The sequence below is a fragment of the Scyliorhinus canicula genome, chromosome 15 (genome assembly GCF_902713615.1).
Source record: "Scyliorhinus canicula chromosome 15, sScyCan1.1, whole genome shotgun sequence".
NCBI classification, from domain to species: domain Eukaryota; kingdom Metazoa; phylum Chordata; class Chondrichthyes; order Carcharhiniformes; family Scyliorhinidae; genus Scyliorhinus; species Scyliorhinus canicula.
Window position 1 is genome coordinate 80,912,603 of NC_052160.1, and position 72,089 is coordinate 80,984,691.

Consider the following 72,089-nt stretch of genomic DNA (forward strand, 5'->3'; position numbering starts at 1 on the left):
TGGGGAATATTAATCAGACCGTTGTAATCCAAGGAGCTACAATGAAAATATGAAGCTGGCCTTATCGGACCACCGCGATCGGATTGCCGCGCTGGAATCCAAACTGTCCAGGAGGAAAAATGTCCAAATTGTGGGGTTGCCAGAGGGGATTGTGGGCCCTACACCCACGGAATACTTCTCGGGCCTGTTCTGCAAAATGTTGGGTGAGGGTGGATTCACATCCTCTCCTGAATTGGACTGACCCCATCGCACATTTTGGCCAAGGCCTCGCCCTGAAGATCTACCACGTGCCATGATGGTGAGTTTTGCGATGGGCAAAGGAACACCTGGACTTTAAGTGGGAAGGCCACACCATCAGGTTGTACATGGGTGTTGAATCAGCAAAGAAAAGGGCCCCGTTCAATGGAGTCAAGGCCACCCTGTGTAAGAATGGAGTCCGGTTCGATTTGGGCAACCCAGCTCGTCTCAAAGTAACGCTTAAGAGAAAAGACTATGGGCGGAATTGAATGGAAACATTTCTCAGTTTTTAAAAAAAATTTAGATTATCCAATTATTTTTTCCAATTAAGGGGGCAATTTAGTGTGGCCAATCCACCTACTCTGCACATTTTTAGGTTGTGGGGGGCGAAACCCACGCAGACACGGGGAGAATGTGCAAACTCCACACGGACAGTGACCCAGAGCCGGGGTTGAACCTGGGACCTCAGCGCCGTGAGGCAGATGTGCTAACCACTAGGCCACCGTGCTGCCCAAACATTTCTCAGTTAATCTGTGTCGGGATTTGTAAGAAGGAGCCAGCGAGTTCTCCACTGATATCATTTTCTAAAAATAAATTTCGAGTACCCCATTCATTTTTCCCAATTAAGGGGCAATTTAGCATGGCCAATCCACCTACCCTGCACATCTTTGGGTTGTAGAGGCGAATCCCAGATCTTTCAAAAATCACTGGAGTCAGGGAAAGTCCCGAACGATTGGAAGATCGCTGTTGTAACCCCCTTGTTCAAGAAAGGATCAAGACAAAAGATGGAAAATTATAGGCCAATTAGCCTAACCTTGGTTGTTGGTAACATTCTAGAATCGATCGTAAAGGATGAGATTTCTAAATTCTTGGAAGAGCAGGGTCAGATTAGAACAAGTCAACATGGATTTAGTAAGGGGAGGTCGTGCCTGACGAACCTGTTAGAATTCTTTGAGGAGGTGACAAGTAGGTTAGACCAGGGAAACCCAGTGGATGTGGTCTATCTGGATTTCCGAAAGGCCTTTGATAAGGTGCCACACAGGAGGCTACTGAGTAAGGTGAGGGCCCATGGTGTGCGAGGTGAGCTACTGGCATGGGTTGAGGATTGGCTGTCTGACAGAAGGCAGAGAGTTGGGATAAAAGGTTCTTTTTCGGAATGGCAGCCGGTGACCAGCGGTGTCCCACAGGGTTCAGTGTTGGGGCCGCAGCTGTTCACCATATATATTAATGATCTGGATGAAGGGACTGGGGGCATTCTAGCGAAGTTTGCCGATGATACAAAGTTAGGTGGTCAGGCAGGTAGTGCTGAGGAAGTGGGGAGGCTGCAGAAGGATCTAGACAGTTTGGGAGAGTGGTGCAGGAAATGGCTGATGCAATTCAACGTGAGAAAATGTGAGGTCTTGCACTTTGGAAAAAAGAATCCAAGCATAGACTACTTTCTAAACGGTGAGAAAATTCATAATGCCAAAGTACAAAGGGATCTGGGAGTGCTAGTCGAGGATTCCCTAAAGGTAAACATGCAGGTTGAATCTGTGATTAAGAAAGCGAATGCAATGTTGTCATTTATCTCAAGAGGGTTGGAATATAAAAGCAGCGATGTGCTACTGAGCCTTTATAAGGCTCTGGTTAGGCCCCATTTGGAGTACTGTGTCCAGTTTTGGGCCCCACATCTCAGGAAGGACATACTGGCACTGGAGCGTGTCCAGCGGAGATTCACACGGATGATCCCTGGAATGGCGGGTCTAACATATGATGAACGGCTGAGGATACTGGGATTGTATTCATTGGAGTTTAGAAGGTTAAGGGGAGATCTAATAGAAACTTACAAGATAATACATGGCTTAGAAAGGGTGGACGCAAAGAAACTGTTTCCGTTAGGCGAGGAGACGAGGACCCGTGGGCACAGCCTTAGAATTAGAGGGGGTAAATTCAGAACAGAAATGCAGAGACATTTCTTCAGCCAGAGAGTGGTGGGCCTGTGGAATTCATTGCCGCGGAGTGCAGTGGAGGCCGGGACGCTAAATGGCTTCAAGGCAGAGATAGATAAATTCTTGATGTCGCGAGGAATTAAGGGCTACGGGGAGAATGCTGGTAGGTGGAGTTGAAATGCCCATCAGCCATGATTGAATGGCGGAGTGGACTCGATGGGCTGAATGGCCTTACTTCCACTCCTATGTCTTATGGTCTTATGGTCTTAAACACGGGGAGAATGTGCACACTCCGCAAGGACAGTGATCCAGAGCCGGTATTGAACCCGAGACTTCGGCGCCGTTAGGCAGCAGTGCTAACCACTGTGCCGCACCTCTCCACTGATATCAAACAACACATTTGAAATGAAAATGAAAATCGCTTATTGTCACGAGTAGGCTTCAATGAAGTTACTGTGAAAAGCCACTAGTCGCCACATTCCGGCGCCTCTCCGGGGAGGCTGGTACGGGAATCGAACCGTGCAGCTAGCCTGCTTGGTCTGCTTTAAAAGCCAGCGATTTAGCCTGGAGAGCTAAACCAGCCCCTTGTAGCTAAACCAGCCCCTTGCATTTTGGGCCCTGGGGAGTTTCTCATCGGTTTAGCTCACACTTAGACGTGGGGAGCTGAACTCCGGGATCGGGCCGCCATTTTGAAATGGAGCCGCGAACTCCAAGCGACCTTGTGAGTCGTCCCCCCCCCCACCACTTTTGAGACATGTTACCCCCCCCCCCCCCCAAACACATACACACATGGAGACTCCCCTACACCCCTCCAAGTGAGAACAACTGCAATGGGGTACCTGGGCACCCCCTCTTTAGGCGCCCCAGACACTCCCTTTCAGGTCCCCCTCTCTCAGGACCCCACCCACCACACCTGCCTGGGAGGCCACTAGATACCGGATAAGTAGGCAAGTAATTAGGTTGAAGACCGACTGACACCAGCGTGACATGGTTCTGCCCATTGTGGGCAGGTTGCTGATCCCGACACACCACGGGACTTCCTGGCGGGATCGATTCTTGTGTCTGTCGGGAAGCCTGCAGAAGGCTGTTCATCCTGTTGCGTTCTCTTTAGTGCGCAATGTGGCCAGTAGATCGCGCCCTATTTCTTTGACGTGCCGAGAAAGGCGGACTTGTTAAATGGCACAAGTTGGCTGCGTTGTAGTTGGGTTTTTGGCTCTGTTGACGGGTATTTTGGGCGCGATTCTCCCAAAGGGAGACAAAGTGCCGATGCCGGAGTGAAAACCGGAGTGTTTCACTCTGGCGTCGGAGGCTGTTCCTCGCCCCCTATTCTCCCACCCCAGGGGGCTAGGAGCGGCGATGCATCAATCTTGCGCGCCGGGCCTTGACGGTTGCGTCAAAGTGGCACCGCCTGAATGATATGGCCAGTGGCGCTTATATGACATCACCCGCGCATGCACGGTTGCCATCTTCCCCTTCGCTGCCACGCAAGACATGGAGGATTGATCTTGTGGGGCTGCGGAGGGAAAAGAGTGCGTCTTTCAGAGACGCCGGCCCCTCCTGAGACCCCCCCGGTGCTCGATTCTCCCTCCGCCCCCCACAGGCCCCACACACAGTGGTCGTGCGCTGTTCACGCCGAAAACGACCAGGTGTGGTTGGCGCCGGCGTGAACCGGTCGGATTCGACAGGCCGCTCGGCCCATCCAGGCCGGAGAATCGCCACTCGACCGGAGCGGCGATTCTCCGAGCGGCCTGTCACAAAACGTGACACGCGTTTGGGGGGGGGGGGGGGGGGGGGGGGGGGGGGGGGAGAATCGCGTGCGAGTGCCAGGGCGTCGTGGCGTGATTCGCCCGGCACTCGCACGATTCTCCCACCCGGCGTAGGGGTCGGACAATCGCGCCCATTGTATTGTTACATTGTTGGGCATCATGTTTGTTCTCACTTTTCTTGTTTTTGTTGGGATGGAGTTCTTATATTTTGTTTAACATCCCGCCTTGCCAATTGTTGTGATCTTGCCCCCCACTTGCTGTCCCCTCAATCCACCTTAAAGAAATCAATGAACGGTTTCCACCTCCGGTGAACCCCTCTAACGATCCCTGCAAAGCAAACTTGATTTTCTTCAGCTTCAGGAATTCTGCCAGATCACTCACTTCGGCAGCTCCGAGTCCTGGCAACACACTGTCAGGGAGACACAGGCCAATACACCAGCCTCTCTCCCCTCCCCCATTCCGCTGCACTCCTGGGTCTTCCAACACACCAAATATCACCACCTCCGGACTCGGGGCCAGCCCACACCCAGAACCTCAGACAGACCATCCGAGAACCCCTGCCAGAAACCCTTCAGGCTCCTCCCTCCTCACAACATCCCTCACCTGATTGGCTCCTGAAGCCGTTCCCTTTGGGCAACTCATAAAATTCCTCCAACTCCTCCAGCCCCGCCAATTTTCCCCCGATGAGGAAGCCCCTGAAATACTCAAACCCCACCTGCTGCCACGCCCGAAATTTCACATCCTGCCCCACCAGCACAAACTTATGGTTGTTGCATATCAGCTCCCACAACAACATGCCCTCCAGCCCAAAATGTTGCCTGCACTGACTCCCCCAATCACGCCGACACAACTGGGCCCACAGAGTTCCTGGCTGGCCAGAATGGAAGTGGTGCGAATAACAGATGCATCAGACTCGTTCCCCTAGACAACGCTGCCTCCACCCGCCCTCAGAACGACTTCTCTTCCACAGCCCATTTCCTCACCATCGCAATATTCACCGGCCAATAGTAATTTATCAAATTTGGCAACGTCACCCTCCCACCCCTCTCCCCCACTTCAGGTACACCCTTCTCACCAGCGGGGTCTTGCCCATCTACACAAACCATAAAATGATTCCATCTACCTCCCTAAAAAGGGAATTGGGAACAAAGATAGAGAGGTTCTGGAACACGAACAAGAACCTGGGCAGCACTGTGATTTTAACCGTCTGCAGGCGCCCAGCCAGTGACAGCGGCAACACATACCACTCTTGACGACACCATAGCACGGTTGCCTCACAGCGCAAGGCACCCGGGTTTGATTCTCAGCTTGGGTTACTCTGTGTGGTGTCTGCACATTGCCCCCGTGTCTGCGTGGGTTTCCTCCAGGTGCTCCGACAAGTCATGAAGGACATGCTTGTTTGGTGAATTGAACATTTTGAATTTTCCCTCCGTGTACCCAAACAGGCGACGGAGTGTGGCGACTCGGGGATTTTCACAGTAGCTTCATTGCAGTTTTAATGTAAGCCTACTTGTGACACTAATAAAGATTATGATTGAAATCTGCCTTCGAAGGGGGTAGTGTCGGCGGTTTATGGGGTTATTTTGGAAGAGGAGAATACACTGTTGGATCGGAATGAGGCAAAGTGGGAGGAAGAGTTGGGAGAGGGTATGGAGGAGTGGTTCTCATTTGAGGTGCTCCAGAGAGTGAACGCCTCCACCTCGTGTGCCAGGATGGGGTTGATACAGCTGAAGCTGGGAGACAGAGCACACCTCACAAGGGCAAAGATAAGCCGGCTCTTTGAGGGGGTAGAAGATGTTTGTGAACATTGCAGGGGGGTGGGGTTCCGCAAACTACACTCGTATGTTTTGGTCCTGTCCAAAGCTGGAGGATCACTGTGTGAATTGCTCTTTCACATAGCCGTTCGTCAGTCCAGAAGTAAAACACTCGAACACGTTGGTAACGAATATTCGTTTATTCACGGCCGGGACTAATCTCTAAGTAGTCGGGGAACCACCTTCGAGAAGTGCCAAAGTCCCAGAGTACGGACTGTCCCTTTATACAATCACAGCTTAGAGGTGGTCCCCTTAAATTCCTAGATACACCAATGATTTGGCAAGGATCCAGAGCATGTACTTATATGGAATTATTATCCTGAGGTAGGGTGGTTACTATGACATAATCATTAGCACGGTTCACTAATACTGCTGCTGCTAACGGTTTTCTTATCCTATCCGTCCATCAGATCCAACTTCCTTATCTCCTTCCCTCTCATGCTCCTGAGTCAGCTCTTTCACATTCCAATGCCCATTGTCTCAGTTGACAAGATTTTACACACTCATCTTTGCTGTCTCTGCACTAACAGATACAGAGTTCTGTTCTCATTCCATTCCCTCAACCCTTTAACATCTTTTTACTTGATGATCACAGATATATTTCAGAACCTTAATATTACGTACAGACAGCAAGGTTAAAACAAGACAATAAATGTAATCCACTTCCACATTCCCCCCTTTGATCATTCCATGATCATATAACACTCAAGATATGTTAGGTGGAAATGTGAGCGAGGTGGAGGAATTCCTTCTCTACTGGGTTCTGGCGGGACGCCATCTCCTCATGTAGGTCGGGGGCAGGTTGAACCAATTTTTCCTTTTCGTCTGGGGCGGATTTCTGAAGCATTTGTGGTAATGCAACAGCACCTAAGCGGTTGCACAGGCATTTCACACCGGTAGCTATGATACAGAGCAACAAACAGAGGGCAACGAAGATAATAAGCCCGTGGAACAGGTAAGTGGCCCAAGAACTGGACCACATCCAGTTCCACCAGTCATCATTACTGGTGGGTCGCAGGCGCTGCACTCCATCTCTGATATGGGTCACCAGACGCGTGATATTCTCTGAACTGTCAGGAATGTAAGTGCAGCATTCGGTCCCTATGACAGCACAGGTGCCCCCTTCCTTGGCCAGTAAGTAATCCAAGGCCATGCGATTCTGTAGGGCTACCGCTCGTATGGCTACTAACTCTGCACTGAGTTAACTAAGTCCCTCCGCAGTGTCGTTTGCAACCTGTTCCAATATGTCGCGGAGGAGCTCGTACTTCTTGAGGGACCAGATGGCGCCTATCTGGGGCCAGAAGAGGGAAGTCACCACCTCCCATGGTGGTATTGACCTCTGGGCCCGATGGAGGGGATGATGTCCAAGTTGCGGATAGTGCGTAATGCCCGGAACAACGAAACCCAGGTAGCAAGACCCTGCCCAATTAGTGGGGAGCCAGGGGTAGGCCTTATGGCCACAAATAAAGTAGGTGCCATTATAGGGTGTGAGGCTAGTTACCATCGAGGAGGTCCATATTTGAGTCCAGTCAGGACCCCCTGTGTGGTTAGCAATGTTATTAATGAGGGCGAAGCCTTTCCAATTGGAAAAACCAAGAGTGTAGTTACATGAACTAGATCCTAACACGTGGGTTCCGGGGGTTTTTACTTCCCGGAGTAAGCAGACTGATCCGGTCTGGGGGTTCTGAATATGAAAGAACGGGGGTGTGTGATCTGATGAGTAGGGTGGCTGTCGCCAACCAGTAAAAGCACGTAACTGGTAACCGGCGCTTTGCCAGTCCTGGGCTGCTTTCCTGTGGTTAACAGAGGAGGACTTGGAGAACCTGGTTGGTAAGGCAAAGTGATTAGATACTGTCCTGTTCTGGAATATAACCCATTCAGCCGTCTGCTCTAATGAAAGAGGAACAGGCGCCAAGGGAACGCCTCCATGGGCATGGGTGGGGACATGTGTACATACCCAACAAGAGGAGACATTCACTTTCTTAGCATAAACATAAGACATAAACAAAAATGAATTTGCAGTTATATGGTGTGTTGCCCGCTTCCTCCTGGAAGGCGGGTGGGTGAGAATAGTCCTTCGGTCAGGACCTTGCAGCCTGATTTTCTTGGTGCACCGTTAGTTCCACCGGCAAGTGTGGCGATCGTAGATCAGAGACATTTGCATAGTCAGGAATCGAGGCTGCTGGTCGTCGATGGTCGTGCAGGTGCGGCCAGGGGTGGTGATCCATCGGAGATCTGGCGTCGTTCCATATCGTGAGGTCTCTTCTCGGCACAGAGGTAGACGTCGGCCCCCAGGTAGATATCTCCCTCCTCTGGATGCAGTGAAAGAGAGTAGGGTAGCGAGTACTGTGGCGACGAGGAGGAACTTCATCCTGGTGTCCGTGTCCCTAAGACTTAAAGGAAAAGTTTAAAACATCATGGATACTTAATTAACTTACAATGGTGCATATGTACCCATGCGTTTCGCCCCTCCACTTTTACTGCAGTGGGGGTAGTGAGTAGAACCTGTAGGGGACCATCCCATCGAGGTTCCAAACCTTTACGTGTCCAATTTCGGATTAGGACATAATCCTCAGGGTTGATAGAGATGTCATGGGTAATGGACGGGATCTCTTCCTGGGTGGCACAGACCCGGGAATGTAATCCTTTCAAAATTCTAGTTAGTGCTAATATATAATTAGCCATCTCGGTAGTCATGTAATGAAATTGAACATTCCGTGGAACACTGCTGTCCCAGGGCGTTCGAAAGGGTCTTCCATATAGTATTTCCGCTGGGCTTAGGCGAGTTTTTCCTGCGGGAGAGGCACGTAGTTGGAAGAGTGCTAAAGGCAGGAGTTTGAGCCAAGTGGCCCCAGTGTCTGCTTGTAGTTTAGCGAGTTTAGTCTTTAGAGTCTGATTAGCCCTTTCCACCACTCCAGCGGCTTGTGGTCTGTAGGCACAATGAAACTGTTGCTTTATTCCTAGCAGAGCACAGAATTCCTTATTGATTTGACCTATGAAGTGGGGACCATTGTCAGAGCTCAGCCGGGCTGGGATTCCAAATCGCGTAACAATTTCTCGCATCAACACCTTAACTACTGTCGAGGCCTTGTTATCCGTAGTCGGGTAGGCCTCGATCCATTTGCTAAAAGTATCCACAATGACTAACACATATTTATAGCATTGACATCTTTCCAACTCAATGTAATCCATTTGTAGGGTCTCAAATGGACCCTCAGGTAAGGGGGTTGTGCCAGGATCACAGGGGACGGCCTTACCGGGGTTGTGCTGTTGACAGATTAGGCACCGACTGCTAATTTGTTGGGCCATCTCTTGCAGTCGTGGGTGCCACCAGCTTTTTAACAATATGTCCCCTGTGGCACGAGCGCCACAGTGAGTTGCAAAGTGTACACATTCGGTCACCCAGGCTGCCAATGCATCGGGCATACATGTTTGTCCTACCGGGGTGACCCACAGCTTATTTTCGTTATCATATATACATCCTAAGTTCTTCCACATATTTACAGCAGTTGCAGGAGCGTCCTCCTGCATTTGGATTATGTCAGCAATGGTTGGCATTGGTTTTTCAGAGGGGGACTTTTCCGAGGGGGTTTTAGTCTGCCTCATCATTCTAGGCACCATTATTTTGCCAGATTTAGAAATTTCTTTTGCCTTCTCGTCCGCTTGCCTGTTGCCCGTTTCCACCAGTCCCGTGCCTTTTGTATGGGCTGCGCATTTTATCACCGCTATCTTGTCTGGGAGCATAAGGGCCTGCAATAACTGGGTTACTAACTGCTGGTGTGAGATGGGTGTACCAGCAGAGGTTAGAAATCCTCTGTTTTTCCATAATTGCCCGAAATCATGTACTACCCCGAAGGCGTATCGGGAATCTGTATAAATATTAACCTTCCTTCCCTTCGCCAATATGCATGCTCGTATTAATGCAAACAATTCTGCTTGTTGGGCAGAAAAGGGAACTTCAAATGCTGCTGCTTCCACTACGTCACCGTCTTGATCGATGATTGCATAGCCAGATTGTCTATCCCCCCTTTCGCCGATGGAAGAACTACCATCGGTGAAAAAGGAACAATCTGAACCCGGGATGGGTATGTCGGAGAGGTCGTCTCGGACCGAGGAGACCTCTCACAACAGTTGTAGGCAGTCATGAGTTGGGTCGAGCATGTCCGCGGGAGGATACGTCAAGAAGTTAGCAGGGTTGATAGTGGTGCAGTGGGCAAACTGGACTTTCGGGTTGTTAAGGAGAGCAATCTCATATTTATTCTGACGAGCCATCGTGAGATGTTGGGTTTGTAGCTGCCCCAAAAGAGCTGTAACTGAATGGGAACTATAGACAGTGATATCTTGTTGGAGGGTAATATTAGCAGCCGATTGCAGGCTGTTGTAGATAGCTGCAAGAATTTGGGTACAGATAGGATAGCCAAGGGCTACCGGATCGAGTTTAGAGTAGTATGCGACCGGGCGACAGCGGTCGCCGTGGCGTTGGGTCAGGACAGCTGTGGCGCAGTTGGCAAGGACTGTGCAATAGAGCTGAAAAGGGCGATCGTATAAGGGTCGACCAAGGGCAGGGGCCTGGAGGAGGGCCGTCTTGAGACGGTTAAAGGCCAGTACGGCCTCCGGGGAAAGGGTAAAAGTATCGGGTTCATTGGTGTAGGGGGTAAGGAGGCGGGAATCCAAAGTAATATTCGGGATCCACTGACGGCAATAATTGACCATGCCCAGCCACTGACGGAGCTGCTTGGCAGTCGTTGGGGGTGGGAAATCGCAGATAGGGCGGATCCGATCTGGGTCTAAGGAACAAGAGGTGGCAGATATCCGAACACCAAGGAACTTAACAGTAGGTTGAGCAATCATAACTTTCGAGGGAGAGACAATGTAACCAAGGGAGGCCAGAAAATTGAGTAAAAGTTGAGTATCGGCCCGACATCCCTCCTCAGTAGGGTTAGCGATCAAGAGATCGTCGACGTACTGAACAAGAGTGGAGCCTTGGGAGAAGGAGAGGGATTGTAGTTGGTGTTGGAGACAGCGGGAGAAAAGAGTGGGAGAGTGAATAAAACCTTGAGGCAAACGTATCCAAGTATACTGTTGGCCATTATAAGTGAATGCAAAAAGATATTGGCATGATTGATCGAGTGGCAGAGCGAAAAAGGCATGTTGGAGGTCTACAAGGGAGAAGAATAGTGCATCTGCAGGAACCTGGGCTAGAATATGCACAGGGTTAGGAACAAGGGCGTGGAGAGGCTGAACAATAGAATTGATAGCACGTAAATCCTGGACGAGGCGGTACTGATCTGGTTTCCCAGGTTTGGGCACCGCTAGGATGGGGGTATTGCACGGAGACTGACAAGGAACCAGGATGCCTTGGTCGAGAAGTTTAGCTATGAGTGCATCGATGGAGTGGCGAGCTTGGGCCTTAATGGGATATTGTCGGATCGAGGGGAGTTGAACATCGGGGAGGAGAGGAATAGTGATAGGCTGGGTAGGGACGAGACCAACATCAAACTTATCCGCAGCCCATACGTGGGGAGATACAGTCGCATCGGTCTGGGCGCGATGGTGTAAAAGAATGGACTGGGATGTAGCTGGTTGTGACATGTATGTAATGGTAAGACCGCCAGGGAGGAGTTGGGGTTCCAGAAGAGAGGGGTCAGACTGGTCCAATGCCTGTCGGACCATTGGCCCTAGATCCTTGGCATGGTGGGGGTACTGGACATGGCGGGTGACGTGCGGGGCGGTGTACCCGTCTTGGCGCCATAGCCAGGTAGGCACTTGTGCCGCATCCGCAGTCCCTTGGGGCCCGCTCACAGAAGCAAAAAGGGTGACTGAGAATTCTTGTTCAAGATGAGGGCTGTAAGAGTCGACCAGGCCCTCGTCGGCTCCGGTCGAATCGTAGGCCAGCGTGACGTGGAACAACCGCTCAGGCATCAAATGAAGTGCCCACCATTGCGGATGCACATGAGTGATTAACTGGCGTGGTATGCTGGGCAAATGGACAGTGATCCCGTTATCCCCACATTCAAGATGTATTCCAAAGGCACAGAGAAGGTCTCGGGCCAGTAGATTACAATCTAGTCCTGTTGTAACAATAAATCGGTGCTGGAGGGTGTAGCCGTGGAAGGAAACGGGCACCGGGAAAGAAATGGGGTAACTAGCTACCTGTCCCTGGAAACCAGATAGTTGTTGGGTTTCTGATGAGAGGGGAAGGTTGAGGTGAGACTGTACGGAAGACATGGTAGCCCCCGTGTCTATGAGAAACGGATAGGAGTGACCATAAATGGTTAAAGAGAGAACAGGCTCAGAGTCAGGGGAGGTTAAACGAGAAGGCAACATCGACAATCAGTATTGTTGGAAGGGGTTATTTTGAGTGAACGGAGTAGTGACTGGAGCAGCCACTGCGGGCGCTCCTCTGCCCCGTCCTCCACCTCCACGACCCCCTCAGCCGCGATTAGGGTTTGAGTAACAGTTACGAGCGTAATGTCCTGGCTTACCACAACTATAACAGAGCCTTGCATGTTGTGGTGGTTGTGTGGGGGTAGGTGCTGCTTGGGGCGGCATCGGTGGACAATAGGGTGGTGGGGGATGGGAGGGGTGTTGGTAGGGTGTGGCATAAGAATATGGTGGGGGCGGTGCATAGGCCGACGCTGCTCCCGAAGGGGCATACGGAGGGCCATAGAGCGGTGCTTGGGGCCCGTTTGGATGGGAGGTGTATCCTTCACCTTGTGGGGTCACCCAACCAGGGGCGCAGAATTGGGGTTCCATCTGGTAGCCTGTGTTATCAGGCGCCCGAGAGGGTATTGGTACCTCCTGGATGTCTTTTCTAAGGACATACTCAGTCTTAATTTTAGGGGTTGCTTTAGACGGACCCTCAGGTGAGCCGTTTTTCCAGTAGTACCTCACAGCTCGTGCCATTTGGGTGGGACTATTATCGGACCAATCCATATTGTTAGTCTTGATCGCATCCGATAAGGAGGTGGGCAAGCAGCTCAAGAGCATGGCACAATACTGTGGGCTGTTATTGCCAGCACGGTAGTTAGTGTCTCCGGCCTGGTTACGGTAGGACTCATTGAAACGCTCTAAAAAGGTGTCGGCTTCCTCATCCTTGCGGGGTTTGGTCTCAAGTATTTTGGTAATATCCACAGGCTTTTGAAGGGTAGTGTTTAATGCAGCAAAAATTGCATCTTGGCGTTGCCGGTCCGCCTGGTGGAGCACGTTAAGGGTCGCCAAAGACACAGGGAGGGTAATAGTAGGATTCTGCTGTTGTAAGACATTGCAGAAGCGAACGTGTTCTTCTGGGCGCAAGACCTGCTGGACCAAGGCCCATAAGTACCGTGCTTCGGCCTCATATACACGAATTGTACATTGGAGTTGGTCAACAAAGGCAGCAGGGGACTCTTTTCGATTTGGTATTCCAGCTAGTATGGACATAATCTCATTGGGTTTCCACGGGACATAAATATTCATGGTACGTTCAGCATTAGGGCCCGCGTTTGCATTAGGGTCATAGGAAGGATTTGGCGGCGCATTGGCATCTGTCGTGGTGGGGGTAAGGGATGGTCGAGGGCTGGTGGAGGAGGAGGAGGGAAATCCTCGTCCTCATCCAGATTTTGGAAAAGACTGTCTAATTGTTCTCCCAATTGTTCCTTTAACTGGACCAATTGCGTGAATGGTCTCCCTCCTCCCCTTGTTCTTGACCTTGTACTCATGGCCGGGGGTTGATATGCTGGTTGGGACGGCGGTGGTGCATAAGGTGGTGGATTCTGACTTGGGAGGGGTATAATAAATTGGATCGGTGCATTAGGGAGGGGTGGTAGAGGCGGTGGCTGTGGAGGCTTCCGACGTCCCCCGCAATTGAACAGATGTTCCTCACCCCATCGTCCCCGTCCTCCCAACCTTGCTTCGCATTGCTGACCGGCGCCGGGGTAGGAGTAGCATTCTTTCGTTCTTTACATTCCTTTTTTAAGACCTCTACTGTTTTAACAATTCCCCCTTCGGTGAGGCCAATGCCCAATTTCGAGGCATTAGCCTGCCAGCTAGCCAGTGTAGATGCATTTTTCAATGACTGACAGTATTCCCTCCATAAAGCAATTAATTTCTTTGCGGTGGAACCGCGATTGTTTTTCCAGATCACCTGTTGGGCCTCTAGGACAGGACCCAAGTCTTTAGGTCCCCTCAGAGGCCATTTATCCTTGCCTAGGTTTTTATGGAGGGCCCCCGACAATTGTCGGAGTTGCTTTGAGTGTTTGGGGTATTGTTCACAGAGAGTCCGGAGAGCACTGCCCGGGTCATCACAAGTATCTACGGTATTACCCATGGTGGAATTCTAATTCCACTCTCGTTTCCTAGTAGTCTAGAGAACACTGCCCGAGAATTACCTAATAGTCTGGAGCACACAGCCCGGAATCGTCTCCTAGCAGTCCCGAGAACCCCGCCTGTAAATTCTAGAGAACACAGCCCGGAATTATGGCGGCAGTCCCAGACCGCCCCTAGTGACGATAATGTCTGGAGCACACAGCACGGAATCGTCTCCTAGCAGTCCCGAGAACCCCGCCTGTAACTTCTAGAGAACACAGCCCGGAATTATGGCGGCAGTCCCGGACCGCCCCTAGTGACGATAACTGCAGGGGTCACTTACCCTCCTTAAAACGGGTTCGCTGGACTGACCTGGATCTCGCAGAGGCATCTCGACAAACCAACGGCAAGGCTGAGCAACGATCAAACTAGTAGTAGGCGAATACCAAGGTGGAAAAGAAAATTTTACTCACGTTGGGGGCCAAATTCGTCCTCTACTTTGAACGAGCTCAGTCGATTACGCCGGTTGGGTAGCGCAGACACCTCTGGAGATCCCACCGCTGCCACCAAATGTGAATTGCGCTTTCACATAGCCGTTCGTCAGTCCAGAAGTAAAACACTCGAACACGTTGGTAACGAATATTCGTTTATTCACGGCCGGGACAAATCTCTAAGTAGTCGGGGAACCACCTTCGAGAAGTGCCAAAGTCCCAGAGTACGGACTGTCCCTTTATACAATCACAGCTTAGAGGTGGTCCCCTTAAATTCCTAGATACACCAATGATTTGGCAAGGATCCAGAACATGTACTTATATGGAATTATTATCCTGAGGTAGGGTGGTTACTATGACATAATCATTAGCACGGTTCACTAATACTGCTGCTGCTAACGGTTTTCTTATCCTATCCGTCCATCAGATCCAACTTCCTTATCTCCTTCCCTCTCATGCTCCTGAGTCAGCTCTTTCACATTCCAATGCCCATTGTCTCAGTTGACAAGGTTTTACACACTCATCTTTGCTGTCTCTGCACTAACAGATACAGAGTTCTGTTCTCATTCCATTCCCTCAACCCGTTAACATCTTTTTACTTGATGATCACAGATATAATTCAGAACCTTAATATTACGTACAGACAGCAAGGTTAAAACAAGACAATAAATGTAATCCACTTCCACAACTGGAAGTAGATTTTTCGGGTAATCTCTAAAGTGGTGCATGTGAAACTGGACCCCGGCTCTCGGGAGGCCATATTCGGGGTGTCAGACCAGCCGGGATTGGAAATGCGTTCGGAGGCAGATGTTGTAGCCTTCGTCTCATCGTTTGCCCGAAGACGGATCCAGTTGGGATGGAGATCAACCTCTCCACCCTGGAATGGTCGGGGGACCTGCTGGAATTCTTGACTGTTGAGACGGTCAAATTTGAACTGAGGGGAAGGATGGAGGGGTTCAACAATTCATGGGCGTTATTCATTCTGCACTTTTGAGAATTGGATTACATCGAACATTAGTGGGGTGGGGGGGGGGGGGTGTTTGGGGATGGGGGACTGTATGTGTTAATGGGGAGTATGGGTAATTCCTGATTCCTTTTTGTTATTTGTTTATGTGAACATGCGGACTGCTGTTTGGGGGTTTGGTGGGAGGATGGGATTGTTGTTATTGATATGGGGATTGACATTGTATCTTTACTGATTATTGTTTATTTTTAGTGGGTGTAAATTTGGGAGAAAACGTGAAAAGGAGAAAAATATTTATTGAAACAAAATTTGAAATTTGCCTTCATTCTCTCCAGTGGAGCCAAGTTCAATCTATGTAGCAGGGGCCAGCTCTGCGCCACCTGGATTCCTAGGTACCTAAAGCTCGCCCCCACCACCCTGGATGGCAACTTCCCTGATCTCCTCTCTTTCCCTCTGGCGTTGATCGGGAATGCCTCGCTCTTTCCCATCATCAATCTATATTCCGAAAACTGGCCAAATTCCCCCCAAATCTCCATAATTCCTCCAGTGCTGCTCACTGGGTCCCAGGTATCTAGGGTGCGATTTTCGAACTGTTTGCGCTCTCGCTCAAGTGAAATGAATAGCAAAACGAGAAACACGGCAGGGGGTGAACAGTTTGCAATACAACTGGACCTCTCTCGTAGGTAAAATCGGGATCTCACCACATTGTGGTGAGAAACCAATTATCACCACTTAAGCCCTATTTCCATACAATTAATGGGAGTGACCCCATATCGATTGATCGGCCTCGCCAGCAAGTGATCGGCCTCGCCAGCTGGCTGATTAGTACTGCTTTTTAAAAACATGAACCTGGCGGAGGGCTTCTGCGGGGAGCTGAGGAGGTGAGAAGCCATCTTTGCTCACAGTGGTGGGCTGCACGGTGGTGCAGTGTTTAGCACTGCTGCCTTCGGCACAGAGGACCCGGGTTCGATCCCGGCCCTGGGTCGCTGCCCGAGAGGAGTTTGCACATTCTCCCATGTCTGCATAGGTTTCACCCCCACAGCACAAAGATGTGCAGAGTAGGTCAATTGGCCATGCCAAATTGCCCCTGAATTGGAAAAAAATAATTGGACACTCTCAACTTAAAAAAAGACCTTTGCTCACAGGCAAAGAGCCCGGAGACGCTGTGCGCAGTGGGGGGGGGCCCTCGTTTTGGGGGGCGGGGGGGGTGCGATTAGGTGCTTACTGCGGGTGAGTGCAATGGGGAGGGGACCAGCACCCAGTGCGTGACATTATGAGCGGGTGTCCAGAATACAGGGTCTGGGGTCCGGTGAGGAGAGCCCGCTATGGCCGGGAGTTCATGGGCAGGGCATTTCAGGTGTGGGGAGGGATGGGGGATCAATGGGGGAATGGAGGGTCCCGGGGTGGGAGCCACCGCTGGTTGTCAGTCTTCCACCTTCTCCCAATGCCTTACAGATATTGAACGGTCTGGATGGTATTTTGGATCCCGCAGAACGTGCCCGAGTGGTGCTACCTGCTAAGCTGGGCAGCCAGACGGCGGGGGCAGCATCTGCCAATGCTTGAGGCGGCGGCCCATGTGCCGGGACCCAGCCCACAGCGTGAGGACATGGACGTCCGTTGGCCAGGGAGGGACCCAGAGGGGGAGGCCAGCGACGGCCCAGGGTGTACAGGAATCGCTGTTCATTCGAACAGATGACGGACAGCGTGTACCACAAAGTCTACGCCTCAACAAGGAGATGGCGCGGCACCTGTGCCATGTCCTCGCGGACTTGGCACACGTGGAGGAGAAAGACACCCGCTCCCTGTGGCCGTCAAGGTCACTGTGGCCCTGAACCTTTACACCTCAAAGTCATTCCAGGGCTTGAGTGGAGACTTGGGTGGCATTTCGTTGACTACAGCTGACAGGTCATGGATGCCCTGTTTGCCCAGGCAGTAAACGATATCACCATTGACATGCACCAATCACAACATATTGCCCGGGCAGCAGTAATCTCCGTCAGGGCCAGGGGCTGAAAGACTGCATGCTTGTTGCTTTGCGCTCACTGGGCCACCTAGGAGGGCCCTGCATTGACAGGAATGGGTTCCACTGCCTGAACATACAGCTCGACCACCACATGAAGATAACTCGTGTGTGTGCACGTTTCCCAGTGAGTGTCCATGGCAGCTACATCCTGGGGCAGTCTGTCATCCCCAGGCTCTCCAAGGACAACCCCAGGATGGGGGATAAGGGGTGCCCGCTGACGCTAATCCGGAGACCGAAGCGGAGGGTTGGAGGGTTCTGGCAGGGGTTTGCCAAGGCAATGTCCAAGGTGCTAGGTACATGGGTGGTGCCGAGTCCAGAGATGGCGAACTTTGGAGTATCAGAAGACCCGGGAGTTCAGGGAGTGAAAGAGGTCGATGTTCTGGCCTCTGCCTCCCTGGTAGCCTGGAGACGGATCCTTTGAATGTGGAGGGACTCGAAGCCCCCGAGTGTGGAGACTTGGGTCAGTGACTTTGGGCAGCAGGGTAGCATGGTGGTTAGCATAAATGCTTCACAGCTCCAGGGTCCCAGGTTCGATTCCCGGCTGGGTCACTGTCTGTGTGGAGTCTGCACGTCCTCCCCCTGTGTGCGTGGGTTTCCTCCGGGTGCTCCGGTTTCCTCCCACAGTCCAAAGATGTGCGGGTTAGGTGGATTGGCCATGCTAAATTGCCCGTAGTGTCCTAATAAAAGTAAGGTTAAGGGGGGGGTTGTTGGGTTACGGGTATGGGGTGGATACGTGGGTTTGAGTAGGGTGATCATGGCTCGGCACAACATTGAGGGCCGAAGGGCCTGTTCTGTGCTGTACTGTTCTATGTTCTATGTTCTATGTTCTATGACATGGCTGGGTTTCTCAAGCTGGAGAAAATAAAGTTTGCCTTGAGAGGGTCAACGCTGGGGTTCTCTCGGAGGTGGCAGCCGTTCGTCGACTTTCTCGGGGAAAATTAAAATGTCAGCAGAAGCAGCATTTTGAAAGGGGGGGGGGTGCAGGGAGGTTCAATATGGTTGAGGGATGTACAGAGGGGTTTCGGTGGAAACTAGACGCTACGTCCAGACTCCTGATGGAAACGGTAAAAGACGCCAAGCTGCTCGACGTCTTCAGCAACCCTGCAGACGGAGCGCAGCGTAGATACACATGGTCACGGCCAGATGGGTCCGTCCGTTCCAGAATAGATTTCTTTTTTGTGTCCCGTGCTTTCACGGTCAGGCCCACCGACGTCAAGCCGGTGTTCTTCTCTGACCACTGCCTCCTACTGGCTGACTGCCACCTGCAGGAAAACCAGGGGGTGGGCAGGGGGACATGGAAGCTAAATGTAAAACTGTTGACCCCAGAGAACCTCCAGGAACTCAAAAGGGATTACAAAGGTTGGAGAACCGTGAAACCCCTCTTTGAGTCTCCACATCTCTGGTGGGAAGCAATCAAGGGGAACATCAAAAGGTTCTTCATCCTCAAGGGCATACAGAAGGTGAGAGAGAGACGAGGGGTCACAACCAGGCTCCAGAAAAGCATGCAAAACTTACTCCAGCTGCAGTCGATGGGGGTTGATGTCAAGGAGGATCTCCAAGAGGTGAAGAGCCAGCAGGCCTCTCTCTACACCTCGGAGGCCTCCAAGGTCATCTTCCGGTCCAGAGTCCGCTCTGTGGAGCAGGATGAAAAGTGCTCACGCTTCTTCTTCCAAAAGGTGCACAGAGAGACCTCTGTGATCAGCAGCCTGAAGGAAGAAGATGGCTCTGTAAAGACATCGCAGTCTGACATACTGAGGATCAGTCAATCCTTCTATGCCAGACTGTATGATCTGAAGCCAACAGACAGCACTGTTACCCAGACCTTCCTGTCGTCTATCACGGAGGTCTTGGACGACAACGAGGGGGAAAACCTGGACAAACCACTAACTCTGGACGAGCTGACAAAGGCCGTCAAGTCCTTTGAGACGAGTAAAACTCCCGGAAGCGACGGCTTACCGGCTGAGTTGTACTTGGCTCTGTGGGACTGGATGGGCCCAGACCTGCTGGAAGTGTACGAGAGTATGCTTCTGGATGGCAGCATGTCAGAATCCATGCGGAAAGGCATCATCACCCTCATCTACAAGCAGAAGGGGGAAAGGGAAGAAATTCGAAATTGGCGACCCATTTCACTGTTAAATGTGGATTACAAAATCTTAGCCAAAGTCATCGCCAATCGGGTCAAGTCTGCTCTGGAGTCGGTAATCCACCCCGACCAGACCTGTGCTGTACCCGGCAGGAAGATCTCTGACAGCCTCGCGCTGCTCAGGGATACGATCGCCTACGTGCAGGACAGGAGGGTGGACACCTGCCTCATCAGCCTTGACCAGGAGAAGGCCTTTGACAGAATATCGCACACCTACATGATGGATGTGCTCTCCAAAATGGGGTTTGGGGAGGGAATTCGCAATTGGATCAAACTGCTCTACACAAACATCTATAGCGCAGTCTCAATCAATGGGTGGGAATCAGAAAAGTTCCAGATCAAATCTGGAGTCAGGCAGGGCTGCCCTCTCTCCTCGGCCCTTTTTGTATGCTGCATAGAACCTTTTGCCGAGTCCATCAGGAAGGATCCGGACATGAGAGGGGTGACGATCCCTGGCAGCGGAGGCACGCAAGTCAAGGCCTCCCTGTACATGGACGACGTCGCCGTCTTCTGCTCGGATCCCGCGTCTGTACGCAGGCTCTTGGACACCTGCGACCAGTTTGAACTGGCCTCAGGAGCCAAGGTAAACCGCGGCAAGAGCGAGGCCATGTTCTTTGGGAACTGGGCCGACCGATCCTTTGTCCCCTTCACGATCAGGTCAGATTACCTGAAAGTGCTGGGGATATGGTTCGGAGCGGCTGGGGCATGCACCAAAAACTGGGAGGAACGAATCACCAAAGCAAAACAGAAACTGGGCTGGTGGGAGCAACGCTCCCTCTCCATTGCGGGCAAAACCCTGGTCATCAGGTGTGAGGTACTCTCGGTGTTACTGTACGTGGCGCAGGTCTGGCCCATCACTCGGACCTACACCGCAGCAGTCACCCGGGCCATCTTCAAATTCATCTGGAGATCCAAGATGGACCGGGTCCGAAGAGACACAATGTACAAGCCTCTAGATAAAGGAGGGAGGAACGTACCCAACGCCGCCCTCATCCTGATGGCCACCTTTGTGGGCAACTGCATCAAGCTGTGCGTAGACCCCGGGTATGCAAACACCAAGTGTTACTTCATACTCAGGTTCTACCTGTCCCCGGTGTTACGAAGGATGGGCCTGGCCTCATTGCCGCGGAACGCTCCAAGTAGTTGGACCGTACCGTACCACCTATCCTTCGTGGAAAAATTTTTGAAGGAAAACACCTTTGACCACAAGGCAATGAAGCAGTGGTCAGCACGTAATGTCCTCGAGACCCTCAGAGAAAAGGAGACTGTGGAGGACGTTGGACGGTTCCCTGAGCAGACTGTCAGAGCCATCTGGCAGAATGCCTCATCACCAGAACTTTCAAACAAGCACCAAGACCTCGCTTGGCTGGTGGTGAGAAGGGCCCTCCCTGTCAGATCCTTCATGCACACCCGAAGGCTCAGCATCAATGCACGCTGCCCTCGGAGTGGTTGTGGGGGAAATGAAACAGTCACACACCTCCTTGTGGAATGTGCCTTTGCAAAGAAGGTCTGGAGTGAGATGCAGTGGTATCTGTCAAGGTTCATCCCGAGCAGCTCTGTGACACAGGACTCTGTGCTCTATGGACTGTTTCCAGGGACCCACACCGAGACAGATATCAACTGCTGCTGGAAGGTCATCAACTCGGTGAAAGACGCTCTTTGGTCTGCCCGAAACTTGCTGATCTTCCAGTGCAAAGAATTGTCCTCGACCGAGTGTTGCAGACTGGCACATTCCAAGGTCCAGGACTACGTGCTGAGGGACGCACTCAAGCTTGGGGCAGCGGCCGCCAAGGCGCAATGGGGAAAGACCACAGTGTAAGGTCTTACCACCAAATGTACACCGAGGGGTTGGTAACACTGTAAAACCCCTCGGTCCGGAGTTCTTTTTTTCCATTACCAGAATGTATGTATGAAAGAAACAAAGTAATGTAAATATTGAAAAAAGAAATGTAACTTATAGTAGGATACGTGTGCAACGTTATCCCAATGGAATTGACGACAAATGAATGTAACTGAGACGGAAATGTACAGTCAAGGTATTTTGAAATGTTCTGTAAAGATTAAGATAAATTTTATGAATAAAGTATATTTTTTGAAAAAAAAAAAAAAAAAAAAAAAAAAAAATCTGTTCTTATCAGTTTAATATCTGATACGTCCCTTATCTGGGGACCATATATTAAATTGATTTTTGGAGCAGGGAGATGGAATAGGGGCTTGCTCCGTCCACTCCACGCATCAACCTGGTATTGCAGTATCTCCAGGAATGGTGCACACCACCCCTTCTTGGGGAATTTACAAGTCAAAAAACAGTTCAAACACATACAAATACACACTTTATCTCACTCGTAAGAAGTCTTACAACACCAGGTTCGCACTCAATCACTAAACTACTTTGGGGAGACAATTCCCAACTCCATCAAACTGCTCTACATAAACATCTATACCACAGTCTATCGCTTCTCCGCCTTTTGGCTAACATCAAGTGTCGCGCACTTGATCGGGGGAAGCTAAGGATTCGATCTTGATGTCGATCGTGGATTGGAGACACTGAAGACTGAAGAGACGTTTAAGCTCAGCTGCTATTGGTGGATCTTCATGCAGGCCTAAACCTTGCTTTGGGCCTAACGCCGGTACAGTCAAGAGCCAACGTCGGAGCTATGACCACTGCTGCATCCCGACCACCAGGCTGGGGAGTGCGAAACACTGTCCGAGTCACAGTCAGGAAGTCGGAAGGGAAGTCGCCTGTGGATCGAATCTTTTTCGTGAAGCGGGTACTGATCGACTGCTGCGGGTTTCAACCAACAGATATCTTCGCCTTGCAAGATTTCCCCAACAAAGGTTACTTCGATGTCACCTTCAAGAATGTAGCTGATTGCATCAAGTTCTTGGATGCGTTTAAAGAAAAAGGCAACCAGAGCCCCCTGTCTATCCTGACTGCGGAGCCTCTGTTCACGCTACCATCGCAGAGAAACCGGGTTGTTACGCTGCACATGTACAACGCCTACGTCCCCATGTCTGATGTGCTTACGTTCCTCGCCAGGTACGTTGACCTGAAAAGCGACAGCTTACAACTAAAGGACACCTTTGGCATCTGGACAGGCGAGCACCAGGTCAAGGTAACCCTGAGAACGAACGCCAATGGAACCATCTTGCACCCACCCTCCAGTTTCGCCATTGGAGGAAACCGAGGCTACCTCTACTACGGGGGGCAGCCACGAGTATGTCACACCTGTGGCAAAGCAGGGCACATGGCCGCCAACTGCAAAGTCACCTTCTGCAAAAACTGCAAGCAGGAGGGGCACATGACAAAGGACTGTAAGGAAGACAAGTACTGCAACCTGTGTGGGGAGGCCGGCCATCTTTACAGGGCCTGCCCAAAACGTGGGGCAACCTATGCGCAAATCATCAGCGGCGGAGCCAAAAAGGCAACCACACAGGAGGTTACAGGCACCCTCCATCGACAAAGACACCACACCACAGAATGCCGAAACTCTACAGCAAGGCCCTCAACAGAATGTGGAGGCCCCAGCACAGCCTGACAAAACAACCCAACTCCCATCTGGCGAGGAACACGAGACAACCGAGGATGGAACAAAGAGTGAAGAGCGCTGGGAAACGGCAGGCACAAGAAAAGCAAAGAGGAAAATGAAAAATGAATCAAAGAAACTCCCGACGGGGAATGGTAAAAAGCGGCAACTCAACAGCCCAGACAACTCCTGCGATGAAGGCGAGCAATCAAAGAATAGGCCTCAATCAAAGAGGCAAAGCACCAATGTGGGAGGGGATGCACAGAACCCCCAGACCACAGACAGGAACGAAAACAAAACTCAACCAGAGCACCAACCTCTGGACGATGGGAATCGGCCTACAACCCCAACACCCGCTGACTGCCACACCGGGCACAACGGCTACACCCCCACCCCCTCCACATTGCACATCCATCAGGCTCAAGGCCACACTGAGGACAATGGCAGCTTCCTAAACCCTGATACGGTGAAGCATTTTGAGAACACCACCGGCATGACGGGGAATTTTGAACAGCTGGAACAACCAACTGAAATGGACTCTGAAATCTGAGACTGGTAAATCTACTCTTTTTAAAATGGGTTTTAAAATTGCATCAATTAATGTGCGAAGTATTAAAGATACTTTGCGGTGTGTAGCCACACTCGGCTACTTAGAAAATGTAAGAGCCGACCTACTGTTCCTGCAGGAGTGTGGGATTCCACACCTCAGCAACTACAGGCGCTGGTCGAGCTGGTGGTCCCACGGGCCATCCATCTGGTCAGGAGGAAACGACTGTCGTTCCTCCGGCCTGGGTATTCTGCTACGGGGAGGCAATTTCACCATCTCCGACGTTAAGGAGGTGGTGGGGGGACGCCTCCTAGTAGCAGACGTCAAATACAAAAACACCCCTATCAGACTTATTAACGTGTATGCCCCAGCCGTAAAAACTGAGCGACTGGCTGTACTTCAGCAACTACCACTGCTGTTGGCCACCTCCATGCCGGTCATCCTGGGCGGTGACTTCAACTGCATCATCGATGCGGATGGACGATCCGGCAGAGCCGGCAGCAAACTAGACGCTACGTCCAGACTCCTGATGGAAACGGTAAAAGACGCCAAGCTGCTCGACGTCTTCAGCAACCCTGCAGACGGAGCGCAGCGTAGATACACATGGTCACGGCCAGATGGGTCCGTCCGTTCCAGAATAGATTTCTTTTTTGTGTCCCGTGCTTTCACGGTCAGGCCCACCGACGTCAAGCCGGTGTTCTTCTCTGACCACTGCCTCCTACTGGCTGACTGCCACCTGCAGGAAAACCAGGGGGTGGGCAGGGGGACATGGAAGCTAAATGTAAAACTGTTGACCCCAGAGAACCTCCAGGAACTCAAAAGGGATTACAAAGGTTGGAGAACCGTGAAACCCCTCTTTGAGTCTCAACATCTCTGGTGGGAAGCAATCAAGGGGAACATCAAAAGGTTCTTCATCCTCAAGGGCATACAGAAGGTGAGAGAGAGACGAGGGGTCACAACCAGGCTCCAGAAAAGCATGCAAAACTTACTCCAGCTGCAGTCGATGGGGGTTGATGTCAAGGAGGATCTCCAAGAGGTGAAGAGCCAGCAGGCCTCTCTCTACACCTCGGAGGCCTCCAAGGTCATCTTCCGGTCCAGAGTCCGCTCCGTGGAGCAGGATGAAAAGTGCTCACGCTTCTTCTTCCCAAAGGTGCACAGAGAGACCTCTGTGATCAGCAGCCTGAAGGAAGAAGATGGCTCTGTAAAGACATCGCAGTCTGACATATTGAGGATCAGTCAATCCTTCTATGCCAGACTGTATGATCTGAAGCCAACAGACAGCACTGTTACCCAGACCTTCCTGTCGTCTATCACGGAGGTCTTGGACGACAACGAGGGGGAAAACCTGGACAAACCACTAACTCTGGACGAGCTGACAAAGGCCGTCAAGTCCTTTGAGACGAGTAAAACTCCCGGAAGCGACGGCTTACCGGCTGAGTTGTACTTGGCTCTGTGGGACTGGATGGGCCCAGACCTGCTGGAAGTGTACGAGAGTATGCTTCTGGATGGCAGCATGTCAGAATCCATGCGGAAAGGCATCATCACCCTCATCTACAAGCAGAAGGGGGAAAGGGAAGAAATTCGAAATTGGCGACCCATTTCACTGTTAAATGTGGATTACAAAATCCTAGCCAAAGTCATCGCCAATCGGGTCAAGTCTGCTCTGGAGTCGGTGATCCACCCTGACCAAACCTGTGCTGTACCCGGCAGGAAGATCTCTGACAGCCTCGCGCTGCTCAGGGATACGATCGCCTACGTGCAGGACAGGAGGGTGGACACCTGCCTCATCAGCCTTGACCAGGAGAAGGCCTTTGACAGAATATCGCACACCTACATGATGGATGTGCTCTCCAAAATGGGGTTTGGGGAGGGAATTCGCAATTGGATCAAACTGCTCTACACAAACATCTATAGCGCAGTCTCAATCAATGGGTGGGAATCAGAAAAGTTCCAGATCAAATCTGGAGTCAGGCAGGGCTGCCCTCTCTCCTCGGCCCTTTTTGTATGCTGCATAGAACCTTTTGCCGAGTCCATCAGGAAGGATCCGGACATGAGAGGGGTGACGATCCCTGGCAGCGGAGGCACGCAAGTCAAGGCCTCCCTGTACATGGACGACGTCGCCGTCTTCTGCTCGGATCCCGCGTCTGTACGCAGGCTCTTGGACACCTGCGACCAGTTTGAACTGGCCTCAGGAGCCAAGGTAAACCGTGGCAAGAGCGAGGCCATGTTCTTTGGGAACTGGGCCGACCGATCCTTTGTCCCCTTCACGATCAAGTCAGATTACCTGAAAGTGCTGGGGATATGGTTCGGAGCGGCTGGGGCATGCACCAAAAACTGGGAGGAGCGCATTGCCAAAGCAAAACAGAAACTGGGCTGGTGGGAGCAACGCTCCCTCTCCATTGCGGGCAAAACCCTGGTCATCAGGTGTGAGGTACTCTCGGTGTTACTGTACGTGGCGCAGGTCTGGCCCATCACTCGGACCTATGCCGCAGCAGTCACCCGGGCCATCTTCAAATTCATCTGGAGATCCAAGATGGACCGGGTCCGAAGAGACACAATGTACAAGCCTCTAGATAAAGGAGGGAGGAACGTACCCAACGCCGCCCTCATCCTGATGGCCACCTTTGTGTGCAACTGCATCAAGCTGTGCGTAGACCCCGGGTATGCAAACACCAAGTGTCACTACATACTGAGGTTCTACCTGTCCCCGGTGTTACGAAGGATGGGCCTGGCCTCATTGCCGCGGAACGCTCCAAGCAGTTGGACCGTACCGTACCACCTATCCTTCGTGGAAAAATTTTTGAAGGAAAACACCTTTGACCACAAGGCAATGAAGCAGTGGTCAGCACGTAATGTCCTCGAGACCCTCAGAGAAAAGGAGACTGTGGAGGATGTTGGATGGTTCCCTGAGCAGACTGTCAGAGTCATCTGGCAGAATGCCTCATCACCAGAGCTTTCAAACAAGCACCAAGACCTAGCTTGGCTGGTGGTGAGAAGGGCCCTCCCTGTCAGATCCTTCATGCACACCCGAAGGCTCAGCATCAATGCACGCTGCCCTCGGAGTGGTTGTGGGGGAAATGAAACAGCCACACACCTCCTTGTGGAATGTGCCTTTGCAAAACAGGTCTGGAGTGAGATGCAGTGGTATCTGTCAAGGTTCATCCTGAGCAGCTCTGTAACACAGGACTCCGTGCTCTATGGACTGTTTCCGGGGACCCACACCGAGACAGATATCAACTGCTGCTGGAAGGTCATCAACTCGGTGAAAGACGCTCTTTGGTCTGCCCGAAACTTGCTGATCTTCCAGTGCAAAGAACTGTCCTCGACCGAGTGTTGCAGACTGGCACATTCCAAGGTCCAGGACTACGTGCTGAGGGACGCACTCAAGCTTGGGGCAGCTGCCGCCAAGGCGCAATGGGGAAAGACCACAGTGTAAGGTCTTACCACCAAATGTACACCGAGGGGTTGGTAACAGTGTAAAACCCCTCGGTCCGGAGTTCTTTTTTTCCATTACCAGAATGTATGTATGAAAGAAACAAAGTAATGTAAATATTGAAAAAAGAACTGTAACTTATAGTAGGATACGTGTGCAACGTTATCCCAATGGAATCGACGACAAATGAATGTAACTGAGACGGAAATGTACAGTCAAGGTATTTTGAAATGTTCTGTAAAGATTAAGATAAATTTTATGAATAAAGTATATGAATAAAGTATAATCTGTTCTTATCAGTTTAATATCTGATACGTCCCTTATCTGGGGACCATATATTAAATTGATTTTTGGAGCAGGGAGATGGAATAGGGGCTTGCTCCGTCCACTCCACGCATCAACCTGGTATTGCAGTATCTCCAGGAATGGTGCACACCACCCCTTCTTGGGGAATTTACAAGTCAAAAAACAGTTCAAACACATACAAATACACACTTTATCTCACTCAATCACTAAACTACTTTGGGGAGACAATTCCCAACTCCATCAAACTGCTCTACATAAACATCTATACCACAGTCTATCGCTTCTCCGCCTTTTGGCTAACATCAAGTGTCGCGCACTTGATCGGGGGAAGCTAAGGATTCGATCTTGATGTCGATCGTGGATTGGAGACACTGAAGACTGAAGAGACGTTTAAGCTCAGCTGCTATTGGTGGATCTTCATGCTGGCCTAAACCTTGCTTTGGGCCTAACGCCGGTACAGTCAAGAGCCAACGTCGGAGCTATGACCACTGCTGCATCCCGACCACCAGGCTGGGGAGTGCGAAACACTGTCCGAGTCACAGTCAGGAAGTCGGAAGGGAAGTCGCCTGTGGATCGAATCTTTTTCGTGAAGCGGGTACTGATCGACTGCTGCGGGTTTCAACCAACAGATATCTTCGCCTTGCAAGATTTCCCCAACAAAGGTTACTTCGATGTCACCTTCAAGGAATGTAGCTGATTGCATCAAGTTCTTGGATGCGTTTAAAGAAAAAGGCAACCAGAGCCCCCTGTCTATCCTGACTGCGGAGCCTCTGTTCACGCTACCATCGCAGAGAAACCGGGTTGTTACGCTGCACATGTACAACGCCTACGTCCCCATGTCTGATGTGCTTACGTTCCTCGCCAGGTACGTTGACCTGAAAAGCGACAGCTTACAACTAAAGGACACCTTTGGCATCTGGACAGGCGAGCACCAGGTCAAGGTAACCCTGAGAACGAACGCCAATGGAACCATCTTGCACCCACCCTCCAGTTTCGCCATTGGAGGAAACCGAGGCTACCTCTACTACGGGGGGCAGCCACGAGTATGTCACACCTGTGGCAAAGCAGGGCACATGGCCGCCAACTGCAAAGTCACCTTCTGCAAAAACTGCAAGCAGGAGGGGCACATGACAAAGGACTGTAAGGAAGACAAGTACTGCAACCTGTGTGGGGAGGCCGGCCATCTTTACAGGGCCTGCCCAAAACGTGGGGCAACCTATGCGCAAATCATCAGCGGCGGAGCCAAAAAGGCAACCACACAGGAGGTTCAGGCACCCTCCATCGACAAAGACACCACACCACAGAATGCCGAAACTCTACAGCAAGGCCCTCAACAGAATGTGGAGGCCCCAGCACAGCCTGACAAAACAACCCAACTCCCATCTGGCGAGGAACACGAGACAACCGAGGATGGAACAAAGAGTGAAGAGCGCTGGGAAACGGCAGGCACAAGAAAAGCAAAGAGGAAAATGAAAAATGAATCAAAGAAACTCCCGACGGGGAATGGTAAAAAGCGGCAACTCAACAGCCCAGACAACTCCTGCGATGAAGGCGAGCAATCAAAGAATAGGCCTCAATCAAAGAGGCAAAGCACCAATGTGGGAGGGGATGCACAGAACCCCCAGACCACAGACAGGAACGAAAACAAAACTCAACCAGAGCACCAACCTCTGGACGATGGGAATCGGCCTACAACCCCAACACCCGCTGACTGCCACGCCGGGCACAACGGCTACACCCCCACCCCCTCCACATTGCACATCCATCAGGCTCAAGGCCACACTGAGGACAATGGCAGCTTCCTAAACCCTGATACGGTGAAGCATTTTGAGAACACCACCGGCATGACGGGGAACTTTGAACAGCTGGAACAACCAACTGAAATGGACTCTGAAATCTGAGACTGGTAAATCTACTCTTTTTAAAATGGGTTTTAAAATCGCATCAATTAATGTGCGAAGTATTAAAGATACTTCGCGGTGTGTAGCCACACTCGGCTACCTAGAAAATGTAAGAGCCGACCTACTGTTCCTGCAGGAGTGTGGGATTCCACACCTCAGCAACTACAGGCGCTGGTCGAGCTGGTGGTCCCACGGGCCATCCATCTGGTCAGGAGGAAACGACTGTCGTTCCTCCGGCCTGGGTATTCTGCTACGGGGAGGCAATTTCACCATCTCCGACGTTAAGGAGGTGGTGGGTGGACGCCTCCTAGTAGCAGACGTCAAATACAAAAACACCCCTATCAGACTTATTAACGTGTATGCCCCAGCCGTAAAAACTGAGCGACTGGCTGTACTTCAGCAACTACCACTGCTGTTGGCCACCTCCATGCCGGTCATCCTGGGCGGTGACTTCAACTGCATCATCGATGCGGATGGACGATCCGGCAGAGCCGGCAGCAAACTAGACGCTACGTCCAGACTCCTGATGGAAACGGTAAAAGACGCCAAGCTGCTCGACGTCTTCAGCAACCCTGCAGACGGAGCGCAGCGTAGATACACATGGTCACGGCCAGATGGGTCCGTCCGTTCCAGAATAGATTTCTTTTTTGTGTCCCGTGCTTTCACGGTCAGGCCCACCGACGTCAAGCCGGTGTTCTTCTCTGACCACTGCCTCCTACTGGCTGACTGCCACCTGCAGGAAAACCAGGGGGTGGGCAGGGGGACATGGAAGCTAAATGTAAAACTGTTGACCCCAGAGAACCTCCAGGAACTCAAAAGGGATTACAAAGGTTGGAGAACCGTGAAACCCCTTTTTGAGTCTCCACATCTCTGGTGGGAAGCAATCAAGGGGAACATCAAAAGGTTCTTCATCCTCAAGGGCATACAGAAGGTGAGAGAGAGACGAGGGGTCACAACCAGGCTCCAGAAAAGCATGCAAAACTTACTCCAGCTGCAGTCGATGGGGGTTGATGTCAAGGAGGATCTCCAAGAGGTGAAGAGCCAGCAGGCCTCGCTCTACACCTCGGAGGCCTCCAAGGTCATCTTCCGGTCCAGAGTCCGCTCTGTGGAGCAGGATGAAAAGTGCTCACGCTTCTTCTTCCCAAAGGTGCACAGAGAGACCTCTGTGATCAGCAGCCTGAAGGAAGAAGATGGCTCTGTCAAGACATCGCAGTCTGACATACTGAGGATCAGTCAATCCTTCTATGCCAGACTGTATGATCTGAAGCCAACAGACAGCACTGTTACCCAGACCTTCCTGTCGTCTATCACGGAGGTCTTGGACGACAACGAGGGGGAAAACCTGGACAAACCACTAACTCTGGACGAGCTAACAAAGGCCGTCAAGTCCTTTGAGACGGGTAAGACTCCCGGAAGCGACGGCTTACCGGCTGAGTTGTACTTGGCTCTGTGGGACTGGATGGGCCCAGACCTACTGGAAGTGTACGAGAGTATGCTTCTGGATGGCAGCATGTCAGAATCCATGCGGAAAGGCATCATCACCCTCATCTACAAGCAGAAGGGGGAAAGGGAAGAAATTCGAAATTGGCGACCCATTTCACTGTTAAATGTGGATTACAAAATCCTAGCCAAAGTCATCGCCAATCGGGTCAAGTCTGCTCTGGAGTCGGTGATCCACCCTGACCAAACCTGTGCTGTACCCGGCAGGAAGATCTCTGACAGCCTCGCGCTGCTCAGGGATACGATCGCCTACGTGCAGGACAGGAGGGTGGACACCTGCCTCATCAGCCTTGACCAGGAGAAGGCTTTTGACAGAATATCGCACACCTACATGATGGATGTGCTCTCCAAAATGGGGTTTGGGGAGGGAATTCGCAATTGGATCAAACTGCTCTACACAAACATCTATAGCGCAGTCTCAATCAATGGGTGGGAATCAGAAAAGTTCCAGATCAAATCTGGAGTCAGGCAGGGCTGCCCTCTCTCCTCGGCCCTTTTTGTATGCTGCATAGAACCTTTTGCCGAGTCCATCAGGAAGGATCCGGACATGAGAGGGGTGACGATCCCTGGCAGCGGAGGCACGCAAGTCAAGGCCTCCCTGTACATGGACGACGTCGCCGTCTTCTGCTCGGATCCCGCGTCTGTACGCAGGCTCTTGGACACCTGCGACCAGTTTGAACTGGCCTCAGGAGCCAAGGTAAACCGCGGCAAGAGCGAGGCCATGTTCTTTGGGAACTGGGCCGACCGATCCTTTGTCCCCTTCACGATCAGGTCAGATTACCTGAAAGTGCTGGGGATATGGTTCGGAGCGGCTGGGGCATGCACCAAAAACTGGGAGGAACGAATCACCAAAGCAAAACAGAAACTGGGCTGGTGGGAGCAACGCTCCCTCTCCATTGCGGGCAAAACCCTGGTCATCAGGTGTGAGGTACTCTCGGTGTTACTGTACGTGGCGCAGGTCTGGCCCATCACTCGGACCTACGCCGCAGCAGTCACCCGGGCCATCTTCAAATTCATCTGGAGATCCAAGATGGACCGGGTCCGAAGAGACACAATGTACAAGCCTCTAGATAAAGGATGGAGGAACGTACCCAACGCCGCCCTCATCCTGATGGCCACCTTTGTGTGCAACTGCATCAAGCTGTGCGTAGACCCCGGGTATGCAAACACCAAGTGTTACTTCATACTCAGGTTCTACCTGTCCCCGGTGTTACGAAGGATGGGCCTGGCCTCATTGCCGCGGAACGCTCCAAGTAGTTGGACCGTACCGTACCACCTATCCTTCGTGGAAAATTTTTGAAGGAAAACACCTTTGACCACAAGGCAATGAAGCAGTGGTCAGCACGTAATGTCCTCGAGACCCTCAGAGAAAAGGAGACTGTGGAGGACGTTGGACGGTTCCCTGAGCAGACTGTCAGAGCCATCTGGCAGAATGCCTCATCACCAGAACTTTCAAACAAGCACCAAGACCTCGCTTGGCTGGTGGTGAGAAGGGCCCTCCCTGTCAGATCCTTCATGCACACCCGAAGGCTCAGCATCAATGCACGCTGCCCTCGGAGTGGTTGTGGGGGAAATGAAACAGTCACACACCTCCTTGTGGAATGTGCCTTTGCAAAGAAGGTCTGGAGTGAGATGCAGTGGTATCTGTCAAGGTTCATCCCGAGCAGCTCAGTAACACAGGACTCTGTGCTCTATGGACTGTTTCCAGGGACCCACACCGAGACAGATATCAACTGCTGCTGGAAGGTCATCAACTCGGTGAAAGATGCTCTTTGGTCTGCCCGAAACTTGCTGATCTTCCAGTGCAAAGAACTGTCCTCGACCGAGTGTTGCAGACTGGCACATTCCAAGGTCCAGGACTACGTGCTGAGGGACGCACTCAAGCTTGGGGCAGCTGCCGCCAAGGCGCAATGGGGAAAGACCACAGTGTAAGGTCTTACCACCAAATGTACACCGAGGGGTTGGTAACAGTGTAAAACCCCTCGGTCCGGAGTTCCTTTTTTCCATTACCAGAATGTATGTATGAAAGAAACAAAGTAATGTAAATATTGAAAAAAGAACTGTAACTTATAGTAGGATACGTGTGCAACGTTATCCCAATGGAATCGACGACAAATGAATGTAACTGAGACGGAAATGTACAGTCAAGGTATTTTGAAATGTTCTGTAAAGATTAAGATAAATTTTATGAATAAAGTATATTTTTTGAAAAAAAAAAAAAAAAAATCTGTTCTTATCAGTTTAATATCTGATACGTCCCTTATCTGGGGACCATATATTAAATTGATTTTTGGAGCAGGGAGATGGAATAGGGGCTTGCTCCGTCCACTCCACGCATCAACCTGGTATTGCAGTATCTCCAGGAATGGTGCACACCACCCCTTCTTGGGGAATTTACAAGTCAAAAAACAGTTCAAACACATACAAATACACACTTTATCTCACTCAATCACTAAACTACTTTGGCGAGACAATTCCCAACTCCATCAAACTGCTCTACATAAACATCTATACCACAGTCTATCGCTTATCGGCCTTTTGGCTAACATCAAGTGTAGTGCACTTGATCGGGGGAAGCTAAGGATTTCGATCTTGATGTCGATCGTGCATTGGAGAGACTGAAGACTGAAGAAACGTTTGAGCTCGGCTGCTATTGGTGGATCTTCATGCTGGCCTAAACCTTGGTTTGGGCCTAACGCCGGTACAGTCAATAGCTAACGTCGGAGCTATGACCACTGCTGCTTCCCGACCACCAGGCTGGGGAGTGCGAGACACTGTCCGAGTCACAGTGAGGAAGTCGGAAGGAAAGTCGCCTGTGGATCGAATCTTCTTCGTGAAGCGGGTACTGATCGACTGCTGTGGTTTTCAACCAACAGATATCTTCGCCTTGCAAGATTTCCCCAACAAAGGTTACTTCGATGTCACCTTCAGGAATGTAGCTGATTGCATCAAGTTCCTGGATGTGTTTAAAGAAAAAGGCGACCAGAGCCCCCTGTCTATCCTGACTGCGGAGCCTCTGTTCACGCTACCATCGCAGAGAAACCGGGTTGTTACGCTGCACATGTACAACCCCCACGTCCCCATGACTGATGTGCTTACGTTCCTCGCCAGGTACGTCGACTTGAAAAGTGACAGCATGCAACTAAAGGATACCTTCGGCATCTGGACATGCGAGCACCAGGTCAAGGTAACCCTGAGAACGAACGCCAATGGAACCATCTTGCACCCACCCTCCAGTTTCGCCATTGGAGGACACCGAGGCTACCTCTACTACGGGGGGGCAGCCACGAGTATGTCACACCTGTGGCAAAGCGGGGCACATGGCCGCCAACTGCAAAGTCACCTTCTGCAAAAACTGCAAGCAGGAGGGGCACATGACAAAGGACTGTAAGGAAGACAAGAACTGCAACCTGTGTGGGGAGGCCGGCCATCTTTACAGGGCCTGCCCAAAACGTGGGGCAACCTATGCGCAAATCATCAGCGGCGGAGCCAAAAAGGCAACCACACAGGAGGTACAGGCACCCTCCATCGACAAAGACACCACACCACAGAATACCGAAACTGTACAGCAAGGCCCTCAACAGAATGTGGAGGCCCCAGCACAGCCTGACAAAACAACCCAACTCCCATCTGGCGAGGAACACGAGACAACCGAGGATGGAACAAAGAGTGAAGAGCGCTGGGAAACGGCAGGCACAAGAAAAGCAAAGAGGAAAATAAAAAATGAATCAAAGAAACCCCCGACGGGGAATGGTAAAAAGCGGCAACTCAACAGCGCCGACAACTCCTGCGATGAAGGCGAGCAATCAAAGAATAGGCCTCAATCAAAGAGGCAAAGCACCAATGTGGGAGGGGATGCACAGAACCCCCAGACCACAGACAGGAACGAAAACAAAACTCAACCAGAGCACCAACCTCTGGACGATGGGAATCGGCCTACAACCCCAACACCCGCTGACTGCCACGCCGGGCACAACGGCTACACCCCCACCCCCTCCACATTGCACATCCATCAGGTCCAAGGCCACACTGAGGGCAATGGCAGCTTCCTAAACCCTGATACGGTGAAGCATTTTGAGAACACCACCGGCATGACGGGGAACTTTGAACAGCTGGAACAACCAACTGAAATGGACTCTGAAATCTGAGACTGGTAAATCTACTCTTTTTAAAATGGGTTTTAAAATCGCATCAATTAATGTGCGAAGTATTAAAGATACTTCGCGGTGTGTAGCCACACTCGGCTACCTAGAAAATGTAAGAGCCGACCTACTGTTCCTGCAGGAGTGTGGGATTCCACACCTCAGCAACTACAGGCGCTGGTCGAGCTGGTGGTCCCACGGGCCATCCATCTGGTCAGGAGGAAACGACTGTCGTTCCTCCGGCCTGGGTATTCTGCTACGGGGAGGCAATTTCACCATCTCCGACGTTAAGGAGGTGGTGGGGGGACGCCTCCTAGTAGCAGACGTCAAATACAAAAACACCCCTATCAGACTTATTAACGTGTATGCCCCAGCCGTAAAAACTGAGCGACTGGCTGTCCTTCAGCAACTACCACTGCTGTTGGCCACCTCCATGCCGGTCATCCTGGGCGGTGACTTCAACTGCATCATCGATGCGGATGGACGATCCGGCAGAGCCGGCAGCAAACTAGACGCTGCGTCCAGACTCCTGATGGAAACGGTAAAAGACGCCAAGCTGCTCGACGTCTTCAGCAACCCTGCAGACGGAGCGCAGCGTAGATACACATGGTCACGGCCAGATGGGTCCGTCCGTTCCAGAATAGATTTCTTTTTCGTGTCCCGTGCTTTCACGGTCAGGCCCACCGACGTCAAGCCGGTGTTCTTCTCTGACCACTGCCTCCTACTGGCTGACTGCCACCTGCAGGAAAACCAGGGGGTGGGCAGGGGGACATGGAAGCTAAATGTAAAACTGTTGACCCCAGAGAACCTCCAGGAACTCAAAAGGGATTACAAAGGTTGGAGAACCGTGAAACCCCTTTTTGAGTCTCCACATCTCTGGTGGGAAGCAATCAAGGGGAACATCAAAAGGTTCTTCATCCTCAAGGGCATACAGAAGGTGAGAGAGAGACGAGGGGTCACAACCAGGCTCCAGAAAAGCATGCAAAACTTACTCCAGCTGCAGTCGATGGGGGTTGACGTCAAGGAGGATCTCCAAGAGGTGAAGAGCCAGCAGGCCTCTCTCTACACCTCGGAGGCCTCCAAGGTTATCTTCCGGTCCAGAGTCCGCTCTGTGGAGCAGGATGAAAAGTGCTCACGCTTCTTCTTCCAAAAGGTACACAGGGACACCTCTGTGATCAGCAGCCTGAAGGAAGAAGATGGCTCTGTAAAGACATCGCAGTCTGACATACTGAGGATCAGTCAATCCTTCTATGCCAGACTGTATGATCTGAAGCCAACAGACAGCACTGTTACCCAGACCTTCCTGTCGTCTATCACGGAGGTCTTAGACGACAACGAGGGGGAAAACCTGGACAAACCACTAACTCTGGACGAGCTGACAAAGGCCGTCAAGTCCTTTGAGACGGGTAAGACTCCCGGAAGCGACGGCTTACCGGCTGAGTTGTACTTGGCTCTGTGGGACTGGATGGGCCCAGACCTACTGGAAGTGTACGAGAGTATGCTTCTGGATGGCAGCATGTCAGAATCCATGCGGAAAGGCATCATCACCCTCATCTACAAGCAGAAGGGGGAAAGGGAAGAAATTCGAAATTGGCGACCCATTTCACTGTTAAATGTGGATTACAAAATCCTAGCCAAAGTCATCGCCAATCGGGTCAAGTCTGCTCTGGAGTCGGTAATCCACCCTGACCAAACCTGTGCTGTACCCGGCAGGAAGATCTCTGACAGCCTCGCGCTGCTCAGGGATACGATCGCCTACGTGCAGGACAGGAGGGTGGACACCTGCCTCATCAGCCTTGACCAGGAGAAGGCTTTTGACAGAATATCGCACACCTACATGATGGATGTGCTCTCCAAAATGGGGTTTGGGGAGGGAATTCGCAATTGGATCAAACTGCTCTACACAAACATCTATAGCGCAGTCTCAATCAATGGGTGGGAATCAGAAAAGTTCCAGATCAAATCTGGAGTCAGGCAGGGCTGCCCTCTCTCCTCGGCCCTTTTTGTATGCTGCATAGAACCTTTTGCCGAGTCCATCAGGAAGGATCCGGACATGAGAGGGGTGACGATCCCTGGCAGCGGAGGCACGCAAGTCAAGGCCTCCCTGTACATGGACGACGTCGCCGTCTTCTGCTCGGATCCCGCGTCTGTACGCAGGCTCTTGGACACCTGCGACCAGTTTGAACTGGCCTCAGGAGCCAAGGTAAACCGCGGCAAGAGCGAGGCCATGTTCTTTGGGAACTGGGCCGACCGATCCTTTGTCCCCTTCACGATCAGGTCAGATTACCTGAAAGTGCTGGGGATATGGTTCGGAGCGGCTGGGGCATGCACCAAAAACTGGGAGGAACGAATCACCAAAGCAAAACAGAAACTGGGCTGGTGGGAGCAACGCTCCCTCTCCATTGCGGGCAAAACCCTGGTCATCAGGTGTGAGGTACTCTCGGTGTTACTGTACGTGGCGCAGGTCTGGCCCATCACTCGGACCTACGCCGCAGCAGTCACCCGGGCCATCTTCAAATTCATCTGGAGATCCAAGATGGACCGGGTCCGAAGAGACACAATGTACAAGCCTCTAGATAAAGGAGGGAGGAACGTACCCAACGCCGCCCTCATCCTGATGGCCACCTTTGTGTGCAACTGCATCAAGCTGTGCGTAGACCCCGGGTATGCAAACACCAAGTGTTACTTCATACTCAGGTTCTACCTGTCCCCGGTGTTACGAAGGATGGGCCTGGCCTCATTGCCGCGGAACGCTCCAAGTAGTTGGACCGTACCGTACCACCTATCCTTCGTGGAAAAATTTTTGAAGGAAAACACCTTTGACCACAAGGCAATGAAGCAGTGGTCAGCACGTAATGTCCTCGAGACCCTCAGAGAAAAGGAGACTGTGGAGGACGTTGGACGGTTCCCTGAGCAGACTGTCAGAGCCATCTGGCAGAATGCCTCATCACCAGAACTTTCAAACAAGCACCAAGACCTCGCTTGGCTGGTGGTGAGAAGGGCCCTCCCTGTCAGATCCTTCATGCACACCCGAAGGCTCAGCATCAATGCACGCTGCCCTCGGAGTGGTTGTGGGGGAAATGAAACAGTCACACACCTCCTTGTGGAATGTGCCTTTGCAAAGAAGGTCTGGAGTGAGATGCAGTGGTATCTGTCAAGGTTCATCCCGAGCAGCTCTGTGACACAGGACTCTGTGCTCTATGGACTGTTTCCAGGGACCCACACCGAGACAGATATCAACTGCTGCTGGAAGGTCATCAACTCGGTGAAAGACGCTCTTTGGTCTGCCCGAAACTTGCTGATCTTCCAGTGCAAAGAACTGTCCTCGACCGAGTGTTGCAGACTGGCACATTCCAAGGTCCAGGACTACGTGCTGAGGGACGCACTCAAGCTTGGGGCAGCGGCCGCCAAGGCGCAATGGGGAAAGACCACAGTGTAAGGTCTTACCACCAAATGTACACCGAGGGGTTGGTAACAGTGTAAAACCCCTCGGTCCGGAGTTCTTTTTTTCCATTACCAGAATGTATGTATGAAAGAAACAAAGTAATGTAAATATTGAAAAAAGAACTGTAACTTATAGTAGGATACGTGTGCAACGTTATCCCAATGGAATTGACGACAAATGAATGTAACTGAGACGGAAATGTACAGTCAAGGTATTTTGAAATGTTCTGTAAAGATTAAGATAAATTTTATGAATAAAGTATATTTTTTTGAAAAAAAAAAAAAAAAAAAAAATCTGTTCTTATCAGTTTAATATCTGATACGTCCCTTATCTGGGGACCATATATTAAATTGATTTTTGGAGCAGGGAGATGGAATAGGGGCTTGCTCCGTCCACTCCACGCATCAACCTGGTATTGCAGTATCTCCAGGAATGGTGCACACCACCCCTTCTTGGGGAATTTACAAGTCAAAAAACAGTTCAAACACATACAAATACACACTTTATCTCACTCAATCACTAAACTACTTTGGGGAGACAATTCCCAACTCCATCAAACTGCTCTACATAAACATCTATACCACAGTCTATCGCTTCTCGGCCTTTTGGCTAAGATCAAGTGTAGCGCACTTGATCGGGGGAAGCTAAGGATTTCGATCTTGATGTCGATCGTGCATTGGAGAGACTGAAGACTGAAGAGACGTTTAAGCTCAGCTGCTATTGGTGGATCTTCATGCTGGCCTAAACCTTGCTTTGGGCCTAACGCCGGTACAGTCAAGAGCCAACGTCGGAGCTATGACCACTGCTGCATCCCGACCACCAGGCTGGGGCGTGCGAAACACTGTCCGAGTCACAGTCAGGAAGTCGGAAGGGAAGTCGCCTGTGGATCGAATTTTCTTCGTGAAGCGGGTACTGATCGACTGCTGCGGGTTTCAACCAACAGATATCTTCGCCTTGCAAGATTTCCCCAACAACGGTTACTTCGATGTCACCTTCAGGAATGTTGCTGATTGCATCAAGTTCTTGGATGTGTTTAAAGAAAAAGGCAACCAGAGCCCCCTGTCTATCCTGACTGCGGAGCCTCTGTTCACGCTACCATCGCAGAGAAACCGGGTTATTACGCTGCACATGTACAACGCCTACGTCCCCATGTCTGATGTGCTTACGTTCCTCGCCAGGTACGTTGACCTGAAAAGCGACAGCTTACAACTAAAGGACACCTTTGGCATCTGGACAGGCGAGCACCAGGTCAAGGTAACCCTGAGAACGAACGCCAATGGAACCATCTTGCACCCACCCTCCAGTTTCGCCATTGGAGGAAACCGAGGCTACCTCTACTACGGGGGGCAGCCACGAGTATGTCACACCTGTGGCAAAGCGGGGCACATGGCCGCCAACTGCAAAGTCACCTTCTGCAAAAACTGCAAGCAGGAGGGGCACATGACAAAGGACTGTAAGGAAGACAAGAACTGCAACCTGTGTGGGGAGGCCGGCCATCTTTACAGGGCCTGCCCAAAACGTGGGGCAACGTACGCACAAATCATCAGCAGCGGAGCCAAAAAGACAACCACACAGGAGGAAGTACAGGCACCCTCCATCGACAAAGACACCACACCACAGAATGCCGTAACTGTACAGCAAGGCCCTCAACAGAATGTGGAGGCCCCAGCACAGCCTGACAAAACAACCCCACTCCCATCTGGCGAGGAACACGAGACACCCGAGGATGGAACACAGAGTGAAGAGCGCTGGGAAACGGCAGGCACAAGAAAAGCAAAGAGGAAAATGAAAAGTGAATCAAAGAAACCCCCGACGGGGAATGGTAAAAAGCGGCAACTCAACAGCGCCGACAACTCCTGCGATGAAGGCGAGCAATCAAAGAATAGGCCTCAATCAAAGAGGCAAAGCACCAATGTGGGAGGGGATGCACAGAATCCCCAGACCACAGACAGGAACGAAAACAAAACTCAACCAGAGCACCAACCTCTGGACGATGGGAATCGGCCTGCAACCCCAACACCCGCTGACTGCCACGCCGAGCACAACGGCTACACCCCCACCCCCTCCACATAGCACATCCATCAGGCTCAAGGCCACACTGAGGACAATGGCAGCTTCCTAAACCCTGATACGGTGAAGCATTTTGAGAACACCACCGGCATGACGGGGAACTTTGAACAGCTGGAACAACCAACTGAAATGGACTCTGAAATCTGAGAATGGTAAATCTACTCTTTTTAAAATGGGTTTTAAAATTGCATCAATTAATGTGCGAAGTATTAAAGATACTTCGCGGTGTGTAGCCACACTCGGCTACTTAGAAAATGTAAGAGCCGACCTACTGTTTCTGCAGGAGTGTGGGATTCCACACCTCAGCAACTACAGGCGCTGGTCGAGCTGGTGGTCCCACGGGCCATCCATCTGGTCAGGAGGAAACGACTGTCGTTCCTCCGGCCTGGGTATTCTGCTACGGGGAGGCAATTTCACCATCTCCGACGTTAAGGAGGTGGTGGGGGGACGCCTCCTAGTAGCAGACGTCAAATACAAAAACACCCCTATCAGACTTATTAACGTGTATGCCCCAGCCGTTAAAACTGAGCGATTGGCTGTCCTTCAGCAACTACCACTGCTGTTGGCCACCTCCATGCCGGTCATCCTGGGCGGTGACTTCAACTGCATCATCGATGCGGATGGACGATCCGGCAGAGCCGGCAGCAAACTAGACGCTACGTCCAGACTCCTGATGGAAACGGTAAAAGACGCCAAGCTGCTCGATGTCTTCAGCAACCCTGCAGACGGAGCGCAGCGTAGATACACATGGTCACGGCCAGATGGGTCCGTCCGTTCCAGAATAGATTTCTTTTTTGTGTCCCGTGCTTTCACGGTCAGGCCCACCGACGTCAAGCCGGTGTTCTTCTCTGACCACTGCCTTCTACTGGCTGACTGCCACCTGCAGGAAAACCAGGGGGTGGGCAGGGGGACATGGAAGCTAAATGTAAAACTGTTGACCCCAGAGAACCTCCAGGAACTCAAAAGGGATTACAAAGGTTGGAGAACCGTGAAACCCCTCTTTGAGTCTCCACATCTCTGGTGGGAAGCAATCAAGGGGAACATCAAAAGGTTCTTCATCCTCAAGGGCATACAGAAGGTGAGAGAGAGACGAGGGGTCACAACCAGGCTCCAGAAAAGCATGCAAAACTTACTCCAGCTGCAGTCGATGGGGGTTGATGTCAAGGAGGATCTCCAAGAGGTGAAGAGCCAGCAGGCCTCTCTCTACACCTCGGAGGCCTCCAAGGTCATCTTCCGGTCCAGAGTCCGCTCTGTGGAGCAGGATGAAAAGTGCTCACGCTTCTTCTTCCAAAAGGTGCACAGAGAGACCTCTGTGATCAGCAGCCTGAAGGAAGAAGATGGCTCTGTAAAGACATCGCAGTCTGACATACTGAGGATCAGTCAATCCTTCTATGCCAGACTGTATGATCTGAAGCCAACAGACAGCACTGTTACCCAGACCTTCCTGTCGTCTATCACGGAGGTCTTGGACGACAACGAGGGGGAAAACCTGGATAAACCACTAACTCTGGACGAACTGACAAAGGCCGTCAAGTCCTTTGAGACGAGTAAAACTCCCGGAAGCGACGGCTTACCGGCTGAGTTGTACTTGGCTCTGTGGGACTGGATGGGCCCAGACCTGCTGGAAGTGTACGAGAGTATGCTTCTGGATGGCAGCATGTCAGAATCCATGCGGAAAGGCATCATCACCCTCATCTACAAGCAGAAGGGGGAAAGGGAAGAAATTCGAAATTGGCGACCCATTTCACTGTTAAATGTGGATTACAAAATCTTAGCCAAAGTCATCGCCAATCGGGTCAAGTCTGCTCTGGAGTCGGTGATCCACCCCGACCAAACCTGTGCTGTACCCGGCAGGAAGATCTCTGACAGCCTCGCGCTGCTCAGGGATACGATCGCCTACGTGCAGGACAGGAGGGTGGACACCTGCCTCATCAGCCTTGACCAGGAGAAGGCTTTTGACAGAATATCGCACACCTACATGATGGATGTGCTCTCCAAAATGGGGTTTGGGGAGGGAATTCGCAATTGGATCAAACTGCTCTACACAAACATCTATAGCGCAGTCGCAATCAATGGGTGGGAATCAGAAAAATTCCAGATCAAATCTGGAGTCAGGCAGGGCTGCCCTCTCTCCTCGGCCCTGTTTGTCTGCTGCATAGAACCTTTTGCCGAGTCCATCAGGAAGGATCCGGACATGAGAGGGGTGACGATCCCTGGCAGCGGAGGCACGCAAGTCAAGGCCTCCCTGTACATGGACGACGTCGCCGTCTTCTGCTCGGATCCCGCGTCTGTACGCAGGCTCTTGGACACCTGCGACCAGTTTGAACTGGCCTCAGGAGCCAAGGTAAACCGCGGCAAGAGCGAGGCCATGTTCTTTGGGAACTGGGCCGACCGATCCTTTGTCCCCTTCACGATCAGGTCAGATTACCTGAAAGTGCTGGGGATATGGTTCGGAGCGGCTGGGGCATGCACCAAAAACTGGGAGGAACGAATCACCAAAGCAAAACAGAAACTGGGCTGGTGGGAGCAACGCTCCCTCTCCATTGCGGGCAAAACCCTGGTCATCAGGTGTGAGGTACTCTCGGTGTTACTGTACGTGGCGCAGGTCTGGCCCATCACTCGGACCTACGCTGCAGCAGTCACCCGGGCCATCTTCAAATTCATTTGGAGATCCAAGATGGACCGGGTCCGAAGAGACATAATGTACAAGCCTCTAGATAAAGGAGGGAGGAACGTACCCAACGCCGCCCTCATCCTGATGGCCACCTTTGTGTGCAACTGCATCAAGCTGTGCGTAGACCCCGGGTATGCAAACACCAAGTGTTACTTCATACTCAGGTTCTACCTGTCCCCGGTGTTACGAAGGATGGGCCTGGCCTCATTGCCGCGGAACGCTCCAAGTAGTTGGACCGTACCGTACCACCTATCCTTCGTGGAAAAATTTTTGAAGGAAAACACCTTTGACCACAAGGCAATGAAGCAGTGGTCAGCACGTAATGTCCTCGAGACCCTCAGAGAAAAAGAGACTGTGGAGGACGTTGGATGGTTCCCTGAGCAGACTGTCAGAGCCATCTGGCAGAATGCCGCATCACCAGAACTTTCAAACAAGCACCAAGACCTCGCTTGGCTGGTGGTGAGAAGGGCCCTCCCTGTCAGATCCTTCATGCACACCCGAAGGCTCAGCATCAATGCACGCTGCCCTCGGAGTGGTTGTGGGGGAAATGAAACAGTCACACACCTCCTTGTGGAATGTGCCTTTGCAAAGAAGGTCTGGAGTGAGATGCAGTGGTATCTGTCAAGGTTCATCCCGAGCAGCTCTGTGACACAGGACTCTGTGCTCTATGGACTGTTTCCAGGGACCCACACCGAGACAGATATCAACTGCTGCTGGAAGGTCATCAACTCGGTGAAAGACGCTCTTTGGTCTGCCCGAAACTTGCTGATCTTCCAGTGCAAAGAACTGTCCTCGACCGAGTGTTGCAGACTGGCACATTCCAAGGTCCAGGACTACGTGCTGAGGGACGCACTCAAGCTTGGGGCAGCGGCCGCCAAGGCGCAATGGGGAAAGACCACTGTGTAAGGTCTTACCACCAAATGTACACCGAGGGGTTGGTAACAGTGTAAAACCCCTCGGTCCGGAGTTCTTTTTTTCCATTACCAGAATGTATGTATGAAAGAAACAAAGTAATGTAAATATTGAAAAAAGAACTGTAACTTATAGTAGGATACGTGTGCAACGTTATCCCAATGGAATCGACGACAAATGAATGTAACTGAGACGGAAATGTACAGTCAAGGTATTTTGAAATGTTCTGTAAAGATTAAGATAAATTTTATGAATAAAGTATATTTTTTGAAAAAAAAAAAAAATCTGTTCTTATCAGTTTAATATCTGATACGTCCCTTATCTGGGGACCATATATTAAATTGATTTTTGGAGCAGGGAGATGGAATAGGGGCTTGCTCCGTCCACTCCACGCATCAACCTGGTATTGCAGTATCTCCAGGAATGGTGCACACCACCCCTTCTTGGGGAATTTACAAGTCAAAAAACAGTTCAAACACATACAAATACACACTTTATCTCACTCAATCACTAAACTACTTTGGCGAGACAATTCCCAACTCCATCAAACTGCTCTACATAAACATCTATACCACAGTCTATCGCTTCTCCGCCTTTTGGCTAAGATCAAGTGTCGCGCACTTGATCGGGGGAAGCTAAGGATTCGATCTTGATGTCGATCGTGGATTGGAGAGACTGAAGACTGAAGAGACGTTTAAGCTCAGCTGCTATTGGTGGATCTTCATGCTGGCCTAAACCTTGCTTTGGGCCTAACGCCGGTACAGTCAAGAGCCAACGTCGGAGCTATGACCACTGCTGCATCCCGACCACCAGGCTGGGGAGTGCGAAACACTGTCCGAGTCACAGTCAGGAAGTCGGAAGGGAAGTCGCCTGTGGATCGAATTTTCTTCGTGAAGCGGGTGCTAATCGACTGCTGCGGGTTTCAAGCAACAGATATCTTCTGCTTGCAAGATTTCCCCAACAACGGTTACTTCGATGTCACCTTCAGGAATGTTGCTGATTGCATCAAGAAAAAGGCAACCAGAGCCCCCTGTCTATCCTGACTGCGGAGCCTCTGTTCACGCTACCATCGCAGAGAAACCGGGTTATTACGCTGCACATGTACAACGCCTACGTCCCCATGTCTGATGTGCTTACGTTCCTCGCCAGGTACGTTGGCCTGAAAAGCGACAGCTTACAACTAAAGGACACCTTTGGCATCTGGACAGGCGAGCACCAGGTCAAGGTAACCCTGAGAACGAACGCCAATGGAACCATCTTGCACCCACCCTCCAGTTTCGCCATTGGAGGAAACCGAGGCTACCTCTACTACGGGGGGCAGCCACGAGTATGTCACACCTGTGGCAAAGCGGGGCACATGGCCGCCAACTGCAAAGTCACCTTCTGCAAAAACTGCAAGCAGGAGGGGCACACGACAAAGGACTGTAAGGAAGACAAGTACTGCAACCTGTGTGGGGAGGCCGGCCATCTTTACAGGGCCTGCCCAAAACGTGGGGCAACGTATGCACAAATCATCAGCGGCGGAGCCAAAAAGACAACCACACAGGAGGTACAGGCACCCTCCATCGACAAAGACACCACACCACAGAATGCCAAAACTCTACAGCAAGGCCCTCAACAGAATGTGGAGGCCCCAGCACAGCCTGACAAAACGACCCCACTCCCATCTGGCGAGGAACACGAGACAACCGAGGATGGAACAAAGAGTGAAGAGCGCTGGGAAACGGCAGGCACAAGAAAAGCAAAGAGGAAAATGAAAAATGAATCAAAGAAACCCCCGACGGGGAATGGTAAAAAGCGGCAACTCAACAGCGCCGACAACTCCTGCGATGAAGGCGAGCAATCAAAGAATAGGCCTCAATCAAAGAGGCAAAGCACCAATGTGGGAGGGGATGCACAGAACCCCCAGACCACAGACAGGAACGAAAACAAAACTCAACCAGAGCACCAACCTCTGGACGATGGGAATCGGCCTACAACCCCAACACCCGCTGACTGCCACGCCGGGCACAACGGCTACACCCCCACCCCCTCCACATTGCACATCCATCAGGTCCAAGGCCACACTGAGGACAATGGCAGCTTCCTAAACCCTGATACGGTGAAGCATTTTGAGAACACCACCGGCATGACGGGGAACTTTGAACAGCTGGAACAACCAACTGAAATGGACTCTGAAACCTGAGACTGGTAAATCTACTCTTTTTAAAATGGGTTTTAAAATCGCATCAATCAATGTGCGAAGTATTAAAGATACTTCGCGGTGTGTAGCCACACTCGGCTACTTAGAAAATGTAAGAGCCGACCTACTGTTCCTGCAGGAGTGTGGGATTCCACACCTCAGCAACTACAGGCGCTGGTCGAGCTGGTGGTCCCACGGGCCATCCATCTGGTCAGGAGGAAACGACTGTCGTTCCTCCGGCCTGGGTATTCTGCTACGGGGAGGCAAGTTCACCATCTCCGACGTTAAGGAGGTGGTGGGGGGACGCCTCCTAGTAGCAGACGTCAAATACAAAAACACCCCTATCAGACTTATTAACGTGTATGCCCCAGCCGTAAAAACTGAGCGACTGGCTGTCCTTCAGCAACTACCACTGCTGTTGGCCACCTCCATGCCGGTCATCCTGGGCGGTGACTTCAACTGCATCATCGATGCGGATGGACGATCCGGCAGAGCCGGCAGCAAACTAGACGCTACGTCCAGACTCCTGATGGAAACGGTAAAAGACGCCAAGCTGCTCGACATCTTCAGCAACCCTGCAGACGGAGCGCAGCGTAGATACACATGGTCACGGCCAGATGGGTCCGTCCGTTCCAGAATAGATTTCTTTTTTGTGTCCCGTGCTTTCACGGTCAGGCCCACCGACGTCAAGCCGGTGTTCTTCTCTGACCACTGCCTCCTACTGGCTGACTGCCACCTGCAGGAAAACCAGGGGGTGGGCAGGGGGACATGGAAGCTAAATGTAAAACTGTTGACCCCAGAGAACCTCCAGGAACTCAAAAGGGATTACAAAGGTTGGAGAACCGTGAAACCCCTTTTTGAGTCTCCACATCTCTGGTGGGAAGCAATCAAGGGGAACATCAAAAGGTTCTTCATCCTCAAGGGCATACAGAAGGTGAGAGAGAGACGAGGGGTCACAACCAGGCTCCAGAAAAGCATGCAAAACTTACTCCAGCTGCAGTCGATGGGGGTTGATGTCAAGGAGGATCTCCAAGAGGTGAAGAGCCAGCAGGCCTCTCTCTACACCTCGGAGGACTCCAAGGTCATCTTCCGGTCCAGAGTCCGCTCTGTGGAGCAGGATGAAAAGTGCTCACGCTTCTTCTTCCAAAAGGTACACAGGGACACCTCTGTGATCAGCAGCCTGAAGGAAGAAGATGGCTCTGTAAAGACATCGCAGTCTGACATACTGAGGATCAGTCAATCCTTCTATGCCAGACTGTATGATCTGAAGCCAACAGACAGCACTGTTACCCAGACCTTCCTGTCGTCTATCACGGAGGTCTTGGACGACAACGAGGGGGAAAACCTAGACAAACCACTAACTCTGGACGAGCTGACAAAGGCCGTCAAGTCCTTTGAGACGAGTAAGACTCCCGGAAGCGACGGCTTACCGGCTGAGTTGTACTTGGCTCTGTGGGACTGGATGGGCCCAGACCTGCTGGAAGTGTACGAGAGTATGCTTCTGGATGGCAGCATGTCAGAATCCATGCGGAAAGGCATCATCACCCTCATCTACAAGCAGAAGGGGGAAAGGGAAGAAATTCGAAATTGGCGACCCATTTCACTGTTGAATGTGGATTACAAAATCTTAGCCAAAGTCATCGCCAATCGGGTCAAGTCTGCTCTGGAGTCGGTAATCCACCCCGACCAGACCTGTGCTGTACCCGGCAGGAAGATCTCTGACAGCCTCGCGCTGCTCAGGGATACGATCGCCTACGTGCAGGACAGGAGGGTGGACACCTGCCTCATCAGCCTTGACCAGGAGAAGGCTTTTGACAGAATATCGCACACCTACATGATGGATGTGCTCTCCAAAATGGGGTTTGGGGAGGGAATTCGCAATTGGATCAAACTGCTCTACACAAACATCTATAGCGCAGTCTCAATCAATGGGTGGGAATCAGAAAAGTTCCTGATCAAATCTGGAGTCAGGCAGGGCTGCCCTCTCTCCTCGGCCCTGTTTGTGTGCTGCATAGAACCTTTTGCCGAGTCCATCAGGAAGGATCCGGACATGAGAGGGGTGACGATCCCAGGCAGCGGAGGCACGCAAGTCAAGGCCTCCCTGTACATGGACGACGTCGCCGTCTTCTGCTCGGATCCCGCGTCTGTACGCAGGCTCTTGGACACCTGCGACCAGTTTGAACTGGCCTCAGGAGCCAAGGTAAACCGCGGCAAGAGCGAGGCCATGTTCTTTGGGAACTGGGCCGACCGATCCTTTGTCCCCTTCACGATCAGGTCAGATTACCTGAAAGTGCTGGGGATATGGTTCGGAGCGGCTGGGGCATGCACCAAAAACTGGGAGGAACGAATTACCAAAGCAAAACAGAAACTGGGCTGGTGGGAGCAACGCTCCCTCTCCATTGCGGGCAAAACCCTGGTCATCAGGTGTGAGGTACTCTCGGTGTTACTGTACGTGGCGCAGGTCTGGCCCATCACTCGGACCTACGCCGCAGCAGTCACCCGGGCCATCTTCAAATTCATTTGGAGATCCAAGATGGACCGGGTCCGAAGAGACACAATGTACAAGCCTCTAGATAAAGGAGGGAGGAACGTACCCAACGCCGCCCTCATCCTGATGGCCACCTTTGTGTGCAACTGCATCAAGCTGTGCGTAGACCCCGGGTATGCAAACACCAAGTGTTACTTCATACTCAGGTTCTACCTGTCCCCGGTGTTACGAAGGATGGGCCTGGCCTCATTGCCGCGGAACGCTCCAAGTAGTTGGACCGTACCGTACCACCTATCCTTCGTGGAAAAATTTTTGAAGGAAAACACCTTTGACCACAAGGCAATGAAGCAGTGGTCAGCACGTAATGTCCTCGAGACCCTCAGAGAAAAGGAGACTCACTCAGGTCACTCACCCACCCCCTCGCTTTGACCCCCCTACCCAAGCAAAATCGGTCTCTGGGCAATCAGGGAGGCAAAGGCCAAATCATTGGCATCTCTCACCACCTGGAATCCCGGGTCTTCCGACACCCCAAGTATCACACCTAGGCATCACAGTAGCAGAGTGGTTAGCACAATTGCTTCACAGCTCCAGGGTTCCAGGTTTGATTCCCGGCTGGGTCACTGTGCGGAGTCTGCATGTTCTCCCCGTGTGTTTCCACGAGGTGCTCCGGTTTCCTTCCACAGATGTGCAGGTTAGGTGGATTAGCCATGCTAAATTGCCCATCGTGTCCAAAATTGCCGGTGGGTGGGGTTACTGCGCTATGGGAAAAGGGTGGAGGTTGGGGTTGAGTAGGGTGTTCTTTCCAAGAACTGGTGCAGACTCGATGGGCCGAAAGGTCTCCTTCTGCACTGTAAATTTTGTGATGATTCTATAATTCTGTACTTGGAACCACCTCCACACCTAGCACCTCGGACATCACGGCCGAGATTCTCTGAAAACCCAGCCATGTATTGACGCTGGAGTACAAACCGGAGTGGTGTATGCCGGCGTCAACGGGACTCCTGGACCAGCAATTCACCGGTTTCTAGGTGGCCTGGTGCGGAGCAGCCCTGCTGATTCTCTGACCAGTCGCGGGCTCGGAGAATCCCGGCCTCCGTCCAGAATCTCTGCCCGAACTCCTCAGTCTTGGACACGGCCAGAACTTGTAGGCATGGAACACAGGGTTCCTCGCACACAATCCACACTTATCCTCTACCGCCTCATCTTGTGAGCTCTATGCACCATCTTAAACTGGATGAGGCTTAACCTAGCACATGATGGGGATGCGTTCACCCTCCGCAAAGCCTCCGCCCACATCTCAGCCCCTCCCAGGTCCTCTTCCCATTTCCTCTCAAAGCCAACACCACCACTGGGCACATGGAGTATCTGGCTGGTGAAAACAGTACAGGTACCAACATCAAAGCCCTCAAACACATACCCCTGTACGATGTCACCTCCACACAAACCCTTCCCACGGTCCATTTTCTTACCATAGCAATGTTTGCTGTCCAACAATAGTTCATCGTGTTCAGCAGCCCCTCGTCCTCACCCCCAGAAAGCTCGCTTCAAAACCAGTTTTAAGAAGTAGATTTACCAGTCTCAGAGGCCAGAGTCTGAACACTTGCAGTTTCCAGTTGTTGGATGTTGTCGGGAAACTATTGGAGAAAATTCTGAAGGAGAGAATCTATCTCCACTTGGAGAGGTGAGGTCTGATCAGGAACAGTCAGCATGGCTTTGTCAGAGGGAGATCATGCCTAACAAATTTGATTGAATTTTCTGAACATGTGACCAGGTGTATAGAAGTGGTAGTGCAGTTCGAATCATAGAATTTACAATGCAGAAGGAGGCCAATCAGCCTACCGAGTCTGTCTGGCCCTTAGAAAGGGCACCCTACCTAAACCCACACATTCACACTATCCCCGTAACCCCACACCCCCACACTATCCCCACAACCTCACCCAACCTTTTTTGGACACTACGGGCAGTTTACATGGTCAATCCACCCAACCTGCACATCTTTGGCCTGTGGGAGGAAACCGGAGCACCTGGAGGAAACCCACATGGACACGGGAAGAACGTGCAGACTCCGCAGAGGCAGTGACCCAAGCGGGAATCGAACCTCGAACCCAGTGCTAACCACTGTGCTACCTTGCCACCCATTGATGTAGTTTACATGGATTTCAGCTGAACCTTTGTCAAAGTCCCACATGGGAGGCTTATAAAGAAGGCAAATGCACATGGGCTACAGGGGAACTTGATAAGGTGGATTCAAAATTGGCTTTGCTGTAGGAGACAGAGGGTGATGACTGATGGCTGCTTTAGTTTCTTCTTCCAAAAGGTACACAGAGAGACCTCTGTGATCAGCAACCTGAATGGAGAAGATGGCTCAGTAAAGTCATCACCGTCTGACATCCTGAGGATCAGCAAATCCTTTTATGCCGGACTGCCTTCTCAACCTCGCCTGAGGTGTGGTGATCGTCAGGTTAAATCACCATCAGTCAGCTCTCGGTGTTGCTGTACAGGGCGCTGGTCTGGGCCACAGCAGTCACCCGAAGCAAGATGCACCGTGTCTAAAGGGACACCATGCATAAAACTCTGGATAAGGGAGTGAGAAACATACCCAACGCCGCCCTCACCCTGATGTCCACCTTTGTTGTGCGGCTGCTTCAAGCTGTGCGTGGGCCCCGGTACTCAAACACCTGCAGCTGAATTCTCCGATTTTGAGGCCATTTCCGGAGGATCCCTGCTGCTTTTTGTGGGGAAAACTGGCACCACCACAGCACCGATCCTCCGACTGATGAGGGGCTAGCAACCGCGGCATGTAAAACGCCCAGCCTCCACGAATTAAACAGCCGGAGAATTGCCATGTTCGCGGAATTGCATGCGCACGGCGCCGACCTTCAGCGGTCGTGCTGTACAACATGGTGCCGGCCGAGTGCAGACCCAACCTGCCAGATAGTGCAGCTTTGGACACTCACTTGCCACCCCCTGGCCAATTCCCCCCAGCCATTGCCACCGACCCCCCGGCCAGCACCACGGCACCCGCCTGACTACGGTGCCGCTGGACACAGTCCGCAAGCACCACGCGGTGTTCCCGACCACTGAGACCAGAAGTCGGGAACATGGTCCATAGGGGAAGGAGCATCGGGGGAGGGCCTTCAGGTGACATCCTGAGGCCGTCCCAAATGCGAGTGGCGCGCACCGCGATGATGCCGTTGTGGATGGAGCGGAGATTCTGCAACCTGTGTAAAACAGACACTGCCCCCCGCTTCTGCCGTAATAATTAATTCTCCGGTGATCACCGATTTCACCCAGGGCCTGGGTCTCACACCATACAGGGGGCCGGGGGGGGGGGGGGGGGGGGCTCCGTCACCAGGGGCTGGGTCTCATCCCATGCAGAGGGCCTATGTGGTGGTGGAGTAGGTGCTGTCTCACCAGATGAACTCTCAGGACATCACAAACCTCATTTCCCCGGATACATCACCGAGAGGAGCAGCAAACTGATCCTCAGACGCACCTGCACTGGGAATCGAATCAAAACACTCACAAGGGTGGGGGGGGGGGGAATCTTCCTCCCGAGTGTGGGGATGGAGCGGCCTCACCTCCCCCTCAATCGGCAGATCTCTCTCACCCTGAGGGCCCGGCACAAAACCTCCCAACACCAACCGACACTCGGACGTCTTCAAACAAACCATGGATGAGCCATGGACATTTAAGTTTGTCTCTCCACCCCACTGATCACCCCCCATTGCTGATTCATCCTTTCCACCGGAGCCGTGACATTTAAAAAACTTGGCCGCCATTCTCAAAGTAAAAGACGTGCGTTCCTCCCGTGATCGGGGCCACCACAGGAACGGTGCGCCTGATCGTTACGTGTCCCTCCCAACACCCGCCCGCGATCCACTCACAGGTCACGATACCCTGGTGTAAGACCTTTCAGCAAATATACACTGAGGGGCTGGTCTGTGGGTCAAAACCCTTGGTCCGAATAATTGGGCATCTTTATTAAAAATGTTTATTTTTCCAATAAAATTAAAAAACAATAACATCTGTTAGCAGTCTGGGGACCATATATTCAATTGATTTTTGGAGCCGGGAGATGGAAGAGGGCCTTGCTCCGTCCACTCCACACTTAGATAGATAGATAGAACAGTACAGCACAGAACAGGCCCTTCAGCCCTCGATGTTGTGCCGAGCAATGATCACCCTACTTAAACCCACGTAACCCGTATCCCAACAATCCCCCCATTAACCTTACACTACGGGCAATTTAGCATGGCCAATCCACCTAACCTGCACATCTTTGGACTGTGGGAGGAAACCGGAGCACCCGGAGGAAACCCACGCACACACGGGGAGGATGTGCAGACTCCACACAGACAGTGACCCAGCCGGGAATCGAACCTGGGACCCTGGAGCTGTGAAGCATTGATGCTAACCACCATGCTACCGTGAGGCCCTTAGACCATGAATTGCCTTATCTCCAGGAACAGTGCAACCACACTTTTGGAGAACTTCAATGTCACAAAACAACTCTCGTACAAATCTACTTTCTATGTTTATGTACCTGTTTCACACATTTCTAAACTCACTCCAGTGTTGCTTTTACCTGCAGTACCCTTGAAAGGGCATTTAAGACTCAACTTTGCTGTGTGTCTGGAGTCATGTGTAGGCCAGAACCGGGAAGGAAGCCTTCCCTATCGGACATTATGTTGTGGAGATGCTGGCATTGGACTGGGGTGAGCACAGTAAGAAGTCTTACAACACCAGGTTAAAGTCCAACAGGTTTGTTTCAAACACAAGCTTTCGGAGCGCAGCTCCTTCCTCAGGTATCGGACATTAGTGACGGGTTTGCATGACAATGGTTTCTTGGTCATCATTAGACTTTTAGTTGCAGATATCTGTTGAATTGAAGTGAACCCTGATCCCCAGAGCAGTACCTAAACTTTCTGGATTACGGGCAGCACGGTGGCACAGTGGTTAGCATTGCTGCCTACGGCGCTGAGGACCCGGGTTCGAATCCCAGCCCTGGGTCACTGTCCGTTTGGAGTTTGCACATTCTCCCCGTGTCTGTGTGGGTTTCGCCCCCACAACCCAAAAGATGTGCAGGTTAGGTGAATTGGCCACGCTAAATTTGCCCCTTAATTGGAAAAAGATAATTGGGTACTCTAAATTTTAAAAAAAACTTTCTGGATTACTGGCCCAGTGACAATATCACTACACCACTGTCATTGTCTACACAGGAAAGGAAACACAATCAGGAAGTTGGAAAAGGATTTTGCTCTTTTAACTTGGAACTTTCCACCCCAAAGAACACCATTCCTGGAAGTATTGCAATACCAGATTGATGTGTGGAGTGGACAAGTGCCATGTTTTAGACAATTTTTTATTCACATTTAAGAGAAATTTAATTAACAAGAAACTGGTCAGTGCACATCAATGAATATTAAATGACTCGGTAGAATTTTTACTGTATTTCCTCTGAATTTGACAAGAATCATTAAATTAGTTTACTCCTGAATAATTGGGCATCTTTATTAAAAATGTTTATTTTTCCACTAGATGTATTTTCAAGTGTATGAACAAATATTCACCAGGTTACCACTCGCAAAATATATCAAGGAACACTTTCTGATGGAAGCAGAGGATTCATTTCTGTTCCTCTGTCCAATTGTGTTGGTTCATGGTAAATTCTGCATTTATAATGATGCAAATTAATTCATGCTAATTTACAGCCTCACATAACCAGCACAACTTCAAATGAAATTTGGACACATTACAATCCAGACAAAACTGTTGCGTATCTGTGCTGTAAACATGCAGGCAGATGCATGAGATAATCAGGCAATGCAAAGAAGCATTGAAGCAATTAAAGACAGTAAGAAGACAATGAAGACATAACACTGGCACACAATTCAGGAAGAGTTCAAACAATGACACATTGAAACAACTCAGACAGCTCTGAAATTAACATAGAAAATGCTAAAAGGCTGGGTGGAGTCAAATCTGAAACAACACAGCTCCCATCTCAGGTGTCTGTGAAATGGGTGCAGAAAATACATTTGAAGAGATTTAAACTCACAAACTTTAATTTGGCTGATATATAGTTGCACACTTACATTTCATATCCAAGATTAGGCTCTTGTTCTGCACAAATTAGTTGCCACATTGCCAGCAGCATAACAGAATTGAGCTCTTCAAAGTGATATAATTGGCTAAAGTGCTTTTGTTACACCTACCAAAATGCAACAAAGATGGCACATTCCTCCTTCCCTTAAATCAAAGCAAGGAAAATATTTCAAACAGGTTCTAATTCTGAATGAGAAATCGCACTGCCAGGGAACCATCAAAAACATCGTTGGATTTCTACTCGAAACACTGACCAACTCTAATTTATCCCAAGTTGGTAAAGAGTCTGCACAATTACTAGAGAGCACATTTTGTTAGTAACGTTTATATTCACTGGCCAACGATTAGTTTATTCAACCTGCAATCAAACTTGATTATAAAACAACTTGTGGCAGCACAATCTCTGCAAGGGCGTAAACATTTGAAAATTATCCAGAATGTAAACATTACTGTCACAAAGCTATGACACTAGGAAGTTTAAAGTCAAAATAACATGCATACCTGACATGCAGTATCTCACATTCTTTGCTGTTGGATGGGAACCTTTCATCCGTCTTTCAGTGGAAACCCCGGGTTTCTTGTGCTGATGAAAGTATCTTTTAGCAATTTGCTTGGTTGGCTCCTTCTTGGATAGTCTGTAATAGATGAATAAATACTCTGCATTTCCTGCTCACCTCAGCAAAATCCAGGCGAAAATCTGGATGCACTTAGATCAGCAGCCACACTCCGTGTTTGAATAAGGAATGTAACACTATCTGAACTCAAATCCAAACGGTCATCCAGACATTCACATTCTTGGCCAGGTGCCAACAGTTCACACCCAGTCTGTGCTCCAATTCCTTCATTCAGCAGGTCGGCTCCTGGATGACAGCGATTATCGCTTCCAGGTTCACTGACAAGAAGGCAAAGGGCAGGTTAATAGAGCGGTGCTTTTAACAATTGGGGTATCGATTACAAAAGCAGCCAGGTCATGTTGGAGCTTTACAGAACTTTGGTGAGGCCACAGCTGGAGTACTGTCTGCAATTCTGGTCACCACATTCTGGGAAAGATGTGATTGCACTTGAGGGGGTGCAGAGAAGATTCACCAGATTGTTGCCTGGGATTGAAGATTTAAATTATAAAGAGAGGTTGGATAGGCTTGGATTATTTTCTCTCGAGCAGAGAAGACTGAGGGGTAACCTGATTGAGGTGTACACGATTATGAGGGGCATGGACAGGATCGATAGAGAGCAGCTATTACTCTTAGTTTAAGGGTCAATTATGAGGGGACACAAGTTCAAAGTGAGGCGTGGGAGATTGAGGGTGGATTGAAGTGGTGACGGTCTGGATTACACTGCCTGGGAGGGTGGTAGGGGCGGGATACCTAACATCCTTTATAAAGTACCTGGATGAGCACCTGGCATGTCATAAGATTCAAGGTCATGGGCCAAGTGCTGGAAAGTGGGATTAGCTGGGCAGGTCAGAGCCTTTCGAGTTTTGGTGCAGACTATAGGGGCCGAAGGGCCTCTTCCACACTGTAGTATTCTGTCATTTTGATTCAGTGACAAGGGAGAGACCGACCAGTGGAACGGACACTGTGCATTACTCCACCCACCCCCCAATCCGACTGCCCCCCTGCCTGCAACCCTCTCCGTGATACATACCTGCCTCCCTACAGGGTGCTGGTCCTGGGTTGGCAGTATCAGCGGGATTGGTCCGCGACTGGGAGGGTGACGACGACCCGCTCTGCGATGAGCTCTGGTGCTCAGCATCATTTGACAATGTCCCACTCCTGTCCACGGTAACACTTTCCACCGTCTACCTGGGTGATCCCTTCATGCGAGCTGGCCATTCCATCACACAGTTCCATTGGATCCCTGGGGTGACGAGATGGGAGTGGGACACCGGAGCGCTGAGTGGTGGCTGAACTGCGGTCCGCGAGCCAAAGCCACCCCCAATGTCCACCTATTCCCCCCCCCCACCCATACCCCTGTGCGGCTAACCCAGACCAGCCCACCCCTCACATCCATCTGACAGCACAAAGTCAGGTTGTAACATTGTGCACAGGTGTTTAATGTGACATATATATATATACATGCCCTAGCCCCGATAACTAAACTGTGGCCTACACCCGTGCTAACCTAACTGGTGTCTACTTTTCTGGCCTTATGGTCCTAACGTTATGTCTAGGCGTATCCCCAAATGGTACATCAAGAGAGGATGCAGCCTGCTGTCATTCCTGCCCCATGACCTGGTTCCCTTTTGGCACGTGTCTTTTGGGGCGAATGGGCCTTGATGGATCAGGTGATGTGGTGTCATAGATACATAAAACATACAGTGCATAAGGAGGCCATTCGGCCCATTGAGTCTGCACCGACCCGCTTAAGCCCTCACTTCCACCCTATCCCCATAACCCACCAACCCCTCCGAACCTTTTGTGACACTAAGGGCAATTTAGCATGGCCAATCCATCTAACATTGCACGTCTTTGGACTGTGAAAGGAAACCGGAGCACCCGCAGGAAACGCACGCAGACACGGGGTAAATGTGCACATTCCGCACAGACAGTGACCCAGCGGGGAATTGAACCTGGGACCCTGGCCCTGTGAAGCCACAGTGCTAGCCATGTGTGTTACCATGTCGTCCTGATCTGTCCGCTTCCCATCAGATGTGCCAGGGACAGGAGGGTGGGGAAGGGGGTGGTGGGGAGTCTGAAGTGGTGCAGTATTCCGACACCACCCCTGCGGTAGTCACCGACACGGGCTCCATTACCTCTTCTACCCACGGGATGCCCGATGGCCTCCTGGCTACCTATGGGACATGGGTGTGAGTGGAGCTAGCCCCTGAGGCTGTCCCATTACATGGCGCTGCCAGACCTGGAAGCCTGCTGCCGCCTCGGCCAAGGTCTGCATGCACGCGGCCATGGAGCACAGGGAGTCGACTACCTCCATCTGGGACTGCGCCATATCACACTACGACTGTGCCACCACCTTCTGAGTCTGTGCCATATCAGCCAGTGAATGCACCACCTCCGTCTGGGACTGGGCCACCTCCTTCTGTGTCTGCGTCCTGGCAATGCCGCCAATGCACTCAACCATGGCCAGCTGTGACTGGATCACACTCAGGAACGCCGCTGCTATGTCCACGTGGCACTGGAAGATGGCTGCCTGTCCTGGGCCTCGATCACCGCCTGCACAGATTGTCCCAGGCCTTAGACATGCTCATCCACAGCTGAAACCCTCAACCATACTGTGTTGGCCTGGGTGGCCTGCATGGCTGGCACCATCTCCTGCTCCTGCACATGGTTGGACTACTCCACCTGTGCCTGCAGCTGTTGGATACTTGCCCACAACCCGTCATGCAGTCCCTGGCTCTGCGACTGAATCTCCACAATTGATGGGACTGTCCGTTCCAGAAGCCTAAAACCCGTCTTATTGCAGCTAGACCCTGGGGTTGGCTAACCATTCGATCATCCGGCCCCGCGGCAGTTCCTACCTCCACTTGTTGTAACGCAACATGTGTGTTGTGCACACCAGAGAGTGCCCCAGTACCCTCTTCACTAAAGTGCCAACCGAGGTGAGTGTCTCTTTGCTGGTGAAGGGTCTTGGAGACAGCTGTTATGGGAAATCCATGTCATCCTCGGACTCGAGCTCCGGTGTGTCCAGGGTCTCAGGTCGATGGTTCGCATCTGTGGCGGTGTCCTCGTCGCTGGTCGGCACCTGGGACTCTGGCTGTGGCTTGGGGCGTGTTCACCAGAAGGGCCCACCCCATCACCAGCAGGCCCTGCAAGGCACAAGACAAGACACATGATTAGGCCGCAGGGGTTTTGGGGGGGGGTCGGGAGTGGGGGTGTTGGGGCTGTGAGGAGAGGAGTGTATTTGGGGTGTTGGTGGAGCGGGGGGGGGTGGGGTGAAGGTAGTAAGGGGGTGAAGGTGGTGTGGGGTGGAAGGACATTGACACACATGTCAGGGGGATGCACAATTCAGTGGGCTTTCACTTCCTTGCCTGACGCCGACCTACACACCGTCAACAGCCCTTTCATCAGGCCTGTCGACCACATCCAGGGCCCACTGCTCTGCCATGGTGAGTGGCCACAGGTCCAGAGGTTCCCCTCCAGTCTTTTCCCGCTCCTGGCGGTTATGGGCGGCTTTCTCCTGGGGGTGGGGTGGGGGACAGGAAACGTAGTCTTAGACAGTCCATGGGGTGGGTAGCTTCAGTGGCCAGGGCATCCAGCCATGGCGGCCGTGTACCTATATCCTGGAATATTTAGCTGACAGTCCTGTCCCTTTTTCCTTTTTTTTTCTTTTTTCTTTTCTTTTTTCTTTTCTTTTTCTTTTTTTTCTTTTTCTTTTTATTAAATTTAGATTACCCAATTATGTTTTCCAATTAAGGGGTAATTTAGCGTGGCCAATCCACCTACTCTGCACATTTTTTTTTGGGTTGTGGGGGTGAAACCCACGCAGACACAGGGAGAATGTGCAAACTCCACACGGACAGTGACCCAGAGCCGGGATCGAACCTGGGGCCTCAGCGCCGAGAGACAGCTGTGCTAACCACTAGGCCACCGTGCTGCCCTTCCTGTCCCTTTTTTAACCAAGTCTCCGTTACAACAACCACATCCAAGTTCTGCGCGTGAATCATGGTTTTAAGTTCATCTGTCTTAGCTGTTATATCCATGCATTGAAACAGATGCACTCCAGACCTCCAGTCCCACTGAGTTTGGCCTTCCCCAGCCTACCCTTCGTCTTAACCAGCCTGACCCTGGGACCATGCTCATCCCCAGTCTCTATGCTTGCTGGCTTACTGTCCTGATTTCCATCCCCTGCCAAATTAGTTTAAAACCACCCAAATCATACTAGCAAACCTCCCAGCCAGGATATTGGTGCCCCTCCAGTTCAGGTGTAACCTGTCCTCCCTGTACAGGCCCCACATTCCCAGGAAGATATCCCAGTGTTCCACAAAACTGAAGCCCTCCCTCCTGCACCAGTTCTTTAGCCACGTGTTCAACTGCACTATATCTCTGTTGTTAGCCTCACTAGCACATGGCACGGGGAATAATCCTGAGATTACTTCCTGAGAGGTCCTGCTTTTAATTTTCTACCTAGCTCCCTAAATTGCCGCTGCAGGACCTCATTACTCTTCCTCCCTGTGTCTGTGGCAGCCGTGTGTACCAGCTACACGATGTACTGCAGTAACTTGCCTCAGTCCTTCGGCAGCACCTTCCAAACTCATGAGCTCTAGACCAGAGCAGCTGATACTTGGCCACCCCACCACCTGGAGGTTCCCCTCCAAGCCACTCACCACCTTAGGGTGGCACGGTGGTGCAGTGGTTCGCACTGTTGCCAACAGCTTTGAGGACCCAGGTTCGATCCCGGGTGACTGTCTGTGTGGAGTTTGCACTGTGTCTGCGTGGGTCTCACCCCTACAACCCAAAGATTGGCAGGTTAGGTGGAATGGCCACACTAAAATTGCCCCTTAACTCGACAAAAAATTTGTACTCCACATTTTTTTAAAAAGTCTCTCACGACCCTCTAGTTGGGATTGTATCGCCGTTCCTTCACTGTCACTGGAGCAAAATCCTGGAACTCCCTCCCTAACAGCACAGTGGGTGTACCTACACCTGAAGGACTGTAGGGGTTCACCATCACCTTTTGAAGGGCAGATAGGGATGGGCAATAAATGCTCGACTAACCAGCGAAGCCCACATCCCGTAAGTGAATTTTAAACGATCACTGATGTCACCTGCACCCTCCACCATCACAGAAACTATCACCTCGCTGGGGAATTTTAATGAAGAGGCTCCTGGACAATCTCCTGCCCCCCCACTTCACACATGCTGCAGCACATCAGGTGGAAGCGGGGACTCCCAAGGGAGCTGATCCCAGGCACCAGCTGTAGTCCGGACAGGTGCCGCACTGTCAATGGGATGATCCCATCACTGGTAGAGATGCAGACATAGAGCCAGGATTTCTAGGAGGAGGTATCAGCAACTTTCCAGCATCTGAAGGTACCGCTGGAGGAGTCTAAATGCCTTCAAGCGCAGGAGATAGTGCCGACAATGTGTGCTACTCAGGCCAACAATGAACGGGTGGCATCCGTAGTGGAAGGATTGGGCCAAGAAATCTGAGCCATGGAGTAAGGCTTGGGGCACACTATGGGGTCAATGGCTGAGGCACAGGACAGGGGAGCCCAGTCACAGTCAGACATGTACTGGCGCAGGGGGCGGCACATGGCGCAGTGTAAGCACTGGGACTAGGGCACTGAGGGCCCGGGTTCAAATTCCGGCCCTGGGTCACTGTCCGTGTGGAGTTTGCACGTTCTCCCCGTATCTGCCTGGGCTTTACCCTCCAGCTTCTGTGCGTCTGCAAAAGCAGCAGCAGCTCGGTAGATAGCGAGCGTACCTGGCTGGACTCCGAAATTCATTCTTAGCAGATGGGTGAAAATGGAAAAAATGTTAGCAAGATGAGGATTCCTTGCCTATCCAAAGACAACAGGTTACATGGTGACCCTGAATTGTACTTCAGCCCCATCCTCAACACATATCCCCCCCAACCATACCTCACCCCTCCCCACCCCTCACTTGGTTTCCTCGATATGTTGTCATCCACACTGCATCCTTGTCTCCATCAATGAGTGGCACCGGGCCTGTGATGTAGGGAGCCTCTATCGTCACCGTCCTTTCCTGTCAACAGGGGTACCGGTGGCTGCAGCAACCCGTGTCAGCAATAGGCTCTGTGGCCCCTGTCCTGTTTCCTCCAATGGGACGTACTGTGGGTTTCCTGATTGGGTGGGACATGTGTTATCCCACCAGCAGGTGGCATCTGGGTGAGCAGTGCCACCAATCAACTCAATGCTTAGAGGCCTGTGTTTGGGCAGGTCCTACAGATGGGGTTGAGGGTGGGAAGTGTGTGTCTGCTGGGAGTGAGCTGCAGTGTGATGTGGGTCCTGGGTGTGACACACAAGTTGTGCGGCTCTGCAATTATCAAGCTGTATCAGCCGCCCAGCATATGGAGCTCGCTGTCCGAGATGTGTACGTGGCAGGGCTCAGGTCAAACTATGTGCGCCAGCGGTTGCTTGAAAAAGCGGCCCAGAACTTGGAGGACACTGTAGTTCGCTACAACCATGGAGGTCTCGTTCCGCAGCCTCACCTCGTTCCCCGCAGACCAAGCGACCCCATCCTGGGCCACCGACCAGCGACGGGCCCAGGCCTGCACCACGCGGCCACCCACCCACTATGCAGCCACAGTGTGCCATTTTTGTGGGCAGCCCCAACACCCACGGCAGCACTGCCCGGCCCGCAATGCGACCTGCAGCAGCTGCGGTCGCAAAGGACACTATGCCCGGGTCTGCCTGGCAAAGAAATCCTCCTCTCCAAACTCTCCCGCAGCCCAGAGCACTCGCTTCCCAAACTCGCAGGCCCGCAGGCCCTGAAATGCTGCAGCCTGTATGCCGACTCCGCCCCCACCTGACACGTGCGACTCATGGGGGCCGCCATCTTGGCAACCCTCCTCCATGCGGCCAGCCACATGCGACTCACGGGGGCCGCCATCTTGGGCGCCATCTTCCTCGCCGCCCGCCACGTGCGATCCACGTGGGCGGCCATCTTGGGATCCATCCTCTTCAAACTCTGAAACTCACATCGAAGACTACAACCTCAGCGGACAGTCATCACGGGGCCACTCCAGCACAGCTGATCGAGCCGCCGACTACCCGCAACTCAGCGCGGTCACGTTGGACCAGTCACATCCGAAATACCTCCGCAACTCGATGATGACCGTTAAATCAACGGGTACAGTGCACCGTGCCTCTTCGACTCCGGGAGCACCGAGAGCTTCGTACACCTAGATCTGGTAAGATGCTGTTCGCTCCCTATTTGCCCTGCACGGCAAGCGATCTCCCTCGCTTCGGGCTCACACTCTGTTCACCTCCAAGGGCGCACCGTCGCAACCCGAACAATTCTGGGCACCAGCTACTCGAACCTCCAGCTATACGTACTCCCCGAAGCCTGCGCCCCACTCTTACTGGGACTCGACTTCCAGTGCAACCTCTTTTTTAAAAAAAAATAATTTTTATTAAGATTTTCACAAAATATAAACAATAAAACAATATTAACAAAACAACCATGGAAAAAACCCAAGAACAACAACCACCCAACTACAAAAGCAACTGCAAACAAAAGAAAAAATAAAAATAAAACGAACAACAACAGGGAAAGAGGTAACACCGCCACATCCCACAAACCCATGTACACAGTTCTCCCTCCCACCGAACCAACCCCCCCCCCCCGGCCACCCCCCCTCCCCGGGTTCCTTCCGTTCTGCCAGCTAGTCCAGGAAAGGCTGCCACCGCCTAAAGAACCCTTGTACAGATCCCCTCAGGGCAAATTTCACCTTCTCCAATTTGATGAACCCCACCATATCATTGATCCAGGCTTCAACGCTTGGGGGCCTCGCATCCTTCCATTGAAGCAAAATCCTCCGCCGGGCTACTAGGGACGCATAGGCCAGAACATCGGCCTCTTTCGCCTCCTGCACTTCCGGCTCCACTGCAACCCCAGATATTACGAGTCCCCAGCCTGGCTTGACCCTGGATCCCACCACCCTCGACACCATCCTTGCTACCCCTTTCCAAAACCTCCCCAGCGCTGGGCACGCCCAAAACATATGGGCGTGGTTCGCTGGGCTCCCCGAGCACCTAGCACACCTGTCTTCGCCCCCGAAAAACCTACTCAACCTCGTCCCAGTCACGTGGGCCCTATGCAGCGCCTTCAACTGTTTGAGGCTAAGTCTCACACAGGAAGAGGAGGAATTCACTCTCTCCAGGGCATCCGCCCACGTCCCCTCTTCAATCTCCTCACCCAGCTCCTCTTCCCATTTACCCTTCAGTTCCTCCACCGAGGCCTCGTCTACCTCCTGCATTACCCGGTAGTGTCCGAAATCCTCCCTCCTCCAACCCACACCCCCGAGAGTACCCTGTCCCGTACCCCACGTAGGGACAGCAAGGGGAACACCTCCACCTGCCGCCTGGCAAACGCCCTAACCTGCATGTACCTAAACATGTTCCCCGGGGGAGCCCAAACTTCCCCTCTAACTCCCCCACGATCGCGAACCTCCCCTCCACAAACAGGTCCCTCAACCTCCTAACCCCGACCCTGTGCCAGCCCAGAAATCCGCCATCAATGCTCCCTGGGACAAACCGATGGTTCCCCTGTATCGGGGCCTCCATCGAGCCCCACACTTCTCCCCTATGCCGTCTCCATTGCCCCCAAAGTTTGAGGGTAGCCGCCACCACCGGGCTCGTGGTACACCTCGTTGGATGGAGCGGCAACGGAGCCGTTATCAGCGCCTCCAAGCTCGTGCCCACACAGGACGCCACCTCCATCCTCTTCCATGTTGCCCCTTCCCCGTCCATTACCCACTTACGCACCATTGCCGCGTTGGCAGCCGAGTACTACCCACAGAGGTTGGGCAGCGCCAGCCCCCCCATCCCTGCCCCGTTCCATGAACACTCTTCTCACCCTCAGTCCCATGCGCCCACACAAATCCCGTAATACTCCTGTTGCCCCTCCTAAAAAAGTCCTTCGGGATAAGATTGGGGAGGCACTGGAACAGGAACAAAAACCTTGGGAGCACCGTCATCTTAATGGACTGCACCCTCCCCGCCAGTGACAGCGGTAACATATCCCACCTTTTGAACTCCTCCTCCATCTGCTCCACCAACCTTGTGAGGTTGAGCTTGTGCAGGGCCCCCCAGCTCCCAGCCACCTGGACTCCTAGGTACCTGAAGCTCTTCCCTGCCTGCTTCAGTGGGAGCCTACCAATCCCATCCTCCTGATCCCCCGGGTGCACCACGAAAAACTCGCTCTTCCCCAGGTTCAGCTTGTACCCAGAGAAGCCCCCAAATTCACTAAGAATCCTCATCACCTCCGGCATCCCCCCCACCGGGTCCGCCACACACAGCAACAGGTCGTCCCCATAAAGCGACAATCGATGCTCCTCCCCACCCTGCACCAGGCCCCTCCAGTTCCCTGACTCCCTCAACGCCATGGCCAGGGGCTCAATTGCCATCGCAAAGAGCAAGGGGGACAGGGGACACCCCTGTCTCGTCCCCCGGTACAGCCGAAAGTACTCCGACCTCCTCCTATTCGTGGCTACACTCGCCATCGGGGCCTCATAGAGCAACCTCACCCAATGGACAAACCCCTCCCCAAACCCGAACCTCTCCAACACCTCCCACAGATACCCCCACTCAACCCTATCAAAGGCCTTCTCCGCATCTAATGCCACCACTATCTCCGCCTCCCCTTCCACAGCCGGCATCATAATAACGTTGAGGAGCCTTTGTACGTTTGTATTCAACTGCCTTCCCTTCACAAACCCCGCCTGGTCCTCCTGAATGACCCCCGGCACACAATCCTCTATTCTTGTGGCTAAGATCTTTGCCAGCAGCTTGGCGTCTACATTTAGCAGCGAGATCGGCCTATATGACCCATACTGCAGAGGGTCCTTGTCCCGCTTCAGGATCAAGGAAATCAGCGCCCGTGACATAGTTGGGGGCAAAGCCCCCCCAATTCTCCCTTGCCTCGTTAAAGGTCTGGACCAACCGGGGGCCCAACAGGTCCGCATACCTTTTATAAAATTCGGCCGGAAACCCATCCGGCCCCGGCGCCTTCCCCGACTGCATGCTCCCTATCCCTTTAACCAACTCCTCCAGCTCAATCGGCGCCCCCAGTCCCTCCACCTGCCCATCCTCCACCTTCGGAAATCACAGCTTGTCCAAGAAGCGCCCCATTCCACCCCCCTCCACCAGGGGTTCAGACCGGTACAGTTCCCCATAGCAGTCCCTGAAACCCCATTAACATCTACCCCCTCCGCACCACCTTCCCAGCTCTATCCGTCACTCCCCCAATCTCCCTGGCCCCGTCCCGCTGTCGGAGCTGGTGTGCCGGCATCCAGCTCGCCTTCTCCCCATATTCATACACCGCCCCCTGTGCTTTCCTCCACTGAGCTTCCGCCTTTCTGGTAGTCAATAGGTCGAACCTGGCCTGAAGGCTACACCTCTCCCCCAGCAATCCCTCCTCCGGAGCCTCCGCATATCTCCTATCCACCCTCACCATCTCCCCTATCAGTCTCCACCTCTCCCTCTGCTCCCCCCCTCTCCCTATGGGTTCGGATGGAAATCAACTCCCCTCTAGTCACCGCCTTCAATGCCTCTCAGACCGTCCCCACTTGGACCTCCCCGTTATCGTTTGTCTCAATACACTCCCGAACCCTCTCGGCCACCTCCTCATCTGACAGCAGCCCCACATCCAAGAGCCAGAGCGGACGTTGGTCCCTCTCCTCCCCCAGCCCGAGGTCCACCCAGTGCGGGGCATGATCTGAAATGGCAATGGCAGAGTATTCAACATCATCCACCCTCGAAACTAGCCCCCTGCTGAGGACAAAAATGATCAATCCTCGAATAGGCCTTATGCACGTTGGAGAAAAACGAGTACTCCCTGGCCGTTGGCCTCGCAAACCTCCAGGGATCCACCCCCACCATCTGATCCATAAATCCCCTCAACACCTTAGCCGCCGCTGGCCTCCTACCCGTCCGGGACTTGGATCGATCCAATGGGGGATCCAGCACCGTGTTGAAGTCCTCCCCCATGATCAGGCCCCCCACCTCCAGGTCCGGAATGCGGCCCAACATACGCCGCATAAACCCCGCATCGTCCCAATTTGGGGCGTAAACATTCACCAACACCACCCGCTCCCCCTGCAGCTTACCACTCACCATCACATACCTCCCGCCACTGTCAGCCACCACCTTTAACGCCTCAAACGGCACCCTCTTTCCCACCAGGATTGCCACCCCCCGACTCTTCTCATCCAACCCTGAGTGAAATACTTGGCCCACCCATCCCTTCCTCAACCGAACCTGGTCCGCCACTTTCAGGTATGTCTCTTGGAGTGTGGCCACATCCGTCTTCAGTCCCTTCAAGTGCGCAAACACCTGGGCCCGTTTGACCGGCCCATTCAGCCCCCTCACATTCCAGGTTATCAGCCGGATCAGAGGGCTCCCTGCCCCCCTCCCCTGCCGATTAGCCATAACCCATCCCCTGCCCACCACTGGCCAGCGTCCCCCGCTCGGCCAGTTCCCCACGGCTGCATCTCCCCCCAGCACACCCTGCATCCTCCAGCTCCTTCCTGACCGTTTCTGCAGCAACCCTATACCCCCCCTCCCCTCCCCCCCCAGGCTAGGACCCCTCCGAGCCACGCCCCTCCCTTCATAGCACTCCCGTGAGCCAGTTTACTTCTGCTGACCCTGGCGACTCCCGCCCTACCTCCGACTCCTCCCCACGTGAGACTACCCCTCCTCCTTCGTGCCCATCAGCAGACCCTCCTCCCCCACCCCCCGCTCTTGCGCGGGAAAATAACATCCAGCAACGGCCCGCGCTTCTCAGCCCCGACTCCGCTCCCACCATCCCACAGCGCGGGAAACCAGAGAAAAACCCGTGCTTTCGCCCTGCCCAACCCCGCCTCCTCTAGGGAAACTCCCATTACCAGACTCCCCACCAGCTCCCCGCACTCCCCGTTTACCTCCCTGCCCAAACCCGTCCACCAGACCCATACAAAAAGACATAACAACATCACTCCACCCACCCTAAAGCCAACGCACATCTTGCATTAAACAGAGCAAACTTAAGTACTTTATCATACAAAATCCCCCATCTTAGACCCTCAGTTTGAGTCCAGTTTCTCGGCCTGCACAAAGGCCCACGCCTCCTCCCGGGACTCAAAATAATGGTGCTGGTCCTTGTAGGTGACCCACAGACGCGCCGGCTGCAACATGCCAAACTTCACGCTCCGTCTGTGGAGCACGGCCTTCGTCCGGTTAAACCCGGCCCTCCGGTTAGCCACCTCCGCACTCCAGTCCTGGAAGATCCGCACTTCCGTGTTCTCCCACTTGCTGCTCCGCTCCTTCTTGGCCCACCGGAGCACGCATTCACGATCCACGAACCGGTGAAACCGCACCAACACCGCCCGCGGTGGCTCGTTCTGCTTGGGCCTCCTAGCCAGAATTCTGTGGGTTCCCTCCAACTCCAGGGGCCCCTGGAAGGACCCAGCTCCCATCAGCGAGTTCAGCATAATGACCACATAGGCCGCCAGGTCCGACCCCTCCAGCCCCTCCGTGAAGCCCAGGATCCGTAAATTCCTCCGCCTCGACGGGTTGTCCAGCTCCTCGAACCGCTCCTGCCACTTTTTATGGAGCGCCTCGTGCATCTCCACCTTCCCCGCGATGGCCACGGCCTCATCCTCCCTTTCGGAGGCTTGCTGCTGCAGATCCCGGATTGCGGCCCCCTGGGCTGTCTGAGTCTCCATCAGCTCTCTGGTGGGAGCCTTCAGCGACTCCAGCAGCTCCAACTTAAGCTCCTGGAAGCAGCGCAGAAGAGTCTCCTGCTGCTCCTGCACCCACTGCCTCAGCTCCTCGAGGGCTCCACCGGCCGCCATTTTGTTTCCCTTCCCCCACTTTTCCAGGGGCGTTGCCACCGCTTTTCTGCTCACCCCACTCCTGGTCCGGACCATAGGACCCTGGGGATCTACTGCAGACCCCTTCCTACATCGGGAATCGTCGAAGAAGCTCCGTTGGGGGCCCTGAAAAGAGCCCCAAAGTCCGTTATTAGCGGGAGCTGCCGAACGAGCGGCTTAGCTCCGCATAGCCGCAACCAGAAGTCGTCTAACTGCTTTTTTTTTTTATAAATGTTTTTTTATTGAGTTTTCATATTTTATATATGACAAATTACAAGTTATTAGAGAGAGAGAAAAAAAAAAGGAAAACACAAAAATTTAACATGAATATTTACAGGTAAGCATCTTCATAACAATAATTGTGGCCGCCCCCTTTAGCCAGCATACATATTTTACATTCCCCAATATGGCCGAGGCACATGTTTATAGGCATTTATTTATAGTTTGGTTTTGGCGCCTTGGCTTGCCATCAAACCCCCATACCGAGCCCGTAGCCCCCCCCCCCCCCCCCCCCCCCCCCTCCCCCCGGCTACCTTCCCCCGATTCCCGTCCATTTTCCCCTGGTTCTTGGCCACCCGACTATTCTTCCTCATGTACGTTGGCCACAAACAGGTCCCGGAACAGTTGCATGAATAGCTCCCACGTTCTACCTGCTTTTTAAAGGACAAATTTGTACCCACCTCGACCAATGCTTCTGGCAGCCCGTTCCAAATGCGCACCACCCTCTGGGTGAAGAAATTCCCCCTCTGGTCTCTTTTGTATCTCTCTCCTCTGACCTTAAGCCTATGCCCTCGAGTTCTAGACTCTTCTACCTTTGGGAAAAGATGCTCCTCATTATTTTATAAACCTCTACAAGATCACCCCTAAGCCCATCCTATCCAGCCTCTCCTGATAACTCAGACCATCAAATCCTGGTAGCATCCTTGTAAATCTCTTCTGCACTCGTTCTAGTTTAACAATATCCTTCCAGTGACCAGAACTGAACACAGTGTTCCATGTGTGGTCTTACCAATGCCTTGTACAATCTCAACAAGACGTCCCAACTCCTGTATTCAATATTCTGACAAATTAAACCTAGCATGCTGAATGCTTTCTTCACCACCCTGTCCACCTGCGGCTCCACCTTCAAGGAGCTATGAACCTGTACTCCTGGATCTATTTGTTCTGTAACTCTCTCCAACTCCCTACCATTAACTGAGTACGTCCTGCCGTGATTTGATCTACCGAAATGCATCACATCACATTTATCCAAATTAAACTCCATCTGCCATTCATCGGCCCACAGGCCCAATTGGTCAAGATCCTGTTGCAATCTTATATAACCTTCTTCATTATCCACTGTGCCACTAATCTTGGTCTCATCTGCAAACTTACAAACCATGTCTCCTGCATTCTCACCCAAACCATTTATATATATATCATAAATAACTGTGGACCCGGCACCGATCCCGGAGGCACACCGCTGGTCACAGGCCTCCAGTTTGAAAAACAACCCTCCACAACCAACCTTTGGCTTTGGTCACCAAGCCAATTTCGTATCCAATTGGCTACCTCGCCCTGGATTCCGTGAGAATTAACCTTTTTCAAAAACCTATCAATAGCCTTGCTAATGGCTGTGTGGACTACGTCGACCACACTGCCCTCATCTACCTTCTTGGTTACCCCTTCAAAAAGATCAATCAAATTTGTGAGCCATGACTTTCTCCTTACAAAGCCATGCTGACTTTCCCTAATTAGCCCTTGCCTGTCTAAATGCCTGTAGATCCTGTCCCTCAGAATACCTTCTAACAATTTACCCACTACGGAAGTAAGACTACCTGATCGGTAGTTCCCGGGCTTCTCCATTCAGCCCTTCTTAAACAAGGGCACAACATTTGCTGTATTCCAATCTTTAGGCACCTCTCCTGTGGCTTGTGCTGGAGAATAAGTGGATGGAAGGAGAGCACAGCACAGAGGATGGGAAGGCTGCAGCCAACAGGGTGAGTGAGGTACAGGTGCTGTCACCCCATTTTCTAAAGTGTACAGCTGCCTCAGTGTGGTTGTGGCTGCAGTTCCCACAGATATGAAAAAAAAATGAAAATCGCTTATTGTCACGAGTAGGCTTCAATGAAGTTACTGTGAAAAGCCCCTAGTCGCCACATTCCAGCGCCTGTCCGGGGAGGCTGGTACGGGAATCGAACCGTGCTGCTGGCCTACTTGGTCTGCTTTAAAAGCCAGCGATTTAGCCGAGTGAGCTAAACCAGCCCCAACAGGGGTCAGTGTCTGGACTCGTGGCACAGGAGAAAAATGGTCAGGGCCTGACCTGAACTTTCAGATGAGTGCTCAAAGCAAATAGTGCTTTGCAGGTGAGAACAGCAACTCTTTTGTGAGGATCATTGGAGAAGGACTGGTAAGCATGGTCACGTAGCTATAAAAAGATTTGTACTTTTGACTTTTACAACTCCTCACTCTGATACACCATCAATAATACACGATGAGTTGATAAAGTTAACTGAGCCTTTAATAAACTAAACAGCAAGCCTCCTGCCTCTGGACCCGAATTGGGGCCGGAGGTGGAGACTTGCCACTTTTATACAGAAGCCCCGAGGGGAGGAGCCACAAGCGGAGCCAACCTGGACAAGCCCAGGCATGTACAATACAGTACAGTCCAGACAATGCAATCATGTGGTTTTCCACATTCACCCCCTGTTTAAAAAATGTCCGGCGTTGGTGAAGAGGTCTTAAAGGTCCAGTCTGTCGGGGCCTTGACCTTCCGCCGTGATCGCCTCAGTCCCAGCTGTGGTGTTGACGCCGGCGTCGAGGCCTGTGCGTCCTCGAGCATGTTGTCATCAGCTTCTTCACCCAGATGTTGGGTCGGTGAAGGAGAGGGCGGTGTAGGGGCAGAGGTGGTGGTATTTGTCACCGGTGGGTCTGTGGGTGTCAGTTCGCGAGGGAGGTGGGCAGGGGTGGTGTAAGATGGTGTAGAGTGGGGGGGGGGGAGGGGGGGGGGGTGGTGGTGGTGATGGTCCCCGGGGAGCCTGCAGGAGACAAATCCCGAAGGGAGACTGTGCCCTGCCGCCCGTCCTGGTGTGCCACGTAGGCATATTGGAGGTTTGCATGGAGCAGCTGGGCCTTCTCGTTGAGGGGGACAGTTTTATGGCTTCTCGCATGCTGCTGGACAATGACGGGCCCTGGGACTGTCAGCCAGGATGGGAGAGAGACCCCGGAAGTGGACTTCCTGGGGAAGGCAAACAGACGCTCATGAGGGGTCACGTTAGTAGCTGTACACAGGAGCGACTGGATGGAGTGGAGCGCATTGGGGAGGACCTCCTGCCAGTTGGAGTCTGGCCGATTCTTCGACCTAGTTCCAGAAGGACGGCCTTCCAGACCGTCGTGTTCTCCCTCTCAACCTGTCCGTTTCCCAGGGGGTTATAGCTGGTCGTCCTGCTGGAGGCAATGCCTTTGCTGAGCAGGAACTGATACAACTCGTTGCTCATAAAGGAGAAACCCCGATCGCTGTGGATATAGGCGGGGAACCTGAACTGGGTGAAAAGGCTGTGCAGGGCCTTGATGACCGTGGCAGAGGTCATGTCGGGGCATGGGATGGCGAAGGGGAATCTTGAGTACTCATCAACGATGTTGAAGAAGTACACGTTAGGGTCAGTGGAGGGGAGGGGCCCTTTGAATCCATGCTGAGCACTCAAAGGGGAGGGAGGCCTTTACCAGGTGTGC

The 72,089-nt window shown here is 52.1% G+C and overlaps 3 non-coding genes and 2 pseudogenes across 3 annotated transcripts; all 5 read left to right on the top strand.

Annotated features, from left to right (window-relative positions):
* Positions 1–21,737: 21,737 nt before the first annotated feature.
* On the top strand, positions 21,738–21,929 carry LOC119979197. The gene has a single exon (XR_005463681.1). It is a non-coding gene; the product is annotated as a U2 spliceosomal RNA (small nuclear RNA).
* A 5,479-nt stretch (positions 21,930–27,408) lies between these two features.
* LOC119979174 lies at positions 27,409–27,598 on the top strand. Its single transcript, XR_005463671.1, has one exon. It is a non-coding gene; the product is annotated as a U2 spliceosomal RNA (small nuclear RNA).
* A 5,466-nt stretch (positions 27,599–33,064) lies between these two features.
* Positions 33,065–33,245, top strand: LOC119979190 (annotated as a pseudogene).
* A 5,468-nt stretch (positions 33,246–38,713) lies between these two features.
* On the top strand, positions 38,714–38,899 carry LOC119979182. Its single transcript, XR_005463675.1, has one exon. It is a non-coding gene; the product is annotated as a U2 spliceosomal RNA (small nuclear RNA).
* A 5,470-nt stretch (positions 38,900–44,369) lies between these two features.
* LOC119979185 lies at positions 44,370–44,546 on the top strand (annotated as a pseudogene).
* Positions 44,547–72,089: the final 27,543 nt, after the last annotated feature.